Source organism: Lissotriton vulgaris, chromosome 10 (assembly GCF_964263255.1).
Source record: "Lissotriton vulgaris chromosome 10, aLisVul1.2, whole genome shotgun sequence".
NCBI classification, from domain to species: domain Eukaryota; kingdom Metazoa; phylum Chordata; class Amphibia; order Caudata; family Salamandridae; genus Lissotriton; species Lissotriton vulgaris.
Genome location: NC_141698.1, coordinates 947,752,512 through 947,824,600, shown reverse-complemented (window position 1 = coordinate 947,824,600; position 72,089 = coordinate 947,752,512).

Below are 72,089 nucleotides of genomic sequence, written 5' to 3'. Positions count from 1 at the left end.
AAACCATTTGTAAATAGGGCTTTATTTTGGTCACCATTAACTAATTATTTGAATAATTTAACACAATATCCAGCACTCTACAGAAATGTGAAAATGATCTATTCCTATATGGTATGATAACCAAGAAAAAAACAATATTCTTTATGGATGAACACCATATGGTCGCAGCATTCCATTCATTCAATCCAGGTAAGTCAAGAATCTTCAATGGATGAGTAGTAAGATCTTTATTCGGTTCAAAAAAGCATGGATTCTATCTTCATAAAAACAATGTTGTAGCCGGTGCCTACGCGTTTCGTCCAAAAGGACTTCTTCAGGGCAGGTAAGTCACTGTCTTTATTTAAGTAGGATTTATCTGTTGCTTCATCTAAGGAGTTGTTTGCGAGTTACTTTCTCAGCATGTTTTCACAAGCATTGTGATAAATATCTTGTAATTGGTAAGTATTGTCTTGTCATTAGGGGTCCCGTGTCTTTGAAAAGTATTTTGTGCTGTCTTTGGTAAGGGTCTCTACTAAGCCGGATTCTCATAGATCCAACTCATTGTTTTAAGATGTAAATCTCGGACTTCATGACATCGTAAGCTGATGCGGTTACGATGCCATGAAGTCCGAGATTTACATCTTAAAACAATGAGTTGGATCTATGAGAATCCGGCTTAGTAGAGACCCTTACCAAAGACAGCACGAAATACTTTTCAAAGACACGGGACCCCTAACGACAAGACAATACTTACCAATTACAAAATATTTATCACAATGCTTGTGAAAACATGCTGAGAAAGTAACTCGCAAACAACTCCTTCGATGAAGCAACAGATAAATCCTACTTAAATAAAGACAGTGACTTACCTGCCCTGAAGAAGTCCTTTTGGACGAAACGCGTAGGCAACGGCTACAACATTGTTTTTATGAAGATAGAATCCATGCTTTTTTGAACCGAATAAAGATCTTACTACTCATCCATTGAAGATTCTTGACTTACCTGGATTGAATGAATGGAATGCTGCGACCATATGGTGTTCATCCATAAAGAATATTGTTTTTTTCTTGGTTATCATACCATATAGGAATAGATCATTTTCACATTTCTGTAGAGTGCTGGACATTGTGTTAAATTGTGTATGTTTGAGATTTTTTGTAGTCTCAGGGAGACCTAGGGGTCTGGATCTCCTGTCCTTAGCACCTAAAAATTGCAGATACTAACGTGACACTAGTGGATAGGTGCAATATCGTATAGCCTCAAACCCCTGTGCTCGGTGTGTATACTACTAATTATTTGAATAAGGCTACAATAATCCATGTTTTACGCAATTGTTCAGAACATTTTCAACCTCTGTAAGTTGTTATTGTCTCTGCTTTCTTCTCTATATTATTTTTCATTATTGAATTGTTTTTGGGATAGTTTAATTCTCTTCATTCTTTTAGTAATTTTATATTGTTACTCAATCGTCAGTTATAGATTTGTATTTTGTTCCCTCGTTCCATCTGCCTCCTTCCCTGTGATATTGTCAAAATGAAAATAGCTTTCTACTGTGCTTTATTGCCTGTTTTTACCGTTTTGCGTTCTCACAGTTAATATGTTAGTTGCATGGGCTATTTTTCTGTAGCTGTTATTTACTTAATAAAGATTATTAAACTTAAAAAAAAGAAGAGCTCAATGTAGTTCCAGCCTAACCTGGAAGCTCAAATTGAGTGTTGGCCTTCTTGTTCTGGTGGTGACCATTGTGCTCCAACCCCATCTCATGACCCTCGTCCTAAATATTGCAACCTGCCAAATTTCAGATCTCAGGGATCTCTTTGGTTCATCAACCAATACACTTGGGGGAATATCATCACTTAGTCTGTCTTTTCAGACTCAGATCTCGGCAGCCCAAGACGCCTCAACGGATGTAGACCCATCACAAGTTCCTTTGCCCCACCTGAAAGATTCTTTGAGTATGGTTCCAAATATGCTATTTTCTTTAACCATTATAACTTAACAGTAATTATTTCTCATTTGAGTGATAATTCTGCTGCCTGGTTCATTCCCCAAGTTGAAACAATCCACTACATTACATTTCTGAGGTGTTAAGAAGTTATTGAGAAAATTTCAGACAAACATACATGTAAGCTGTCAATAAAACATTACTAAACCTGAAACAGGCCAATCGGGATCTGCTGACTTACTTAATCATTTGATATATTGGCAGTAGAAGCCGTTTGACCAGAAGAAAAAAAGCACCAATTTTTATTGAGGGCTAGGACATGACCTGAAAATGTCCTGTCTCATGTGATTGAACCCCCTGGTGGTTAACCTTGGTCATAGAGTAGGAGAACAGAAGGGAAAGCCAGGTAGGTCCCACACCAAGGTCATTGTAGTTCAAAGTGAGGAAAATTAATCCAAAACCTTTGAACTCTTGAAGCCCGGGCAGATAGAATAAAATATATTTATTATATGTGTGTATATATTGTGGAAAGGCAGGGCAAAGAATGTCCAGTCAAATCAAAAAGATCGCAAAAGTTACACTGACAAAACGAGAACCGAACCAGGAAGTGACAGGAAGCTAAGGCACTCGTAAGAAAAAATACTTCACTCTGTTTGGTGTACCAATGCACTCCCACAAACCTTGGAAAATTTAGAGGATCCAAACCATGGACATTTGTCCCTGCCTTTTACCTTGCCACTTACTTCCCAACAGAGCAACCTGGTTCAAATTTTGTTGCATTCAAGAGCCAAAAGAAACTTGCTAAATGTGACCCCAGCTAAACATCAGGTAGTACCCATAATTCACAAGGAAATACTTCAACAGGTGTTGGCAGCTGTGGAAACAGAATTGTCCTCAAGATGATAACATTTCAGAATAAATCCCTTGTAATTACATGTAACAATGGTCATACAGAGAGAATAAACTTTGACTTAATTGACACTATATTGTTTTGGGCCTTGCTAGGTATTCTATTACCACATAATAAATTATCAGTGCATAGAATTAGGTTGGATTCATCCTTTTTCCATCGCTCCTGCCAAAACAAAACTCAAAATGTAGTGCTTTTGTTGTCATGTGTATATTCAGTCTCTTAGCCTTTGCACTCGATTAGTGGAAACTCAGCAGTTTCATCCAATTGCAGGTGGAGGCATGCTGGATCACAAGTAGTGACTTTGAAGCCACCAAGGAGGCTGGGCGTGGAATGCATCTGTCTGTATGTTACCGCCTGGCTTAGTCCCGAAAGGATCAACAGTGCTGGTTCCACAATACAGCCAATGAGGTTGTCGAGGCAGGTGCACCACTTGACCAGGCAGATGCCAACGCCATGACATTTGCAGTCACAACCGTGCCAATGTGAACACTAGAGTAGAGACAAACTCTAAGGCAGGTGCAGCATCAACCGGCCCAAAGCAGTGTAGAAGCACATAAACTTTTCACAGTTCTCACTGGGAACTACTGAGAAACCAAGAGATCCTCTGCAGCACAGGTCACTCCTGGATTCACTTTCACGCAGTATGCTTTTTATGGATTTCCTCCCTCCAGGATCACATGCTTGGCTTCTCCTCCTGCACACTCTCTTTTCCTTCATGGCAAGGCAGACTGAGTTCAACTATTGCACATGTGCCACACTCACACTACAAGCACTTGCACACAGTATATCAGTGCAAGGTTTTAGGCAGACACATAACAATGATAGAACACAAAAGATAGACAGAAGGCCCATCCCTTACTGTCTCAGATAAGAAGGCCCAGTCACACTACCAATTTCAAATGTTGGTGTGCTGCCATTACTACTTTAAGTGCTAGACTCAGGACAGGAACAGTAGTCCCCTGTCCACTATGAAGGCATGCTTGATGCACTCCTCCATGTCCCAGGACAGTTCCAGGACCTCACACTGTCAGGACAGACATTGACATCTGAGCACATACTAGATTAGTGTGATGCCAGGGACAAAATAAAGTCAGGATACCAGCTATATGTTGACAGGCATTCAGGTCAGGGGTATGCACCCGTCTATCATGCAGAGCACATTCCAGTCCCAACAGTAACATTGAACCTTCTACCATCCTTGTGGAAGGATCCATGATAGGTGAAATGAAATTACTTGTGCTGGTTCAGATGAATTCACCTTGGTTTATTAACGATACAGTGAAGCACCTCAGCCACCCCGCTTGCTTCTGCTCCAACACTCATCTCTCATTTGAAACTGGATTCCCTCATATTCTAATGCTGACCATACAGGTTCTATGGAACATCATGATGTATACATTCAATTACAAGCAGGTACCATTTGTTAGGTTAAGCATTACAAGAAGATAAAAGCAGATAAGCATTCAAAGCAGTGCTCAATTTAAGCCAGTGGTTTCTGGTGCTCGGCACTGGCACCTAATTGTCAACACTGGTGCTTGTAAAAGTCTGCCACAAGGTGGCCCTATCTCACTAATTTTAAAATGACCAAAACACCGAATACAGATAGGTACAGATAGGTGCAGCAAAAACGTTTTGCCTGGTTTCCTCCTTTAGGAAGCCTGTGACCAGGCAAAATGCATTGGCTGCACCTATCTGTATTTGGTAAAAAAGAAACTGATTAAAGAACATAGAATAAACTGAAGAACTCTTGTATTTTATTTCCTCTTAGTGTTCTATGTACTCATTTTCAGAAGGATACTCTGTTTTGTTGCCTCTCAATTGTGCTTTTATGTATTGAATTAGTGGCAAATTGGGAGCTCGTCATCAGAGGTGGGCAACAGTTTTAAAATTATAAACAATAAGAACACTTCTGGTAGTGCAGTAAACAGGTCCCCTAGCTGCCAATACACGTTTTTACTACAGCCCTTAGCTACACCACTGATGACAACTGCTGCTGCCACACCTCCCCACAATCTATGGTAGGGCCTTTCTCCTACATCCACTGTTTCTTCATCTGTATCATCAGATCATCCACCAACACGCCATCCACCCCCATGTGAACCAACACACCTACTTCACAACAATTTGCCTACCTCCTCCTCAACACACACTCACCTTGCAAACATGCCACCAAGATCGCAGACCTCATCAACACCCTCACCCTTGATGTCTTCTTAATCACTGAGACCTGACGCGTCTGCTCCCAACATCACCATGGCAACACCTGATGGATACAAGATCACTGAGACCGCATCAACAAACCTAGAGGAGGGATCAGCAGCATGCACAAAGAAAAAATTCACTTCACAACTGAGAGAAAAGACACCATCCAAACCATGGAACACCTCAACCTCAAACTTCACATAGATGGAAAAAACACCATCAGAGGCACCCTTACCTACAGACTACCTGGACCACACCCCAGCCTCTTCACCCGTCATCCGTGACTTCATCGCCCCACTCTCCATTGACTCCAAAGACTACATCTTCCTCAGGGATCTGAATTTCCAGGTCGACTACCCTAACGGCATCAACACTACCAGCCTACTCGTCAGCATAAACAAGTCACTGACCCCACCCACAATGCAGGACACACACTGGACCCCATCTTCACCTCCAGCAGCAGGGTCAAGTACAGCCATGTCACCAAACTCACCTAGACCAATCACTCCAAGAAAATTTATTTATAAATATGATTTTGGAACTCCATGGAGATCCACATATTACAAGAATACAAATTAAACATATTAAAATAAGACCACATGTTATCAACCTATTCTACAGTAATATACAAAATGTCAAGCCATTCAACTAGTACAATTCTAAGAAGCATTTAAAAAAATTAAAAATTCTATTACAGAAGATTTCATTCGGAGGGCAAAAGATCGCATCAATCAAAGATCTAGCAGATAGAATACCAAACTGAATACATACGGGCTTTACCCACAGCCGGCGATGAGCCATTAGTGCTGGACAAACTAACAAGACATGTATGGAGTCTTGGACTGAACTTTTACAAAAGTTACATATATTAGATATGTCATGCCATTTGGCCAGCAGCTTATTCAATGGAAGAAGATCATGCCTGAGAAGAAGCCAAAAGCGGCGCAAGCCATGGGGTATGTTCCAAGAGACATAAGGTTGTATTTGTCTTAACAAACAAGAATCAACAGCTTGGTTTGTCCCCTTTTTTTGTATAATCAGGTTACGATCCCTTTCATAGCTCAACTTCCAAGTAGCATGTTTTAGTGTGAGCTTTAGTTGTTGTGTCGAAAGGTCTAGGAGGGGAACTTCCTCCAGATCCAAGAGTATGAGGGCCTTCCTATAGTTCTTTATAAGCATTGAATACTCTTTTAGTGGGCCCATCAACTCTTTTTTGATTAGGGATCTTAATGTTGATGGCTTTCCCTTGATCAGACATATTACCCAGCGAATGACTCCTGCCAAACCCTGTGCCCAGCTGCTTCTTAGCCCGAATTCCAAATGAAGTGCAGCTGTACTACAGCTATTATTAGCCGAGATTAAGCTTCTCAAGAGGGATCCCTCAACAGTGTCTAAGAAGCCCCATTCAACTAAATCGATAAACTCTATGCCATGGAGCAGAGTTGGAGGGACTTTTGCCCGGAATGCCTCCAACAAATAACCAAAGTGCCTTTTACCAGTCGATTTGTATAGTGCTCTTAGGCCGTTTCCCTGTGATTTTGCCTTGTGGGTGCTGTTTTCAATATGAGATTTATTACTTAGATTACTATTAACAACCTTGCCCAAAAATACGTAAGATGACACTCTTTCTAATTTTTGACCTCCCAACTCCCAGCTGAAGTTTTCTAACTTCAGTTTTTTTCTCCCCTCCATACACATTACCTTACTTTTAGAGATATTTATTTTCAGGAAATGCTCTTCGGAGAATGTGTGTAGTGATTGAAGACGATTATTGAGTCCTTTTGGGGTGAGGTCTAAAATCAGTATATCATCCGCGTACATTAGGCAAGAGATATATGAGTCTCCCAAGCGTGGGGCAATGCCTTCACATGCAGATATAGAATGGGGAAGGTCACTAACGTAAAGGGAAAATAAGAGGGGGGCTAAAAGACAACCCTGCTTGAGGCCGTTTGCAGATGGAATGAGCTGGGATAAGCCTCTTTCCCCCCCCAGTAATACTCTGCACCATGTGTTATCGTGTAAGTCTTGAACCAAGCCTAAGAGGCCATGGGGCATTCCTAGAGCGTGTAGCTTTCTCCACAGTAATTGTCGGTCGACTTTATCAAAGGCCGTGGAGAAATCTATGAATGCCACATAGACTCTCCCCTTTCTGGCTCCAATATATTTGTCTGTTATTACCTGAAGGGCTGCCAAGTTATCCAGGGTACCATGATTTTTCCTAAAGCCCATCTGCTCAAGTGGAAGAACACCCGAGTGCTCCACCCAGATATTTATTCGCTTGAGCAGACATCTTGTGAAAACTTTGCCGATTGCGTCCAGTAATGCAATCTGGCGATAATTCTGAGGGGATAGGCGATCTCCTTTTTTAAACAACGGTACCAGGATACTTCCAGGAGGGTAAAACCTTACCTCTTAATAAACAAATATTAAAGACTGGGCAGAGTAACTTGCACCATTTAGCCCTGTTCTGTTTTAATATGTTGATGGGCACTTCATCCGGGCCCATGGCCCCGGAATATCACATTTCACTGATAGACAAATCTATGTCCTTTTCTGTAAGTGGTTCTAATGGGACACTCATTTCTTTTCGCCACGCTTGAGAGTTCGCCGCATTGTTACTTGCATAGAGGTTAGAAACAAAATCCCTCCATATTTGTTCCTCAATAGCAATTGGAGAGGGGCTTGTTCTCATACCACACCCCTCGCCTACGAGGGACCAAAATTGCCTCATTTCCCCATGGATAGCAGCTTCTCTTATTTTTACCCAAATGGAATCCTCTTTTTCTTTGCGTAGTCTGGACAAAAGCCTTCTCCTTTTCCTTTTTAGCTTAGTTATTTTTTGTGCTGTGTCTGTCGATCTATTTAGGTATTGAGCCCTTACTAGTTTGTTTATTTCTGTATTTAGAGGTCTCAAAGGGCTTGGGGAAATTCTAATAAATTTTTTCCTGTTGAGTTTTTTTGTCCCTGCTACCACTGACTTCATAAAAAGGCAAAAATGTTCGATTTCAAAGCCATGCCAGGACGGGAACTCAGAAATTGCTGTATCCAGCATTATTTCCAAATTTCGATGCGCCCTCGCATTCCAGTGGCACCTTCCTGATTTAGAGTTGAAATTTGTTTGGTCATTATTCAGCGACCACTGATCACAACTTGGAGGCTTTACGTTCATCGAGATGGAAAGGATTTTGTGATCGCTTAGCGGTGTATCAATAATATTGAGGTCCTTCAACAACTCGAATGAATGGATCCCCATCATGACATAATCCAAAATCGATTTCCCTCTATAGGATTTATGTGTAAAGTTAGCCGGGGAATCCGAGGGGAGTCTCCCATTTGCTATGATCCCATCTATTTCTACCAACTCCTTTAGTAATATTTTGCCACGTTTATTTGTTTTTATACTTTCAGGAAACACTGCCCGGGGAATACAGAGGGTTTCTTCTCTAGATTTATCGCTGAATAAAATTATACTTAAATTGGAAATCTTGCAATTTAAGTCCCCGACTAAAATTATATCCGTCATCGGATCTTTCTCCCTAATACTCTGAATATGCAAGAAAACCCTTTTAAGTATTGCATTGAAGCTGACTTCTGGTGGGATGTAAGCATTAATCAGAACCAGACGATTATTAGTTTTTGGATTATCTGACCTAAATATAGTCACTACTTGGAACAGTTTACTAGGGTCCATATAATGGCCATACTTCCAATTTATTTTGTTCGATAAAAGGCAGGCTATCCCCCCACTAGCATGACCTTTTTTGTTCAAAGTGGCACTACCTTCTAGAACGTAATAGTCTTTCCCTATTTGGATTTTATCGGGGCACCATGTCTCTTGGAGGCATATTATATTTGGCTCCAGAGATAAAAGGAAGGCCGATTTCTCCTGACTGTTTTTTAGGCCCGCTGCATTCCAGGATATTATGGATAGTTTTTTGCTAAAGATGCGGATTATTTGAATGTTTATTTGTGGGTTTTTCTGCCAAAACACTGGGAAGCCAATTCCATTGGTCACTTTCGTCTCCAGTGTCTGGTTGGTAAGATAACAGGGGGGGGGCGTGATAGGACACCATACGGGAGTCCTTAGACTTACATATTTTTAACTCTGTAAGTTCGCCTGACTTGTTTATACTCCCTGTTGCTGCTTGCAGCAGGGAAAATGGGGGTTTCTGGGAAGGTTTAGATTTAAGGACCTTGGTTTGTCTAATATGCTCCAATACCGGGATTACATCTATCCCTCTGCTCTGCAAATCTTCTGAACGTTGCAGAATTAGATTGGCTACTAGCTTAGAGTGAAACTTCACCCTAGTTATCATCCCCACTTCTGATTTTAATATTTGTACCCTATCCAGATCAGCTGATTGTATTAATTTCAAGTTGGCGGATTCTTGAAAGTATTTGAGTAGGAGGGATCTGTTCAAAATGCATTCAGTATCAAAAAGGGGAGAGAATTCTACCCATACAGTGTCTATACATTTTTCTTTGGGCTCTGCCAATGTAGCACCTCTCGCAACTATTCCCGAAAAGGATGGTGCCAAAGGGTTAAGTATTGGGACTAGTTTACTAGGGGAATTAAAATCCTGTCCTGGGAATACAGGTTTTTTGGACCCAATTATATCACTATTAACGGAAACTTGTTGAAAAAGGACATTTGAATCAACTGTTAATGAGGGGGGAGGAAAGGGAATAAGAGATATTGCTGGTGTAGCCAAAGGCGGGGGAGCAATGTTTTCCTTATTGTTCATTATTTCAGGGTTGTTCTCCTTTTCAGCTACCACCTGAGTTTGAGGAACCTCATTATTTATAGGTGAATTAAGGTGTTTTCTAAAGAGGATTTTCCTCCGCCTATTTTTTTCTATCCGTCTCAGCAGTTTCCTTTTATTTTTTCCATTCTTTTTTGTTTCCTCTAACTTCCCTTTGTTACCATTCTCTTCTGGAGCATCGTCCGCCTCTCTATCTCCTTCCCCCAGTTGCTTCTTAAAAATCGGGAAAAGGTCAGTCTCAAATTTTGGAGGAAATTCCTCATGGGATTTTATTTCTAAGTCATTGACTGGAAAGCAATTAAGGGTAGGGGATGCCTGAAGGACACTTATTTTTCCATCCTCATATGCTTCATTTAGGACATTGTTGATTTTAGAACGCTGGTCTTTTATTTCTGCCCCATTTAATACTAGGGAAGGGGAGGACTGTACTTTTTGGTCTATATCCTTCTCTTTTTGAGTGCCCAATAGGACTTTTAAAATTTTGGTCACTGTATCTAAAACGCAGTCAGATCCCCCCACAAATTTTTCCAATAGTTGTAAAATGGACGACAATAAATGTTCTAATATATGGAGGGAATCAGAAATGGGTTTGTCGGTCCCCTGACATTGTAGTGCATTTATCCCAGTCAGATTTAAGTTGGGACTAATGGAAAAATTTGAATGAGAGGATTTGGAAGGGGTACTACTATACAACTGCAAGCCAGCGTGGGTCGATGTTATCGGGGTTTTTAGGTCCATCTCAGCTTTGACGATGTCATTTTCTATATATCTTTGGCACAAGTCTTTATCTAGCAACAATGGGGACAGACCATTATTGAAAGAAACTTTTGTCAAGGATGTATTTAATGTATGATGGGCATCAACTTGAGGGATTTCCCCTATATGCAAGTTATCATCTTCTACGCCATTCTTAGTTTTTATAATGACTTCTGGCACTAATTCGATATTATTTTTCACTGTGGAAAATAGGGGAGGAGAGAAATCACTCTCAACTGTAAGAGGGACTAGTTTTGTTACAACGGTACTATTATCTACAATTTCCTTTCTATTTTCAGGCAACTCTCTTGGAGTATTGGGTAATATTTCCAAGGGAATGGCTCCAGAGTCCTTAAAGTTCACTGATTTGTTATCCGCCATTGCAGCTTTATTCTTACCCTTTTCCCAAAGATTGAAAAGCTGACAAGTGCTTTTCAGATTGGAGGCCTGACCAAGCCTATTTCGGAGGGGGTTCGATCTGGTTTTTGAGCTTGATCTTCCTACCAGTATTCTCCCGGACCTCAATTTCTTAGTCATCATCCCACGCAAACAATATCAGTAGGAGACAGAGAAGAGAATTGAAAAATAAAACGTTTGCAAATTTATAAGCCTAAGATGAAATGCTATAATAATTTATCACTAATGTTTGTGTTTGATGAATTGAATCTAAAGCTAACAGACGGAAACTACAAATCCTAAATGGTTGGCGTCTGCCTTCTGGTACAAAACTCCTGTGCGGTAGGGAGGTCACAAGGCCATTATCAGACAACTTATGAAGGAGCAATTGTTGGGGAACTGGCCTAGCCTAGCCTTTTCGAGCCTCTGAGGGCCTCAGAGGGCCCGCCCTTGTCCCGGGCTTCTCCCGGGCGCTTCCCGCGAGTCCGGCGAGATGTAGCGTCTTTCTGTGAGTCTTTCAGAGCCCCAGCGAGTTCACAGCGCAAGGAGAGCGTTCAGTCGCCTCCAACTCCGGCAATCCAACAGCAAACAGCAGGTATCCAATGGGGAAACGGACTCCACGTTCTTTTGGCGGAATGCAGGGGGGCGTGTCCACCAGGGAGAGCGTCACCAGGTGATTCCGGTGAGTGGATGAGCAGGGACTCTTGGGAGACCGAGTCCTGCTCTCCACACGCTCGCAGCCCTGTAGTGGAAATCCCCTCTGCAAGTGTAGCCGGTCAGCACAACACAGTAGCGCGAAGCGGGACCCGCGGAGCGGGTCCGGCGAGATGTAGCGTCTTTCTGTGAGTCTTTCAGAGCCCCAGCGAGTTCACAGCGCAAGGAGAGCGTTCAGTCGCCTCCAACTCCGGCAATCCAACAGCAAACAGCAGGTATCCAATGGGGAAACGGACTCCACGTTCTTTTGGCGGAATGCAGGGGGGCGTGTCCACCAGGGAGAGCGTCACCAGGTGATTCCGGTGAGTGGATGAGCAGGGACTCTTGGGAGACCGAGTCCTGCTCTCCACACGCTCGCAGCCCTGTAGTGGGAATCCCCTCTGCAAGTGTAGCCGGTCAGCACAACACAGTAGCGCGAAGCGGGACCCGCGGAGTGGGTCCGGCGAGATGTAGCGTCTTTCTGTGAGTCTTTCAGAGCCCCAGCGAGTTCACAGCGCAAGGAGAGCATTCAGTCGCCTCCAACTCCGGCAATCCAACAGCAAACAGCACTCCATTGTAGCAGGGTTTCCGTTCTCCCACAGAACTGTGCATAGAGATCTAGAACCTTAGTGAATTAGGGTGACCCAAAACTCACCTTAGTATCCGAAATCCCCTTACCGAGCTAGCTACAGTGTCTCATTGGTCATAACAAACTCCCAATGATTTAGACAAACCAGAACATGAACTTAGGTTACCTCAGGTATCGTGGAACACATGAACACTCTTTCATTCTATAATCATTTCAAACCAGAACATAGAGTAAAGAGGACACGTGCATATTTGAAATATTTATTATTCAATGCAATGTTCTCAAACGCAGTATCTTATACAATACTAACAAACAGATTGTAAGAATCAAAGTTATCAGCATAGTTACTAGTCCATAGTACGCAAACGGTGATAGCATATTATAATGCTGCAATGAATAGGAATTAACAACACCTATTTCTCACCTCCCTATTTGGCATATTATATTATATTATGAAGGTCTCTTTTGGGTTTTAGCAGGGCGGGCCCATACCTCTAAATGTCAGTAGGAGAGGATCACATCATCAGCTACCAGCTCTCTGCATGCGAAGCATCTTCAAGTGTGTTCATGCATTTCCTGTAACTCTATCTTAAACCCGCGTAGAGCCCAATGTTGGCAGCAACTGTATTTATGTTATGTCTAATGTGGTGCGAAGATCAGACCTCCCAGCAACCTTGTATCGAGTTATTCTTAGAGGGTTCAGCACTCACTGTTCAGACAGTGTACCAAGCAAAACTGATATCAGAATAATAACACATTATTCTCAAATAAATCACATCACTGTTCTAGGTTGAAAGCTACAACAACAAGTATGTGTCGTGTGCAAACTGAAGCTGAAGGAAAAATGGCGTTTAAACATGTAATAAGCTCATGCTAACTTAACACAGTATATATAAAGAAGTATCTATATGACACCCCCCCCAATGATCCGAGCACAGTCAAGAAAGGAAAGCCAATACTAGAATAGAGGCATAATATGAAAGCAGAGTTCAACAATATTGAGCTAAGCTAAATATAAAAATATGTATGAATGCATATGTATGAATGCCTATAGTGGCCAAACAAAGTTTAACAAAAGACTGCAATACAAGGCCTCCAAAGTACAAGGATATAGGACTAGGATATAGGACTAAATCCAAATGTTTATAAGAAAAAAGGCACTTTTCAAAAAATAAAAAGTCACATGCCATAATAATGAAAGTCTCCAAGGCATCTCATGATTGGACAGAATATGCAAAATATGCAGCAACAGCCTCCAACATGAAATCACTGTCATCATCCGAAAACAGTTCAGCAATCCAATTAAGTAATGGCAAAGAACATACGTGCTCCTCCAGCACCGGATCCTCTTGCAACATCAGAGGACAACTCAGTGGGTTCTCAAGAACGCTATGTGCCAGAAAGTCATGCGCCGCTGCGGGTATGTCCCACTGACCGCTTAGTCCATGCATCGCTGCCAAGGCCATAACCCTTTCGCCAGAACAAACCAACTCGTGAGCAACTACGGGGCTCATCAGGTGATTAAAATTGACATCAGGAGATGTCTTCAAGCAGAGACACAAATCAATGGCCCAGTCGAAATCGCAGCTCAGGCAATGAAACACAGGCTGGACACATGTGAAATGGGAAAATCGAAATGATAATCCAAAAGCCGTGCTTAAAGTCGAAAGCGGCAGGGTGCCATAGTAATCAAGCATCCGGTTACGAAACAGTGTCAGGAGGCGTTGAATGGCTTGGCATCCATGTTTTATAAAGCAAAACAATATCAAAATGCCTGCAGCCAAAGCCAGCAAAACAGGGAATCTGCCAAACAAACTTGAAAATATAGAATGGAAAAACGCGGGGATAACACCAAATATTTTTTCAAAGGTAATCACGACCACTGCTAACTAATTAAAAAAAATGTGCGAGACCAGACGTGGAGGAGGCATTAAAGATTTGATGAACCAGCTCGCAGAAATGAAACGGCAAGTCAGCATTTATAAGTGTCTGCACCTCTGTACGTGTGAAGGACATAAGTTTCATGGGCCGAGCTCAGGGCCACTTCTTTTTGAGACAAAAGGGCTCTTATTCTACTCATACCATTGAACTCTGCTTTCAAGGTTGGGATGCGCGGCCAGATGGAAACATCTGAATTCCCATGTGTGGGAGGATATAACACATTTTGCAACACACCACGCGTTCTGATACAGTTACCACATAAGCGATACCGATTATTAAACCACAACACTCCTCGTTATTCAAAAGCAAATAACTACCATTTGTCAATAATGTAAATGTGGGAACTATCGCTGGAACTGGTGTGCCTTTTAAAACACAAGCCAAATTAGGCTGGTCCTGATTACAAGAACCGTGTAACTGGATGTGTCGGCATATTAATGAACGGTCAGGCGACTGCGTGCATTCTTCACCATTAAGATTTACTTCCTTTCCATCTTTTAGACATCGGTATGTGTATGGTAAAGACCATGCCTCATGGAGGAATGCGCTGCCTAGTGGTTCATATCGCCCTATTGCAATGTACCGCATACAATTAGTGAATTTGTACAAAGCAAATGGCAATGTAATTAATCCATGGATAAGCCACGTTCAACAGTGGCTTCAGCTACAGAAAAAGGTAAAGATTCTAACCTTTCAATATGTAACATAGAAAATGATGCATCACGCATTGAAAGCATGCGCTGCTTGTCAGTCAAATTAAATGGGGCAAAAAGGGAAGACACTTTCATGTAACTCCAGGGCACACGACCTGCCTTAGGTGTCTGTAGGGTCCATGCAAACTGCATTACAGAACGCAATTAATTTTGACCATGGTATAATACAGAAACCTCATCATGCACAATGTCAACAACAGAAGAAACAATATTATTCAACGTATAAATTCGGGAAGAAAGCATGTTAATACTGTTATCAACAACTGCAAGCACTTTTTCCAAATTAGCTTGGTCAATAGCCCTTAGACGTTTAGCAGCCTCAATTTGTGAAAATTTCCAAATCTCATTGTAAACCGCATAAATCCAGCGTTTAGTTCTACCTTTAGCTGGGCCTTTTATAAAATCATTTAAATCCACATTATCACTCAACTGGGACAGATGTAGTTTAACTGCAGCTAATGTGGAATGTTGTAGCCAATTTTGACACAATTTGCCCACTGAGTAAGTAGTAAGAGTGTGATCAGCCTCAAAACGGGGATCAAGTCTGACTTGTGTAAAACCTTCCGACAAACCCAGAAAACGACGTTGGCAAGAATCAGAGCTTCTATGCCACATCAGCCAACCATTTGGATCCAAACTGGATACATTAAAGGATGAATTGTGCAATAGTATCTGTAAATCACAAATGGACAATTTAGTGTAATTACTCCAACCTGAATATTCTTCCAATTCGGGGATACTTGGTGTATTTAATTTTTTAGAAGTAGCCAATCCAAAGCATGTTGTTTGAGAAATGGTAAAATTTAGAAACAACATGTGATTTGGGATGAGACATGCACGATGCAAAGCCTCAGTGCCTTGTACCTGCCAATTTTTGGTACCCCAAACCAATTTAAGGTCAATAATCTCCTTCCATAGATCGTAGTCATCCACAGCTAACTTGTCTAGAAAGGACTTCGAATACAGCAATTTAGTATCGGTAAGCCTAACTTTGGACATGGACTTTTGTGTCATTTTAAAATAAAACGACTCAGGATTTGATTCATTAAAGTCTGTGAAGTAGGTGTATTTTTCCAGAAATGTACTGGAGCTGCCTTGTACAGGAGCTGGGCAATGTTCCCACTGTGTGTAATTCACAATACCCCTCCTGGAACTTGTTTTATGCAGAAAATGATTACCATAATGTTGAAAGCAAAACAAATCACCATAATTAATAGAATTTAAGTATAAATCCTCAGCATCAAAGGCAGCATAATATTTCAAATCAGAGAATAATGCTTCCACGGCCTGAATATCCCAATCATCAGAACGCATGTTTTGTTTCACTACATCCCCCATAATCACTCTAAGCACATTTGGAACATTAATCACTTCAGTGGGGCCATGAATTTGAAACCTAACCGCATCCCACACAATCCCATCAAGGACAGGCCAAGCAGTGATATTAACTGTATTCAACTCCCTTTTCAGTCTGTGCGCTGAATGTGACGAGGAAAGTGGGGCCAATGTTCCATTAAGGTGTCGAATTCCTGTTCTCTCTTCGACATAGTGTCCATCGATCAGACGGAAAAAATAAAACACAAAACCAATTGACATAAAAATATAAATCGAAAAAAGAACCAACCAAATATATGTCCAAGGGGGAATCAAAAAATGTTTTTTAAATAATGTGACATATGTTGCTAAACGTGAGGGTTTTTTCGAATGTGTTGAAGAAGAGTCAAAAGAGAATCTGGATTCTGTCGCCAAACGAGTCTGTAAATCGGGCATTGATAAATCAGTTGGATAGGTATAATTCAGGTCATCATGGTTATTAATAGGAAAAGGGTTCAATAAAGGACTGGAAATCACAGGCATCTCGAGGGTCACCGTTGGCTCAGCACTAGAAGTAATGGCCAACACAGAATGTCTCACCATGGAAGGACAGGATACTGCTGGTGTCATGCTATGAAGAATCGGCCACCCTGTGTGTCTTGACATTGTCAAATGAGATAAATCTGTTTTCCTTACGACCTGGAAGTGGTGGTAATATGACTGTTCTCGTGCCCTTCACTCCAAGAACTCGAACCGGTGCACAATATGAAGGACCAAATTCTTTCTTGTTATCGATCTTCTCTCGAACCAGTTCTCCAACTTGGGGTAGCCAGCCAACTACCTGATCTGCAACGCATCATCCGAGGTGGAGGGCAAATGTTCCTTAGCTAGACTGTCTCTGGTCTTTTGTAGATCCTGTAAAACATTGCAATGTTCATCTACGTCAAAGGCCGCGGCCTGGGCCTTGCAGTCTAGACCATCGAGGTCAGGGACATACATCGTGATACCAAAGAGCATTTCGTATGGGGTCCGCCCACCCAGAGACCTTCTAGGGAGATTATTAAGCGCACGCTGCACGCCATTGAGGTGGGCCAACCAGTTTCTGCCAGTGCCTATAACTCGAGCTGTCAAAGATTGCTTTAAGTCTCAGTTCATTCGTTCCACTACACTGTTACCCTCAGGTCTGTACGGAGACGAAAACTTGACTTGGACCCCCAACGAAACCATAGCATCCTTATACGCCTTAGAAGCGAAAGCCGGACCCTGATCCGAATGGAAGGTACCACAGGCAAAAAACCCTACAAAGACACGCAAATCCTTAATGACAGTCCGTGAATCAGCGCTGCGATGGGGCCATACCCACACAAAGCGTGTGCATGAATCAACTGCTACTAAGATGTACTTATACGCAGTATCAGAAGAAAAAGGACCGCAGTGATCTAAATAAACACAACCTAGCGGTTTATTAGATAGGTACAACTGTGTCTGAGGCGGACGCGCAGCAGTTGAAGGTTTAATCTGCTGGCAAATGTCACATTGAAGGACATAATCGCGCGTCTGTTTGTACAGTCCCCGCCACCAGAACCTCTGTTGTAGCTGAGTTACAGTGGCTGAGACGCCCGCATGCGCAGACGCCACACCTTCATGCGCCGCTGTAATCAAAGTAGCTCTGCGATCCGAGTTGGGAATTAAACGTTCGCCAACATCAGGAATTTTCACATAAGGAACCTTATCGGGACTTAAGTGGTATGTGTACTTTGAAGGGAACCCCGCAGGATATTTACCTCCCTTCTCAGTGGCAGCAACAGCCGCCAAGATGTCATGATCTATTTTACTTCTGGACTGTGTAACTGCTGCAACTAAGTATTTTGATATTGCTGACTTCACCGCCTCATCAGCAAGCGAATTACCGACAGCGTGGACTCCCACACGCTGGTGGCCAAGAGTATGAATCACAAACACGAGTGGTAACTTTTCTTTAAGTTCCGCCACTCGGACCCAGATCATTTTATGATTTATTGTGCTACCTTTGGAATCAAGAAATGAATTCTGAATCAAAAAGAACAAGTTCTCATTGTAAGACTGGACACAGTAGTAAGAGTCACTTACGATTAAAGTCGTCACACAAGGATGTGCGTACTCCAATGCAAGCATCAGAGCACGAAGCTCTGCTAATTGTGCAGTGCAATCTCCAAGTGTCTGCGTGTGCACGACACTGGACTTGAACTCATCGTTCACCATGGCACCGACCACAATGGCGCATGCGGAAACGTAGGCATGTTTAGAGCCATGCGCAACCTGCGCCGAACCATCAGTGTAAATGATGCAATGGAAATCCTCCAACGGCCGCATTGCTAAAGGAGCCGGATGAACGAATTCATACTGTAAATACTCCTGCGACCGTAAAGTGGCGTAAAAAATAAATGTGACATCTTGGGATGTCAAGGAAGCGGCCCATTGTATCCACCGAGGGTGCAAAGCTTTGGAATTAGGTACACTGGCCTTCGTAACTGCCTCCAAGGCAGGACACGGGGTAACAACTAACATGCGTTTTCCCTGTGACAGGGCTCGTTCTTTAAGAATTGCCATCTGCACAGCCGTCAAAACTCTCTCCACAGTGTACAAGTGTGACTTGTAAGCAATAGGTACTGTATCTCCTTCATTAAAAGTTAGGTACGTGAAACCTACCGTCCCAGGGACAATTCTTATCACAAGGTTGGTCTGGTTATCACGAGTCTGTAAATATTCAGAAGCGAGCAAATCAGCTTGCAAAGACTGCAGAATAGCTGAATGCTCAGGCAGCCAGCATGATTTGGAAAAAGATGGTGGTATCAAAGCATACAAAGACTTGATACGCTGGGCATATTCCGGAATGTATGTTCTCACGAAATTTAAGAAGCCCAGTAAAGACTGTAATTTTTTCAGTGTTGTCGGAGCACGCAACTGTGTGTATTTCTCCAGGAAATGAGGAGCCAACCCCTTTCCTTCATTGTTAAGCTCGTAACCCAGAAACAACACTGTATACTCCGCAATGTGCGATTTTGCAAAGTTAAACTTATAACCCATGTCTGCAAAGTTACAAATTATGCTTTTAACACGACACAGATGCTCCCAAAGTTCGTCGTCTGTGAGATAAATGTCATCCACATACGAACAAGCAACTGGGTCGATTCTCTCCAAAAGAGAGACTATGCGGGCGGAAAAAACTCCAGGACTATTCTTATAGCCCATTGGGAGACGCCAAAACATTTTTTGCACACTGCCGCATGTAAAGGAGGTCCATTGGGAACTTAGACCATCCAATCGATGGGCATAAAAACCATTGGAAATGTCAAGCGTGGTTTTGAACCGTTTACGCTCAAGACTATTCACTAGGGCATAGCCGTGAGTATTCTGTACTGCACAGTTACGGCAATGCGAGTTCAAATGCCGGTAATCCAAAACCAAACGATATGAGCCGTCCGGCTTGTTTACAGTAAAAAGGGGGTTATTCATCAGTGACACACACGTTTCAATTACACCTTGATACTCCAATTGTTCAAGGATAGTCGCGACTGAAGCTTTGGCTTCACGTTGTATGGGATATTGGGGTTGAGGCTGCGGCTGAGACCGTAAAGGAATCTCGTGGCTTGGAGACAATTTATCCCAGCCACATTGAAGCGCCAGAGCCCACTCTTCTGCAAAATGCAGCGCTTCCACTCTCAAAACAGTGTGCGCGAAACTGGGGAGGATCACCTCCTCCCCTAGCGGAGCTGCGAGAACAAAAGGCGGGGGCCAGTCAGCCTCCGAAAGCAAAATGTCATACGTAGATGAAAGATTTTCCCAAAATACCCCTTTTAAAGTTCGCTGTATGTCACCTTCAATCAACAGGACAATTTCAAAAAGTCTATCAGGGGGAGTGTTAGACCTGTCTGGCTTTTTGTGTAGTCCCTCCAATTTATTATTTATTTTGTCCCCTTTTTGCCCCTCATACCCTTAATAATTTTTGTGTCCACTAACTTTTTCTAGGTGTTGGTCAAGGGGATAGGTGTTCTTTTTCCCCCTCATAGTTTTTCACCTCAGGCCCAGAGGCCTGTTCTGACAGGAAATAGTTGGAGTCACAAAATGGTGGCTACCAACTGCCCTAACTGCCAAACCCAGAACCTGTCCCATAGAGTAGCATAGGGCATTCCAGAACCTTCTGGTCCCTTCTGGACCTTTGAGGGTCAGCCTATAAAAGGCGGAATGCTGGTCAGCCATTTTGTCTACCTGAGAGAGTCAGCTGGAGGACAGGCTGTAGCTTAAGGTGGGGGTAGGATAGTCAGAGGTTTGGGCCTATTGATTCACCACCCTTCCTCCCTTGGGTTATTTGTCCTATCCCTGCTGCGTTGGATGGCTGGAGACCCTGGGCGCCTGACTAACCCCTAGCTGTAAAGAATAGTGGGGTGTAAAAAGGAGAAGGAGACTGCAGCGCTGCGGAGCGCAGTCCTCTGCCCAGTTGGAGAGACTTTGGAGGAGCGTGCCCCCCCCTGTCCCCAGCCTCTGTCCTGTGACTGGTAACTGCTGAAGAACTGTTAGCAGCTCCCCAGGGGTTGTTGTGTGCCAGAGGGTCCTGGTCACCCCTCCTTCCTCTTTGTCCTTCCCATTTCACCACCTGCCCCCTCACCTGCGATTGCTGTAAGGTGTTCGCCTCATCCTCTTGAGGCGCGGGAGGAAGGTGACGTGGACGACGTGAGAGAGCTGCCGGACTCGCAGCCCTCCCCTTGGTAGTGTAACCGGGGGTGGTCAATCCTTCCTGCTGAAGAGGGAAGAGGGCGCCCGGAGGCTGCAGTGACTCTGGGGCGGAAGCGGAGTCAGCAGCAGGGAAGAGCTTCAGAGCCGCTAACCCCCCCCGCGCAGGCCCTGTGAGGAGACAGCAGTGTTTAGAGCGGGGCGGCGCTTCTACAGAGCCGCTAACCCCCCGCGCAGGCCCCGTGAGGAGACAGCAGTATTGTAGAGAGGGGCGGCGCTTCGACGGAGCCGCTAATCTCTGCGCATGCCCCGGGGTGCAGACGCCCTTCAAACGACGGAGGCTTCCTGACGAGGGATCAGCGGGACACGGAAGCTCCCAACGGCGAGATCAGGCCAGCGCGACCTCTCCTCAGCACGGGCTCTACTCCTGAGTGGCCTGGCTGGAGAGGAGGGGAGGCGACGCTGGTGTGCAAGGGATCGGCGGTGAGCTCCAGCTACCTTCGACTTCCTACAACCGCAGAAGCAAATACCCACAACGAGCCACAAGTAAGGTGGGAATCTGGGTTGGTAAGGACCGGACCACAATACCGGAAGGTCCAACAGTTAAGAGTTCCCCACACAAGTCTCTAGTGTGGATCCGAGGGGCAGAGTTGACTAATCTAGGATATTGAGACTGGGAAATTCACCCAATGTACTCGAGCACTGCACAAGAAAGCCTCATTGGTCGTTAGGGCAGGGCGAGTTGTCAAGTCAGTAATCCTGGCAATACTGTGAGTGTGATGCCTGTTTTCCTTTGCAGAGGGGGTCAAGGGAAGAGACAAGTGAAGTAACTATTCAACAGTTGTTATTAGAAGGGGTATCTACTAATGTTGTGTTGAAGTACCTTTGGGTTGAGGGAAGTAATAAGTTCCTCATACAGCTCACGGGTGGTAACATACAGCTTGTGTAATTCCTACACTTCTCACTGGGTGTGCGCCCTTGTTGTGGTAAAAGGTTTAGACACTGTAATGAAGCCAAAGCCAGGAAAGTGGAGACTAATGTAAAGTAATGTGCTGTTGAAGCTGAGTATTAACAACTTCATTAGTAATGTGATTTATGTCCTGACAAGCTGTAGTGAATTAAGTTGTAATTCTGAAAACAAAAGAGCAGAGATATTATTTTTATAAAGCAGCTCATATTTTCCTATACTTTGGTGTAGTGTCATTTTTGTGTGTTATTGCGTGGACTTACTGCTGGGTGGTTTGCAACCTTCACACTTGAGCCTCTAGTATTGTGTCTTACCCTAGGCCAGGCTACCCTAGGTGACCTGTCATCCCAGGTTCCAACAGATTGGTGTCTAGCGGTGGGATACTGACTTGGTTGCAGCTACTCAGTAGTAATTAAACGTAATACACTAAGCCTACACCAGGAGTTTTCTCCTAGCGGCCCTCCGAATTTGTCTTTTTATTTTTCCAAATTTGTTCCTGGTGGTGGGTGGAGGTAGCTTTAGGTTGCCCTTGCAACTCAAAATTTTCTGGTGTGTGTAATCTAGGTTTGCCTATTTCAAAATGGAGTTTGCCTTAGAAAACCTAGAGGTCTATTCTGTGGCTCAGCTGAAAGAGTTCTGCCAGCAAATGGGGGTATTTTTCAAGCATGGTGCCAGGAAGGGGGAGCTCCAGACCAGTCTCAGGGCTTGGGTGGAGGCACACCGAGAAAGGAAGGAGGAGGATGAAGGGGTAGACCGGGACACGGTGGTGGAGATAGATGGGTTTATTCCACTCTGAGGGGGAAAACTTACTCCCAGGACCAGTGTCCTACTCCAGGAGGGACAGTAGCGCCTCTGGGGGAAGCTTAACTGAAGCCGAGCTCACTGATAGGAGGGAGAAAAGGCAATTGAGATGGGAGTTGGCTAAGCTGGAGCAGGAGAAGGAGTAGAGGAGGATGGCACATGAGTTCAGGCTGAAGGAATTAGAACTCAGAAGCCTGCAACGGGGGTCCTCTCCTGAAATGAATGGTGGCAGCGAGACAAAAGAGACAGCCAGGGAGTCCAGACCCTATTTACCGAAAGACCTTATAGCTAGCTTCAGTCAGGGGGACGACATAGCCAAGTGGCTGGCTGCTTATGAGGTCTTCCTAAGAGTCCATGGGGTGCAGGAAAAGCACTGGGGGGGTGGTTTGTATAAATACATGCCTCCTGCTGGTCGGGACACCTTGCTGGCCCTGGAACCAGAGGAACAAACCAACTACCCCACCATGAAGCTGGCGTTGGTAAGGAAGTTTGGGCTTACCCCAGAAAGGTACCGTCAGAAGTTCAGGGGGAGCCACAAATTAAGCACCCAGAACTGGGTGGACTTCCTTGACTACGCCAGAAAGGCCTTAGAGGGTTGGGTCAAGGGCAGTGAGGTGAAGGATTATGAGGGGCTGTATGATCTATTTTTGAAAGAGCACCTCCTCGAGAAATGCTTTCCCGAGCTGCGCCAACACCTGGTGGACAGCAAGCTGACCAATCCCCGGAAGCTTGCAGAGAAGGCGGACATCTGGGCAAGTACCCGGGTGTCCTCAAAGGGGACTGGAGGGGATTCCCAAAAAGCCGGACAGGGCGCCCCTCAGAAGAAGGAGGGGGGAGAGAAAAAGAAGGAGTTCTCTAAAGGTCCCCAAAATAATTTCCAAGGAAAGGGAGCAGGTTTCACCCCTAAGGCAAACCCGCCCAGAAACCCTAATCCTGGCCAAAGCCAGCAGCCAAGGGTTCTCCACTGTTTTGAGTGTGGTGGTGTTCGACATTATAAGGGAGATGTCAGATGCCCAAAGAGACCACCCCCTCCCACCGGAGGAAAATCACCGGGAGTAGCTAGTGTAGCGCTCGGGGAGGAGTTGCCCTTAGATAAGGGGGGTGAGTGGGCGGGTGTCACCTTAGTGTCCCTGGGAGAGCGGGAGATGGTTCCAAAGATCCAGGTACCCCCAAATACTACAAAGTATGGGCAGTGGGTCACCATCAATGGCCAGAGAGGGGAGGCTCTGAGAGATACAGGAGCCAGTATGACTATGGTGAGAAGTCAACTGGTGTCTCCAGAGCAGGTGGTTCCCAATGTACTCCACCCCGCCGCGATGGCTGACGGCAGAATGGGCCACTATCCAGTGGCTGAGGTTCCCTTTGAGTGGGAGGAGGTTGCAGGTTCACTTCGAGTTGCCGTAAGCCCTGTCGTGCCAGTCGATTGTCTGTTGGGGAATGACATGGAGCACAACACTTGGAGAGAGGTGGAATACCGGACGCATTCTGCGATGCTGGGTACACCTGACTGGGCCTGTGCAAGCACACGGTCTGCGACTGCCCGGAGAGGGAGTTCGCCTGGGTTGGAGCCTGGAACAATGGCCCAACCCGCTGCCAAAAAGGGACAGACCCGGAGACAGGAAGAGCCTGCTTCGGCTTCCACACCCCATGAGACAGATCGGCCACCTGCGGTGGTGGACCAGGAGTCCGTGGAGGGGGAAGTAGACTCTCTGGAGGATTTACCCATCCCTGCTGAGTGGCATGTGGAGGGAGGTCCTACCAGAGAGGAATTCTGTAAGGGGCAGAGGGAGTGCCCCACCCTTGAGGGACTGAGGCGACTGGCTGAAGCCCAGGCAGCAGGTGATGTTACGGGACACTACCATATTTACTGGGAGGATGGACTCCTCTACAGTGAACCCAAAGTACCCTTACCTGGTTCATCAAGGGCCTTGGTAGTCCCGCAACAATACCAAGCCTTTCTGCTAGAAGTGGCTCATGCTATACCTCTGGCAGGACACTTAGGCCAGGACAAGACCTTTGCTTGGCTTGTCCTCCACTTTTACTGGCCTCAGATGAAAGTGGCGTCCAACACTTACTGTCGGACATATGTAACCTGCCAGGCCAGTGGGAAAACAGGGGTGAAGCTAAAGGCTCCCCTGGAACCACTTCCAGTCGTTAGCACACCCTTTGAGAGGGTGGGCATCGACATTGTAGGGCCTTTAGATCCACCAACAACAGCTGGTCACAGGTTTATCCTGGTTCTGGTGGATCATGCCACACGGTACCCAGAGGCAATTCCTCTGAGGACAGTCACTGCACCTGTGGTGGCAAGAGCCCTAATGGGGATCTTTACCCGAGTGGGATTCCCCAAGGAAGTTGTGTCTGACAGGGGGACCAACTTCATGTCAGCTTACATGCGGGCGATGTGGAAGGAGTGTGGAGTGACCTACCGGTTCACCACTCCTTATCACCCCCAGTCAAATGGACTGGTTGAGAGGTTCAATAAGACCTTGAAGGGCATGATCAGGAGTCTGCCCGAAAGCCTGCGGAGGAAATGGGACGTCCTCCTACCCTGTTTGCTCTTTTCTCACAGGGAAGTGCCACAGAAGGGAGTGGGCTTCAGCCCCTTTGAACTTCTGTATGGGAACCCTGTACGCGGTCCTCTCAGCCTGGTGAAGGATGGTTGGGAGAAGTCTCCCAGGAAACCCCCCCAGGATGTGGTGAGCTACATGCTGGCCTTCAGGAGCCAAATGGCGAAGTTGTGGAAGCAAGCTTCTGACAACTTGGAGGCCAGCCAGGCAGTCATGAAAGAGTGGTATGACCACAATGCTCACCAGGTGGAATTGGAGCCTGGCCAGAAAGTGTGGGTGATGGAGCCTGGAGAGCTTAGTGCCCTTCAGGATCGCTGGATAGGCCCATTTGAAGTGTTGGAGATGAAGAGTAAGGCCACATACCTGGTGGACCTTAAGACCCCTCGACAGCCCCTACGGGTGCTGCATGCCAACCGACTCAAACCCCACCATGAGAGGCCCGAAGTCATGTTGATGATGGTGACTGATGGGGAAAAGGAAGCGGAAAGCGAACCTCTCCCAGATTTATTCTCGTCTCAAGAGAAGGATGGGTCAGTGGAGGGAGTGATTCTCTCTCCTACTCTAACTCCTGAGCAGCGGGAGGACTGCCGCCAGATACTGGAGCAGTACTCTACGCTGTTCTCCCTTGTCCCGGGTAGGACTCACCTGTGTACCGATGATGTGGACACAGGGGACAGCCCACCAGTGAAGTCGAAGACCTACCGGCTGTCTGACAAGGTGAAGGCTAGCATCCATGGAGAGGTTGCCAAGATGCTAGAGCTGGGAGTTATTGAACCTGCTAACAGCCCTTGGTCCAGTCCGGTGGTGCTCGTGCCAAAAGCCGCGCCACCAGGCACCACACCCGAACTGAGGCTCTGTGTGGATTACCGAGGACTGAACTCAGTGACAAAGACTGATGCTCATCCGATCCCTAGGGCGGATGAATTAATTGACCGGCTAGGAGCTGCCCAATATCTGAGTACCTTTGACCTCACTTCGGGGTACTGGCAGATCTCCTTGACAGATGGAGCAAAGGAAAGGTCAGCCTTCTCCACGCCTGAGGGACACTTCCAGTTTTGCGTGATGCCCTTTGGGCTCAAAAATGCCCCTGCCACATTTCAGCGGCTGGTGAACCAGGTCCTCTCTGGAATGGAGAGTTTCTCTGCTGCTTACCTGGATGACATTGCTGTCTTCAGTAGCAGTTGGGAGGACCATTTGCAACATTTGCAAGCAGTTCTCCAGGCCCTGAAACAAGCTGGACTGACAATCAAGGCCAGCAAATGCCAGATTGGGCAGGGGTCGGTTGTGTACCTTGGACACTTGGTGGGTAGGGGGACTGTGCAGCCCCTGCAGGCGAAGATTGAGGCAATCATGGCCTGGGAACCCCCCAAGACACAGACTGAGGTCCGAGCTTTCCTGGGCCTCACAGGCTACTACCGTCGCTTTGTGAAGGGGTATGGCACTATTGTAGCGCCCCTCACAGAGCTCACCTCTAAGAAACAACCTCAACAGGTAGTTTGGACGGGAGCTTGTCAGCAAGCTTTTGAGAAACTAAAGCAGGCAATGTGTGCAGCACCGGTCCTGAGGGCCCCAGACTTCTCCAAGGAGTTCATTGTCCAGACAGATGCATCAGAACATGGCATTGGGGCAGTGTTATCGCAACTAAATGAAGAGGGCCTGGATCAGCCTGTGGTCTTCTTATCCAGGAGACTGCTTCCCCGGGAACAGAAGTGGAGTGCAATCGAGAGGGAAGCTTTTGTGGTGGTGTGGGCTCTGCAGAAGCTGCGGCCATACCTGTTTGGCTCGCACTTCCTGGTTCAGACTGACCACCGACCCCTTCGTTGGCTGATGCAAATGAAGGGGGAAAATCCCAAGCTGTTGAGGTGGTCCATCTCCCTACAGGGAATGGACTTCCAGGTGGAACATCGGCCTGGAGTGGACCACGCCAATGCAGACGGTCTCTCCAGGTATTTCCACCTTAGTGATGAGGACTCCCAAGGGGTTGGGTAGTTCTCCCCACTTTCAGCTGGGGGGGACGCGTGTTAGACCTGTCTGACTTTTTGCGTAGTCCCTCCAATTTATTATTTATTTTGTCCCCTTTTTGCCCCTCATACCCTTAATAATTTTTGTGTCCACTAACTTTTTCTAGGTGTTGGTCAAGGGGATAGGTGTTCTTTTTCCCCCTCATAGTTTTTCACCTCAGGCCCAGAGGCCTGTTCTGACAGGAAATAGTTGGAGTCACAAAATGGTGGCTACCAACTGCCCTAACTGCCAAACCCAGAACCTGTCCCATAGAGTAGCATAGGGCATTCCAGAACCTTCTGGTCCCTTCTGGACCTTTGAGGGTCAGCCTATAAAAGGCGGAATGCTGGTCAGCCATTTTGTCTACGTGAGAGAGTCAGCTGGAGGACAGGCTGTAGCTTAAGGTGGGGGTAGGATAGTCAGAGGTTTGGGCCTATTGATTCACCACCCTTCCTCCCTTGGGTTATTTTTCCTATCCCTGCTGCGTTGGATGGCTGGAGACCCTGGGCGCCTGACTAACCCCTAGCTGTAAAGAATAGTGGGGTGTAAAAAGGAGAAGGAGACTGCAGCGCTGCAGAGCGCAGTCCTCTGCCCAGTTGGAGAGACTTTGGAGGAGCGTGCCCCCCCCCCTGTCCCCAGCCTCTGTCCTATGACTGGTAACTGCTCAAGAACTGTTAGCAGCTCCCCAGGGGTTGTTGTGTGCCAGAGGGTCCTGGTCACCCCTCCTTCCTCTTTGTCCTTCCCATTTCACCACCTGCCCCCTCACCTGCGATTGCTGTAAGGTGTTCGCTTCATCCTCTTGAGGCGCGGGAGGAAGGTGACGTGGATGACGTGAGAGAGCTGCCGGACTCGCAGCCCTTCCCTTGGCAGTGTAACCGGGGGTGTTCAATCCTTCTTGCTGAAGAGGGAAGAGGGCGCCCGGAGGCTGCAGAGACTCTGGGGCAGAAGCGGAGTCAGCAGCAGGGAAGAGCTTCAGAGCCACTAACCCCCCCGCGCAGGCCCTGTGAGGAGACAGCAGTGTTTAGAGCGGGGCGGCGCGTCTACAGAGCCGCTAACCCCCCGCGCAGGCCCCGTGAGGAGACAGCAGTATTGTAGAAAGGGGCGGCACTTCGACGGAGGCGCTAATCTCTGCGCATGCCCCGGGGTGCAGACGCCCTACAAACGACGGAGGCTTCCTGACGAGGGATCAGCGGGACACGGAAGCTCCCAACGGCGACATCAGGCCAGCGCGACCTCTCCTCAGCACTGGCTCTACTCCTGAGTGGCCTGGCTGGAGAGGAGGGGAGGCGACGCTGGTGTGCAAGGGATCGGCTGTGAGCTCCAGCTACCTTCGACTTCCTACAACCGCAGAAGCAAATACCCACAACGAGCCACAAGTAAGGTGGGAATCTGGGTTGGTAAGGACCGGACCACAATACCGGAAGGACTAACAGTTAAGAGTTCCCCACACAAGCCCCTAGTGTGGATCCGAGGGGCAGAGTTGACTAATCTAGGATATTGAGACTGGGAAATTCACCCAATGTACTCGAGCACTGCACAAGAAAGCCTCATTGGTCGTTAGGGCAGGGCGAGTTGTCAAGTCAGTAATCCTGGCAATACTGTGAGTGTGATGCCTGTTTTCCTTTGCAGAGGGGGTCAAGGGAAGAGACAAGTGAAGTAACTATTCAACAGTTGGTATTAGAAGGGGTATCTACTAATGTGGTGTTGAAGTACCTTTGAGTTGAGGGAAGTAATAAGTTCCTCATACAGCTCACGGGTGGTAACATACAGCTTGTGTAATTCCTACACTTCCCACTGGGTGTGCGCCCTTGTTGTGGTTGAAGGTTTAGACACTGTAATGAAGCCAAAGCCAGGAAAGTGGAGACTAATGTAAAGTAATGTGCTGTTGAAGCTGAGTATTGATATGATTTAACAACTTCATTAGTAATGTGATTTATGCCCTGACAAGCTGTAGTGAATTAAGTTGTAATTCTGAAAACAAAAGAGCAGAGATATTATTTTTATAAACCAGCTCATATTTTCCTATACTTTGGTGTAGTGTCATTTTTGTGTGTTATTGCGTGGACTTACTGCTGGGTGGTTTGCAACCTTCACACTTGAGCCTCTAGTATTGTGTCTTACCCTAGGCCAGGCTACCCTAGGTGACCTGTCATCCCAGGTTCCAACAGGGAGCAACTCTTGTATCAGCTGTTTTAATCACAACATAAGTATCAGTCGCTATCACCTTCAGTAGTGGACGGAGGGCCTCTCTCACTATGGTAATCTCCGCCGCGCTGTCCAGCAAGGTCAGAGCCCACGTCAGATTCCGAAGCCTCGTTCTCACAATCTGGGGCATATCGATGTGCCGTTAAGGCTGCGACTTTTTTCTTGGCAAACTGCGGTCTCTGAGGCGTAGAGCCCTCCTGCTTGTCTGCACCGTTGCGCGGGCGGGGCTGACCATGTCCTTGCTGGCCACCCCGGCCCCTGCCGCCCCCTCCACCACCGGTTGACGGAGCCGATGAGTCCTGAAAGGAACGAGGAGAGCGTTGGTCAGAAGCCTGAAACCTATCAGGAGATTTAATCATGGCGCGGTCGCGCAAATCATAAACACGTTCCGACTGCGCAGGCAAGGGATACGCAGGGCGAGATGTCTGAGCCTGTTGTTGCTGTTGCTTACCCTGTTTCTGTTTTTTAGGCCAATTTTGTTTTTTATTGGAATTGGGCTGAACCGCCGCTTCCGAAGTCTGTCCCTGGGGCTGCTTTTTCTCTTTATCAGAAAAAGGCTTAAGACCCTTGGCATTGCGGCCAACTGTTTTATAAGCCGCCACAATTATCCTCGCTAACTGTCGGGGTTTCTCGGCATCGGGAAGTACCGCCAAAGCGTTAGCCACCTGAAATTTCACTGCATCCCCCTTGACATTCGCAAGGATCAGATCGCAAACTACATCAAAGGAGCCACACAGGCGCATACCCAACTCAACCGCAGACTCCGGTCCGTGATCATCTTGAACACGTTTAAGGACCGTAGACAGATTGGACACAGACGGGGTGCCAAAGCACCTCGAATAGACCGCTGCAAAAGTCTTACCCCAAGTCTCACAGTCAACAAGCTCAGGGGCCAAATCTTTCGGCAAACTAAGCGTAAGAATCCGGTGTTTTTCACCAGGAGTCGAATTAGGAAACACTGCTTCCAGTTGATCAAACTTCTCGGCAAGCCAGAAAGGAAAGTCATCCTTACCCTGGGGCTTCTTGCCCATTACAGAATTTACCATGACAGGACAGATTTTCAGACCAGCCTGCCCTGCCGGAAGCGCCGCACCTCCAGGGGCTGCACCCTGAACATTACGTCTTGTGTAATGTACTAATGCTCTAATCACGGCAATAGCGACAACATGAAGTCGCCTAATTTCAGCCAAAGTACAATTGCCGTGATTAGGGTGAGGTGTAAATCCAGCCAAAGCAGGCCAATTTGCGCCTGGAATGGACAAAGGACCTAATCTCGGAGCGGTCAAGGAATGGGGTAGGGCGCCACCAAACCAAACTCCATGCTGTCAAACATCAATAGGAACTTCCTGTGCCCTGTACGGAGCATACACAGCAGGTACAGGAGTGGCAGTGTATGTGTGGAACACTCCAGAATTTGCGTCCACCGCCGGAAACGTCACCCACGAATAAAACAATTCGTATGGATAAGTGTGTTCCGCACTAACCACCTTTATCACAGCCAAGCCCTCCAAAGGAACATTATAAGCCCGCAAATGATCACGCACCGCAATGCGACTATGTAGCGGAATGTCCACGGCTTGAGCCATGACTGCACAGGAATGTGAAAAAACAAAGATCACTTTGTAGCACAACTGGGTAGTAATTCAAGGAAACCGTTTTAGATAGATTCAAGCTTGAAAAGACCTATTTCAAAAATAGGTAGGTTTTTCCGACACCACCGTTTTCCGGAAACGGGAATGAAGGGGTTAAGGTTTGAATTATATACTACTTGAGTGTCATGATATAAGGCCAACAACGTATGGGCGCCATGTAGCAGGGTTTCCGTTCTCCCACAGAACTGTGCATAGAGATCTAGAACCTTAGTAAATTAGGGTGACCCAAAACTCACCTTAGTATCCGAAATCCCCTTACCAAGCTAGCTACAGTGTCTCATTGGTCATAACAAACTCCCAATGATTTAGACAAACCAGAACATGAACTTAGGTTACCTCAGGTATCGTGGAACACATGAACACTCTTTCGTTCTATAATCATTTCAAACCAGAACATGGAGTAAAGAGGACACGTGCATATTTGAAATATTTATTAATCAATGCAATGTTCTCAAATGCAGTATCTTATCCAATACTAACAAACAGATTATAAGAATCAAAGTTATCAGCATAGTTACTAGTCCATAGTACGCAAACGGTGATTGCATATTATAATGCTGCAATGAATAGGAATTAACAACACCTATTTCTCACCTCCCTATTTGGCATATTATATTATATTATGAAGGTCTCTTTTGGGTTTTAGCAGGGCGGGCCCATACCTCTAAATGTCAGTAGGAGAGGATCACATCATCAGCTACCAGCTCTCTGCATGCGAAGCATCTTCAAATGTGTTCATGCATTTCCTGTAACTCTATCATAAACCCGCGTAGAGCCCAATGTTGGCAGCAACTGTATTTATGTTATGTCTAATGTGGTGCGAAGATCAGACCTCCCAGCAACCTTGTATCGAGTTATTCTTAGAGGGTTCAGCACTCACTGTTCAGACAGTGTACCAAGCAAAACTGATATCAGAATAATAACACATTATTCTCAAATAAATCACATCACTCTTCTAGGTTGAAAGCTACAACAACAAGTATGTGTCGTGTGCAAACTGAAGCCGAAGAAAAAATGGCGTTTAAACATGTAATAAGCTCATGCTAACTTAACACAGTATATATAAAGAAGTATCTATATGACACCATTGTACACTTCAACATCTCCAGCCCATGCAAATCCATCACCAAGCCACCCAGCAACCTCACCGCAGTTGGTGCAAAGTACCAGAGAGCCAGTGGACCAATGCCCTCAACACATCATGCCCTAACATTGAATCTAGCCTGGGCCAAGCTGTCAAATACTTCAACTCCTGGATCACCAACTGCACTGACACCATCAAGACCAGCAGATGTAGGGGATCCACCAAGCAGGCAAGATTGTACACCAAGGGACTTAGAACAACAAAACATCACTGTAAGTAACTAGAAATAAGATGGTGTACAAGCAAGGATACCTCAGACATGACCATCTTAGAGACCTCCTCCAACCTATACCACCAGCTAGTGAGAGAGACAAAGAGGAAAGCCCTAGCGGATTGCCTCAAGTTCAATTCCAACCACAACAAAGAGCTCTTCAACATTGTCAGAGAGTTCGCCAATCTGCAGCCATAGAAAACAGTATCACCCCTCCCAAGAACTATGTGACAGACTCAATGACTTTTTACCTGTCAAGATCACCTTCATCTATAAGAACTTCGAAGTCCAGCCCATATCCTCCGATTTCCTTCAACTTCGTTGATTCACCAAAACAGACCCAGATCACAGACATACCTCAAGGGACCAGCTCACCCCAGGACACCACCACCATCATGAACCCTTGTTCCCTCAGGAGCCCCCACGGATTCACATGTTTAACCTCAGAAGCCAAAGGATCAGTAGTGAGCTCACCACCATCCTAAACTCCTCGCTTGCCATGGCCAGCTTTCCCAAAGACTGGAAACATGCAGGTATCAAACCACTCAGCAAGAAACCATCCACTGACACGAGCGAATTTAAAAACTACCTCCCCATTTTCATTCTCACTTTCCCTGCCCAAGTCCTGGAAAAAGCTACCAACAGACAATTCACGAAATACCTGGAGCAGAACCTTCTCCGAGACACCTCCCAATCTGGATTGCACGCCAATCAAAGCACCAAGACTGCCTTGAGCGCAGCCACCAATGACATCAGAGCCCTCCTGGACTGAGGAGGATACAGAGGCTCTGATCCTCCTCTACCCCTCAGCAGCCTTTGACACCATATTGCATCACACCATGATCAGAAGCCTGAATCTCATTGGTAACCAAGTTAACGCCCTCAAGTGGATGGCCTCCTTCCTCACCTGAAGAATGCAGACGGTCCATGTTAGACCTGACAGCCTTGGCCTGGTTTCCCTCTGCATTTTTTGCCTTTGCCTACTCTAATTATTATTTTATTTATTTATTTTGGGAGGTGCTCCCAGACCACCAACATATATGTAGTGAAGTCGAGTCAAAGATCGGGTGGAACACTACAATATACTTTATATAAAAGTTCACCGGTGAGACCCATCCAGCCCATGCAGTGTTCCTGTTCACTTTGTACAAGAATCAACCACATGTTCTGTCTGTTGCCGCACAGCAATATTCCTCATCTCTCTTGCACAACTTTCAGTGTCAGTCCTCATCAGTAACAAAAACTTCTTTTTCATTGGGCCTTTCTTTGAAAGCTTCCAGAATAGCTTTTTCCAGTCCTTGGAGTCGCTGCTTCGAGTCCCTTCTCATCACATTTTTACGTTTCTTTCTTCCATTTCGGTTAACTATTGTCTCCATTTCATCAGGTAACCCCTTTTTGGCTTCTCCTCACTCAAATATCTTTGTAGGAGAATATGCATGGCTTCTACTTTGGATATAGGGTTGAACATGAGATATTGGATTTTGAACACGTTTAAGAAGGTATCCGTTGTATAAAGGATTTAACTTCTTTGGAAAATGCCTATCACAGTTTTCATTTTGCACTTCCACTACAGACCCTTCTCTGGGGTTTAAGGAAACTTCTACCAATGCTTCCACAGCATGCTAAGACTATTGTAACATACTGTTACTCAGAGTACCAGAGTTTTTTTCTTCAGAGACTGCTGCAAGTTCAGGCTTCAGCAGCAAAGTTGGCTCTGAACTGGTCAAGGAGATCATCTGCTTCCAGTGCTATGAAAGAATTGCACTGGCTGCCAGTTAGGAAGAGAATACCCTTCAAATCTCTGTGCTTGGTTTTTATAGCACTCCAGGGACAGGGTCCATTACCTGTACAAAAAAGACTCAAAATGTATGTCTCTGGAAAATGTCTATACTCTGCAACGGCAAATCTCATTTTGCAAGAAAACACAGGGTGTTCGAGCCATTATGCCCAGAGCAGCTTAACCCCTTCGATGCTCATGACGAGCTCAGCTCGTCATGCAGTACACTGGTCGTGTGCTCATGACGAGCTGAGCTCTTCATGAACAATGGGAATAAATCAGAAGTAGAACAGACGGGGAATTGCTGCAGCACTGATGGTGTTAACTCTGGCAGGCTGCCTGGTGCTCTAAGGTCCTCTACGGAGTTACTACATTTTAAAAAAGTCCTGAAACCTTGGCTATTTCCTGCGTAATTCTAGGTCTACAGTTATCCACCCATGACAAAAGTGTACTCTTTGTTTATACATAGGTCTTTCAAAGTCAGGATACCCATTACGTGGCAGTGCACTTTATCAGTGTTTTAAATAAATAAATATAGCTGGAATGTGCCTCGCACTCTACATGGAAGTGCTTGCAGAAAGCATCCTTCTATCATATCAGACTCTAAGCACAAAGGCAACACCAGAGCAATAAAGTTAAAACAATAATGCTGCACGGAGGAAAACTACCTTGTATGCCGATGTGCACCTTGTGAAAAGCAAAATGTAGTCACTCAAAGTGATATTACTTAGTGGCTCACCTGGGCTGAACCCCTGCTCATTGCTATGTGCTGTAGTGGGCAGAAGCAAAATGTGATTGACAAACCAACAGACCAATGGATGAAGACAGCTAGCTTAAAGCCCCTTTAATTAAGTATGTTACATGTATATATATATTTTTAAAAAATCAAAAGGTCTGGGCTAATGACTGACCTGAAAGGGCCTTGGTCCGCCACAAAGTAATGTTGTGTCTGTTTTTATCATTCATTGTTATTTTACGTGGTGTTTAGAAAGACATTCTTTGCTTCCGTTATCTGTAGCCAACAGGGTGTGCAGTTAACCGTACACTTGGGGGCATATTTACAAGGAGCTATCACTGCTGCCGCGTCATTTATTTTAAAACAGCGATGACGCAATCAGTGCTCCACACTGTTCCTTCTGTAAAAACTGATGCATTGGGCCCAATGTATCAGTTTCTAGAGGCCTGCATCCCACTATATCTATGTCAGGTATATTGTATGCAGGGTAGGCATTCCCACATTCAAAGCTGCACAGAACTGATGCAGGGGAATTTACAACTTTTCATTGCGTCATTCTACGACTTGACTGTATCAAAATCCCTATGCCTTCTCAAACCAGGTGTAATAATTGATGCAGAGCTTTTAACATGGGACTCACTATGTGTTCCAACACATTGCTGGAGTCTTACGACTAACTCCAGCAATGCATTACAGCAGCTCCAGCAATGCAGCACTTTAGCACCAAAAGATGTGTCAGAATGTTTGACGCATCCATGAATCCTTGCGCCATAGAGGAAGAAATCTGATGCAATGATGCCAATGCGTCAGTAATTGTAAATATGCCCCTTGGTGTTCTTGTTATAAAAGGAAACGTTAGTATCTATGATTTACTGTACAACACTGAATAGCGAAGAAAGTAAAAGACCTCATGGGACTGTAGGTTTCACAGCCGTTTCGGTGAAATGTATTAGCAGTGGTGGTGGATTGTAATTCAATATAACTTTGCTAGGTTTACATGGATTGGGCACTACTCCTCTTTCTGGAGCTGGAGTTAACTCTTCCAAACCAAGTTAAAGAACTAACCGAAATAGGAGAAAGATAATAGTTGACAAAACTCAATTTTCAACATAACATCTCACAATTTCTATCTTTCTTTCTCTTCATTTTTTATAATTTTCTCTCTGGATCTTTCTATTTTTATATTTTCTTTCTTTCATTCTTTTGTTCTATCTTCCGTTCTTTCTTACTTTTTGTATTAGACTTCTTTTATGTTTTCTTTTTCTTTCCTCTTCTCTACACTTTTCTTGTTCAATTTATCTATCATGTTTTCACTTTTTTCTTCCATTACTTTTATATTTCTTTTTGCTCCCTTTTCTTATGTTTTCTTTTACTCTCTTCCCTTCAGTCTTTTGCCCTTTCTTTCTTTCCTTCTCTTTTTATGCTTTCCTTCCCTTTTATCTCTATTTTTCTATACCCTCTTTTCTATCTCTATCTCAGGGTAGGTTCCGTTTTTTGATGGGGGATACTACACACATCCTCTTAAATTCAATGTTGCCTCTGTACAGATGTTCTACAAAAAAGAGTAAAGGAATCACACTAAATTCTGCATCACGAAGTTTCCACATCCTTTATTCCTCTAACAGCTGCAACACATCAAGGCACTCCATGAGCTCACTCTGTGCCGGCCCCAAGAGTAAAACGGAGCTGGAGTCAGACAGACCTGTTTTAATTACGATATTAAATGTAAAATATAAAAGCCGAATCTCAACCAAACTCCACATTGTTGCTAAAATCTTCTTAGTGTATTGATGACTTGCTACCATTGGTATCTGCAAAACATGTTGCTTTACAAAACTATTCCTCCAACACGCACATTAAGAGCTGCAGTCGTTGTTTGAGCCTCTCCAGCGCTTTTCTCGCGTCCTCTTCTTCATTTCTCTTCCAGGGTCGAATCTGACGGTGGGTGCTGTGGGGGAGCGTCGCTGGTTTATACTTTCGTGTGTGGGGGTTTGCAAAAGTTGAACTTCTCGGTGTCCAGTGAAAGCAGAGGCCCGGGAGACGAAGGTCCTCCCACACAATATCTTACGAGGTTAGACGTAACTCATAAACATGTCTGAGCACAAGACTTGCCGCACTCCCTTCCCCCACAACCAGACCCTGCTGCTAAATTAAACAAAAAAAATCATCGCGGCTGGAAACAAATCTTGAGGTCTGTCCTCCTGACTCACTGGATGCTTTCCGTGTTACACGTGTGAAATGCAATCGTTTTCATTCAGGGCCTCTCACTCAAAGCTGCATTTCAGGTTCATTCTACAGTGCATTTGAATACAAAACATACAAGGACATTAGTTGTCCATCCTTTCGGCTTTGTCAATGTTAGTTTTGTTTTTGTCATTTTTTTGTAAAACATTTGAAGTGATAACGACCCGATGATGACACTATCCACCTGATCACACAAGCGGAGAAGACATATACCGTGCACTGTGTTAGTGTGGCTGAGGGTCTCCATTACAACACATGCGACACTGGTTCTTCGCCACTAGTGATTCATATCCCTATGATTATTAGCACAAATTATATACAACAGGTATTCAGCCAGCACAAGCGCTGTTGATGCTCGACCTAAAAATGGCTGTACGCAAAAAGGTTTTTTGTTCTCAAAAAGCATCCGTAGTCATAGTAGTTCTTTACAATGAAGGGAGTTACTTTTTTGTGGGTGAGATCCTTGAAAGAGTAAAATGCTGTCACTCACTGTGAAATCAGCTAATTGTCCCATTCTGATTACTGCAGTGGGCAGAAGAAAGATGATAATGACACAATAAAAGACCAATGAAATGAAGAGGGTTGGCTGAAAGCCCCTAAAATTTTAGATTCCTCTAGCAAAATGGCATTGGAAAGTCCTGATTTTATTAAAGAGCAAGAAGGTGACTATTATTCAGTCTCTTTTCCTGCTGCCTATTCAGTAGCCCTTTTAAATCACACTACATTTCCCAAATCCTGCTGGTTTGGGCAAGAAGTGAAATCAACGTAGAAACACACACAAACTCATGAATAGGGGCAGTCCGTAATCGAAGACCTCTTTTCTTAATAATCAAAAACCTTGTAGAACAGCAAAGATCACAGACCCTAACACTAAAGAGACGAGGTTTAACACTACCTTCAAAGTAAACCAAAATCAGTTTAACAAAAGAGAGAAAAGGCCTACTAAAAAACAGGTTGCAAGTAGGGAGTTTGAGCAAAATCCAAGATTTAGTTCTGTTGCCTGTTGTGAAGTTGCCAAGCCTACCACTGCTCGTGTACAGAAAGATGTACAGTCTACACTGGATATCCTTAAATCTAAAATGTTTGAATTACATCAAGAGAATAGAGCTTTTGAAACCCTATAAAAAATACTACAAACCAGACTTTAAATGACCATCTAAAACCCCTAGCCAACACTTCTTTTCTGCAACTACACTAAGTTACTTACAAATGGAGAATGAAACCTTGCGCTCATTTCTGTGGTCACCTCAGAACTAGTTCTCTGTGGTTGCGAAAAATACTGTGGCTCAGCATCCAGATTCCAATAAGATGAGCCATGATGCCTGGTCTTAAAGACCAGTTTATGAACGATTTATTCTGAATTCTGGGCTTTATAGCACATTTGTTTTGTTCTCTAGTGCTGAATTAGACTTAAGAATTTGCATTTGATGTGTCCCTCTGCCCTTCAGCAGCCCAAAATGCCAGGCAAATCACAAAACATCTCCTAGCTTTCTCTTCCTGGTAGTGAGGTCAGTTCTACCCCAAAGATAACATATACACAGGCCATTGAGCTACAGACAAAATCTGAACCAGTGCCTCATGCAATCACTGATGTGACAATATCCTGTGACTCAGATCGCGATCTTGATCTAACTGTTAAGACTGAAGCAAACCTCCTAATCGAGAAGGAACAAAATTCTGACTCAATGTTTGCTCTCTCCTTTCTGCATGCAGCATATTGAAAAATCCTGTAATTCTGTGACTTACAATTCTGCCAACCTTGTGCAACTCTGCCTTCAGCATGTCTCCTTGCAGAGTCTCCACAGCCTTCAGCCAGTCTGCTGTCTTCAGAGGATGAAGCAGAGACCTTCACTGCCTGCCTACCTTCAGAGCCAAAGTTTGAGGCTTAAGAAAGACTGCCTTCAGAGTGAAAGCCTGAGTCCTCACCCAGACGGCCTTCAGAGTCTGAGCCCTCAGCCAGCCTGCCTTGAAAGCCAGATCCTCAAGCAAGCGTGCCTGCCTTCAGAGTAAGAACCACCAGCCTGACTGCATTCTGAGCCTTTACGTCCAGCCTGTATACCCTCAGAACCAGACCCCTCACCCTGCTTGTCTTCTGACTTTGAGCCTCCACTCTCCCTTCCTACTGAGCCTCCAGCATCTAACCTTCTGAGCCTCCAGCATCTACACCTTTTGAGACAGTCTCTAGTCTGTCTGCACTCAGAGACAGAACTGACGGATCTATGACAGAATTTCGACAGACAGAATTTCGACCTACAGATATATCGACGCAATTATATCGATGGCAAGAATATCGACGCCCTATCTACAACATAGTAAGTACCAAAATATCGAAAAAATAATATCGAAGTTAAAAATATCGTTGTTAAATATATCGGTTTTTTTCTGTTTAAAAAAACATGTAAAATAATGTAAATAATACTTATAAATTAATTAAACATATTTAAACATATTTAATATTGTTAAAAATAAATAAATAATACATATTTAATAAAAAATAAATACAAATTAACAAAACATATATAATATATACTTACTTAACAATATTTTTTGTTAATTATTTCAATTATTTATAATTTAAAAAAAAGATAATATAAATTACTAATGCATTTACATACATAAATTAATATAATATATAAAAAAAATATATTTAAAACATAATAATTAAATAATTCTATATTTTTAAAGTTAATTAAATACAACATTATTTAAATTACTACAAAATATATAAAATACATAAAAAATAAAACTACTATTTAAAGTATAAAAATAACTACAGTAATAAAAACATTGGATAGCGTAGATTGTAACATTTCTATTCCCAATTAAGAAAATTAAATAGTAGTGAAAACGTTAAATAGTGTAAGGGTCAAAATTACTATTCCAACTCCAGAGAGTGCAACAGTAGGGAAAGCGTTGGATAGGGGGTGGGTAAAAATTACTATTCCCACTCCAGAGGGTGCAACAGTAGAGAAAGTGTTGGATAGCATAGGGGTAAAAATTACTATTCCAACTCCAGAGGGTGCAACAGTAGTGAAAGTGTTGGATAGCGTAGGGGTAAAAATTACTATTCCCACTCCAGAGGGTGTAACAGTAGGGAAAGCGTAGGATAGCGGGTGGGTAAAAATTACTATTCTCACTCCAGAGGGTGCAACAGTAGGGAAAGCGTTGGATAGCGTAGGGGTAAAAATTACTATTCCCACTCCAGAGGGTGCAACAGTAGGGAAAGTGTTGGATAGCGGGTGGTTAAAAATTAGTATTTCCACTCCAGAGGGTGCAACAGTAGGGAAAGTGTTGGATAGCATAGGGGTAAAAATTACTATTCCAACTCCAGAGGGTGCAACAGTAGGGAAAGTGTTGGATAGCGTAGGGGTAAAAATTACTATTCCCACTCCAGAGGGTGCAACAGTAGGGAAAGCGTTGGATAGCGTAGGGGTAAAAATTACTATTCCCACTCCAGAGGGTGCAACAGTAGGGAAAGTGTTGGATAGCGGGTGGTTAAAAATTAGTATTTCCACTCCAGAGGGTGCAACAGTAGGGAAAGTGTTGGATAGCATAGGGGTAAAAATTACTATTCCAACTCCAGAGGGTGCAACAGTAGGGAAAGTGTTGGATAGCGTAGGGGTATAAATTACTATTCCCACTCCAGAGGGTGCAACAGTAGGGAAAGCGTAGGATAGCGGGTGGGTAAAAATTGCTATTCTCACTCCAGAGGGTGCAACAGTAGGGAAAGTGTTGGATAGCGTAGGGGTAAAAATTACTATTCCCACTCCAGAGGGTGCAACAGTAGGGAAAGCGTTGGATAGCGGGTGGGTAAAAATTACTATTCTCACTCCAGAGGGTGCAACAGTAGGGAAAGTGTTGGATAGCGTAGGGGTAAAAATTACTATTCCCACTCCAGAGGGTGCAACAGTAGGGAAAGCGTAGGATAGCGGGTGAGTAAAAACTTACTATTCTCACTCCAGAGGGTGCAACAGTAGGGAAAGTGTTGGATAGCGTAGGGGTAAAAATTACTATTCCCACTCCAGAGGGTGCAACAGTAGGAAAAGTGTTGGATAGCGGGTGGTTAAAAATTACTATTTCCACTCCAGAGGGTGCAACAGTAGGGAAAGTGTTGGATAGCATAGGGGTAAAAATTACTATTCCAACTCCAGAGGGTGCAACAGTAGGGAAAGTGTAGGATAGTGTAGGGGTAAAAATTACTATTCCCACTCCAGAGGGTGCAACAGTAGGGAAAGCGTTGGATAGCGGGTGGGTAAAAATTACTATTCTCACTCCAGAGGGTGCAACAGTAGGGAAAGTGTTGGATAGCATAGGGGTAAAAATGACTATTCCCACTCCAGAGGGTGCAACAGTAGGGAAAGTGTTGGATAGCGTAAGGGTAAAAATTACTATTCCCACCCCACCCTATTCCCCTATAAACACACAACCCGCTCCAGTACTAACACATAACATTTAATTGAAAATTAATTATCAATTAAATAATTACTTTATCAATTAAAATAATTAATTGCCAATAATTTTATAATTAAAAATTAATATATACATAAAAATATAATAAATTATTTGTAATTAAATCGGTTCCCACCCTATTCCCCTATAAACCCACAACCCCCTCCAGTAGTAACACATAACATTTAATTAAAAATTACATTAATTGCCAATTAAAGAATTAATTTATCAATTAAAAAAATTAATTACCAATTAATATTTAATTACAAAATAAAATATGCTTGAAAAATATTTAATTAATTAAAATTAAATTACTTCCCACCCTATTCCCCTATAAACCCACAACCCGCTCTAGTAGTAAAACATATAATTTACTTATAAATATACATTAATTATCAATTAAATAATTAATTAATCAATTAAAATAATTTATTGCCAATTAATATTTAATTACAAAATAAATTATTCATTAAAAAATGTTTAATTAATTACAATTAAATTACTTCCCACCCTATTCCCCTAAAAACCCACAACCCGCTCTGGTAGTAAAACATATAATTTACTTTTATATATATTTATTTATATAAAAAATTAAACACATATTATAACAATTAATTTAAATACTTAACTAAAATTTATAACACATATTAGTAAATCGAAATTACTTACATCGATATATATGCTATCGATATAAGTAATTTCGATATTACTTACATCGATATATATGCTATCGATATAAGTAATTTCGATATTACTTACCTTAGGGTCAATATTCTGTCCAACGATATTCTGGACATCGATATTCTGTCCCTTCGATATTAGCAACTCGATATAAGTGTAGGTCGAAATTAAAGATTCGATATTTTGACTGAGTACCAGAACGGACAGCATGTAAGCCTTCCAGGACCAGAGGCTCCTGCGTGCCTGCTTCCGTGATCTCCTGCACACGAGCCTTCTCCATGTCAAGCTTCAAGTCCATTGCTCTTCAAAGTTTTTGCCCTTAGTCACCTTGCATTTTGCTACTGTACCTCCAGTTAATCTGTTGTTTGGTTTTGAGCCTTCAGTCAGGTTGCCTTCATTTTCTGAGTGCCACTCCAGCTTGCCATTTTGTGAATTTCATGCCCCTTTGAAACAAGCTCCTAATCCTCCAATTCTGTATTTGAACCCTTTAAGCCTGCATTTAGCCTTGTCTCCTGCACCAGAGTGCTTCCCTCTTCAAAGATTTGCCTCTGATGAGCTGGCTAGTTCACAGCCTGCTATTCTATACCCCAGACCATTACATTTTGCCAATAGCCTCTGGTACCTTGCATTGCAGCTCCAATGGAAAATGACTTATTTCTTAGAAGTAAAGACATTGGTTCCATTTTCAGATCCTGGGAGCCAGCCCTCTTATGCTCATTTCCTGAGGGGCTACCTGTAAGATTTTCCTTTGTTCAAATAAGTATCTGGACTTTCTGCTACATCGATATATTGACTTTCAGCATCTTGGACCATATTCTGTAATTCCAAATAATTTTAGGTCCAGGTTTTGAGGAATCCAGTCTGCTTTTCTTACTAAAATCTCCAGTGCCTAGAATTCTCTGCTATCTTCTTCATTTTCACCCCCTTTCCCAGGACAAGGATGGAAGGAGAAACCCAGCACATCTGTGGCTGACATGTTCTAGCCTGCTCATACTTGAATCATTGATCATAGTGAGCTCTTTTATGCCCCAGTTTCCTTCAGTCCAGCATTGGTCATTGTAGCAGTGTTCCTGTCTGACCGACCCCTTGTTTCCTGAATTCCCGAGCTTTTGCTAGTCCTTGTTTTCAGACTATTCCTACAAATTAGCTTACCCTTGTTTATTGAACCAACTCTGCCTGCAGTGCGTCCTTGATTTCTGAGCTAGCACTGCTTTAGGTAATTCTTGAACATTCACTCCTTCTGTAGTTACCCTTTTCCAGTCCCAGCCTTTCTTTCCCCCTTCCCCTATTTCTGGTTTCCAGTTTGTTGCTTTCTTATCCCTGCTCTATTAGCTTCCAGTTTCTTGTGTGGTCTCGTTACATGCTTTTTGCCAAGTGTTCCCTTTTATTTTCCATTTCTTTATGGAAACCATTATTTCTCTCTAGCTCCTTGTCTATCTTGGCTGTATATTTTAGTTCTCCACCCTTGCTGTTACTGCCTTGCGTGATCCTATATGATCACCAGGATTTGTGGGTACAACTTAGGTAGTGTTTGTTTTCCACTGTGAGTATTGTCTTTTTGTTACTTTTATAAGATCACCAAAGACATCACCTCCACAGACCCTGCCTTTGCACATATATCCTATATGTAGAAATTTGCAGTCAGCATCTGTAACAGCATTTGTGGGTGAGCAACTTACTGAGCTTTAAGCATACTGTATGCTCTACTGCACATCCCCTTTATTGTTAATATTGTGATATGTATGCCTTTCATGTCCTGGGCATTAGTTTTCTGAATGTTACATAGGCTTGCTTGCCTGTTCATTCTGAGCTTTGACTTCTTGTTACCTTGTGCAGAACATTCTCATTGGATCCCTTTTAACTCCTATTCCCTGTGAGATGTTTGGCATCTCTGTACCCTATATAGTATTTACTTTGTCTACCCTGCCATCATTCCTTGCAGGTGTTCCCGACACTAGTCCCAGCCTAAAAGCACTTTGAAGCCATAGTCTCCCGATGGAAAAACTGTGAAGCCAAATTAACATCCCATAAAGTGGAGTATCTAGGTTTAAGAGGGTTTGCATATCTGAATCCCTCTTACAGTCTACAGACAAACGGATATTCCATGACTCAAACAATCAATCAATGAAGAACTATTTATAGAGAGCTGCTTGTCACCCAAGAGGGTAACAAGGTGCTTGCTGTAAGTCTTATTTGAAGGAACCGGGTTCCCCACCGTCAAAGTACCCTGGAACCCTCGGTCAATTGACTGTTTGTACCTGTTGGGAAGTGTAGCGGGGAGAAATAACTCATTAAGACAGGCTCACCAATTCAAAGAATCATGACTCTGAAGAATCACAGACTCCAGGTTCTAGATTAGTAGGTTTATTACAAAGCCAAAAATAACTGGACATACAAGCACCTCAAGACGAGGTTGTAGAATTACATCGGAACTAATACAAAGCCGAACCTGCAAGCTATGTTCACTCCTTGGAACATGAAAAGGATGACAACATCCAAAAACAGAACACAGACAATAAGTGCCCCCATGTCAAGATCAGTCTTCATTTGAAGTCTGTGAGTAAAATCATTAGTCTGTCTTTACACTAACATGACATCCCTACTGAGCATTTCACCAGGCAAGTTTAGGGAAAGGTGTCTGCGCGTGTAGCCTTCCTAAGAAGTACACTCATGTTGAATGGGTCAAGTAGCATATAGCTACCGAGCTCATTCTCACTTCTCAGATGCTCCTTCTCTCTTCATCGATCTCTTCTCCTCTCTTAACTCAACCCCAGGGGCACTGGCCCTAATTCAAAATACAAAATCATAGAACAGGCCTATTAGGCATCATCCGATCTCCTCATTCCGCCAGGCACCTCCTTATAGGTGATTTTCCATTTAGTTATGATCCCCCAAGCACGTGATTCGATGACCTTGATTCCCATTCCTTCTCTAGTGAGAAAGAACACCGTCTCACATTATCAGCGATCCTTGTACAAATGTATCTTCCCCTCCATGAGCCTAACTCCTAAAACGAAAGCGTAAATCTAACTAACAAAGATGAATTCTCCACCTGAAACAGAAACGTGAAAAAAGAAAATTTCACCATGCACACAAAATTCAACTACAAAGTCTTAGATGAGAGCGTTCTGGCAAAATGCATCTCGGGCCTACAGTGATCAGCCAACCTAAGAATATAACACATAAGCCTTATGACGCCACACAAGAATAACCATTTTACTAAGCATTTCTAAATCAACACTTTATGTGAACACATCAAATACATGAACAATTATAAGCTACCTTCACAGGTTTTACACGTTAAAATTCCAGTAACAGACCTATATGCAGAGGTAAATATGGTTCACGCTTAAATCAGTGCATTACATTTCAGTAATGAAACTTCATAAGTCATTTATAAACACAACTGCCATGTTAATTGTTTCACATTACGCGAAATAATTCTAACAATTCGCCTTTACATGTCATCACATTTCACATTCTAATTATCAAATGTTAACACAACAAGGAATAAATGCAGGTGCAAACCACTCATGATTATGATGAACCCCTACAAATGAAAGCGCACTATCAACCTCCATCACATTCTAAGAGCCAGGTCTTGAGCACCTTTCCGAAGTTGGTAAGCGAGGGTGAGGTGCGTAGGTGGAGGGTGTTCCTGGCTTTGGCAGAGAGATGGGAGAAAAGACATCCTCTGATGCGGCTGCGGCATACAAGAGGGATCTGTGCTATGGTGAGGTGTGCAGAGCAGAGGTTCCTGGGGGAGGGGTGGTGGAAGTGCAGCCGGCGGTTCAAGTATGTAGGTCCTTTGTCATGGAGGGCTTTTTAGGCATAGTTCTGGAGCTTGAAGTAACATCGCTTGTGGACTAGGAGCCAGTGGAGGCATGGGCGTCCGCAGGGGAGGGCAAGGGGGTGCGCTTGCCCCCCCCCGGATCGCCGGTCCCATTCCTTTTATCCTTAATGTTCATGATTACAACAGGCTGTTCCCCTGCGAGAAGCCCCAGGAGTTTAAATGATCTCTCACTTGGGGCCTCTCGCAGTTCTCTTTGAACTCTAGAGGCTGCAGCAGCCCCTCCCCGACCTCGAGCGGACTGTGGACGGGCCCATTGTCATTCTGTCTGCTGCTGATCATCACTTAAAGAATGACAATGGGCCGTCTGCATTAACTGTGCCTTGAAGGCGAGTGATGAAGTAACAATTTTGCCCCCCCCTGGAAGGCGAGTGACGAAGTTAGAATGTTGCCCCCCCCCTGGAAAAATTTCTGCGGACGCCCATGAGTGGAGGTCTTTCAGGTGCTGGGTGATGTGGGTTCTCTTGGGAAGTTGAGGATCAGTCTGTCAGCTGTGTTTTAAATCATCAGGAGTCTTTGCGTGAGTACGGTGGTGGTGCCTGCATATTGAGTGTTGCCGTAGTTCAGTCGACTGGTGATAACAGCATGTGTTACCGTCTTCCTGGTGCTAGTGGGGAGCCACATGAAGATTTTGCGAAGCGTGCAGAAGCAGGCTGAGGAGACAGTGTTTGCCTAATGTTTCATGGAGAGTTCAATGTCTAGGATGATGCAGAGGTTGCGAGTGTGGTCCTTCGGTGTGGGAGTGGGTCTGAGTTCCGCCAGCCAATAGGAGTCCTTCCAGAGGGCGGTGTGCTTACCAAAGATGAATACTTCTGTCCTGTCTGTGTTGAGCTTTAGGCAGGTGACCTTCACCCATGCGGAGACGTTCTTCATGCAGTTGTCAAAGTTTGTCTTCACTGAGGTGGCATCGGTGGACAACGATAGGACGAGTTGTGTGTGGTCAGTGTAGGAGATGATGTTGATGTCATGCGATCTGGCGATGTCTGCAAGTGGAGTCATGTAGATGCTGAAGAGTGTTGGGCTGAGGGATGAGCCTTGGGAAAGGCTGTAGATGTTGTGCTTGGCCTGCGATGTGAAGAGAGGAAGGCAGACATTTAGGGAGCGTCCCATGAGAAAGGAGGCCATCCATCTAAGCGTGTCGTCTGTTATACCGATCTGGCTTAGGTGATCAATGAATGTGTGGTGGGACACCATGTCAGAGGCAGCTGAGAGGTCAAGCAGGAACAGGGTGGCAGATTCTCCTCTGTCGAGTAGGTTGCAGATGTGAATGAATGAATGAATGAATGAATGAATGAATGAATTAAATTATATTTGTATAGCACATTCTACCCTAAGGCCTCGTAGCGCTTGTGGATTGCTTGAGGATGACAGAATGATTAGGGGACATTACGGAAAAGGTGGGTCTTGAGGAGCTTGCGGAAAGCTAGTATGTTAGGTTCGCTGCGCAGAGGGGGGGGGCAGGGAATTCCATAGATTTGAGACGTTCAGGGAAAAGGAGTGGCCACCCCACTTGGCCGGGTGGACTTTCCTGGTGGTAGCCAGAAAGGCTGATCTGGACCGGAGGTTTCTTAAGGATTGGTAGGGAGTGATAAGGGACCGTGAGATGGCTGGACCGGTTTTCCACATGGCTCTATGAGCCAGACACAAAGATTTAAACTGGACTCTGGCCCGGATGGGGAGCCAGTGCAGTGCCCTTAGGGCAGGTTTAGCCGATTGTCTCCGGGGAATTTGGAGCAGAAGGCGGGCTGCGCTGTTCTGTGACACCTGAGGTTTTTGTAGGGTTGCCTGTGGGGCGCCCAGGTACAGTGCATTCCCATAATCAAGGCGTGACAAAATTAGGGCCTGTACCATGATTCTTGTGGCCTTGAAGGGAAGTGGGGGCAGAACTTTCCTGAGCATCCTAAGCAGGCCAAAGCAGGCAGCTGATAGCATAGTGGCCTGGAGGCCGAAGCCCAAAGAGCTGTCAAGCCATATGCCGAGGCTCTTAATCTGCTGTTTTGGAGTTGGCATTGGATTCAGACAGGTCGGCCATAGCTGTGATGATAGGGGGATGGTAGTTTTCCCAAAAACATGAGCTTGGTCTTGTCGCTGTTTAGTTTTAGATGGGAGAGTTTCATTCAGTCGGCTACAACCTCTAGGCAGCTGCTGAGGGAGCACGATGAGCCCTCTGGGTGGTTCAAGGATACCAACAGCTGGGTGTCATCTGCGTATGTTATTATTTGTATGCCAAAGGGTAGAACTACTTCTGCTAATGGTGGCATATAAGTATTAAAAAGTGTGGGGCTCAAGGAGGAGCCTTGGGGAACCCCACAACCGAGCGGCCAGCAGTCAGAGAAGGCATTACCTTCGAACACCTGAAAGACCCGGTCTTTCAGGAATGATTGTAGCCTTGAGAGAGCTGAATGAGTCACTCCTAGATTTTTTAGCCGGCTCAGCAGGATCTTGTGGTCAACAGTGTCATAGGCGGCACTGAGGTCCAACAAGATAATAGCTGCTGAGCCACCCTGGTCCATAAGTCTTCTGGCCTCTTCGGTTACGGCCAAGAGGGCCGTCTCCGTCCCTAGTCGGGGCCAGAAACCTGTTTGAGATATGTGAAGCAGATTGTTGAGTTCTAGGTATTGAACTAGGATGGAGTTTATGTGCCTCTTGGTTATCCTACTTAACCAGGAAAGGAGGGATATGGGGCGGTAGTTGTACAGGTTGGAGGGATCCAGGCTAGGTTTTTTCAGCAGGGCCTTTACCTGGGCTCGCTTCCAGGCACGGGGACCGTGTTAGCTGAGATGGAGGCATTTATAGTCGCCAGGATGACAAGGCTTATAATATTGGTGACTAAGGGAAGGAATCAGGGAGGGGCAGGGTCAAGTGGGGAACCCGAGGTCACTCTGGGCATGATTGCTTTCAGGGAGTCTTCATCTAATAAGGGGAACTCTGCAAGGGGACAGCGGGGAGTGGGGGGAGGGCTCCGAGTGTCAGTTTCCCCAGAGTCGTCCTGGGATGGAGGAAAGGAGCGGGCAATGAGTTCGATTTTTTGATGGAAAAATTCTGCGAGGTTGTTGCACCTGGGTAGCGCAGCTTCCTGATTGGGGATTTTTTGGGGTATTGTAATCAGAGATTTGGCTATACAGAAAATCTCCTTAGGGGAGTTTGCTGCTGCACAGATCTTTTCCTCATAGAAGATAGATTGTGCGCTTTTTATTTCTACCTTATATTTCCTTATTGCCTCTCGGTAGATTGATTTACCTTCTTCTGTAGTGTTTAATCTCCAGCTCCTTTCTAACTTCCTACAGGTTTGTTTGAGCTCTTTTAGTTTTGTGGAGAACCACGGTGCAGGCCTACGGTTCGATCTTTTATGAGTAGATCTTATGGGGGCTAGCATGTCTAAAGAGCTTTGGATCCAGAGGTTAAAGTTGTTGTTAGCTCTCTCTGGGTCTGGGCCAGGAGGTTAGACCACTGGCTAGCGGAGAGATTCGACCATTTCCTGTCGTGTGTCTTAGTGTTGCTCATACGGGAGGTGCTGGCTGGGATTGTCCAGATGAGGGGGATTAATGCGTGGTCGGTCCACGGGAGGGGAACGGGAATATCACTCTGGAGATGCCGTGAATTACTGAACACGGCGTCCAGAAAATGACATGTGAGTCAGTGCGGAGCCTTTCAGGGTGATTTGCAAGGCTGATGTCGTCTGTTGCGGTGATCAAAGCTGTCTCGGTGCTGTTGTTGATTCTGAATCCTGATTGGGAGGGGCACAGCCGGTTGTTTCTCAAGTGTTCAGTGGGTTGGAGGTTGGTGGCCTTCTCCAGGACTTTGGCGGGGAACTGGAGCAATGAGATGGGACAGTAGTTCTGGAGATCTTTGGGGTCTGTCAGGGGTTTCTTGAGTCAGGTTCTGACCTCAGCGTGTTTCCAGGCACCAGGAAAGGTGGCCGTGGTTAGCAAGGCATTGATGAATGTAATGAGTTGGCAGCATATCTTGTCTCTTCAGAGGTTGAATAGTCGGTGGGGGAAGGGGTTGGTAGGTGCTCCCGAGTCGATCAGAGCCTGAGTAGGTTGGTGGGTTGGGGATGGTAGTTCTTGAATATGGTTGCTATCTTGTTGCGGAAATGGTTGACAAGGGTGTTGCAGAGTTCCTTTAAATAGGGGATCGAGTTTTCCTGTGGCTGACAGACAGGTGAACTCTCTGATGATGGTGAAGAGTTCCTTGGTTTTGTTGGTTCTGGTTTCAATGTGGTGGGTCAGGGCCTTTCTCTTTGCTGTTTTCATCTGTCGGTGGAGGTTATTGAGGGCTGACTTGAATATGGGTCTGTCGGTGTGGTTCTTGCTAATGGGCCATCTTCTTTCAACTTGTTTGCACTTGCATATTGATGTACTGAGTTGTGAGGTGTACCAGCTGGTTTATTTGGCGGGTCTGTGTATTTTGGCTGGTTTTGTGGGAGCAACTTGGTCGACAGCGCTGGTGATCCAATGATGATGGATTCAAACCAGATTTTTGACTGGGGGTGAGTGTTTGAAAAGTTTCAAAACTCCGTCCATCATCTTCTTGTGTTTGCTTTCTTGCAAATACCCAGATGACTAGTTACAACTGGACCTGCCCGCCTCACTGCTGCTGGCCTCTGCTGGAGTGGGTCCTTACCCCAAGTGCAGTCCCAGAGGTCCTGGTACCCTTGTCAATGTCTGACTGGACATCTCCTACCATCCCTTAAAATCTAGGAATTAAAAACGTTTTTATCTTCAAGACCTTTGGAGGACTGGGACCAACCTGCTAAGCCGATTTGAATGAGTTGCATTGCCGCTGGGCTGAAGATTCAGATTTCACCCACTCAGAACTTCTCCACAGCACCAGATCTGATTCAGCAGGACATCACATAGCCCTATTCAACTACAGCCTGCGCAATTACCCCTCTGAAGGAGTCTGAGGACTGAAAAAGGGACCAAGTGCACATGTTGAAATCCTGACTGGGCAAATGTAACAAATGTAACGAGCTGGAGAGGGACGTTGCCTGGACTTCAAATAATAAATAGCTAGGGTCAACCAGAGTGTTGGTCGCCCCCTAGTGCAAGAGGGCTTTCTACTAGAGCTGGCTCATGATATTTCTTTAGCAGGATGTCTGGGGTAGGCCAGAACCTTTGAACCTTTTACTGGCCCTAGATGGGTATCAAATATGATGTATTCTGCAGGCTCTCTGTGACTTGCCAGGCTGGTGGCAAGTCAGGTGGGAAGTGTAGGCTTCCCTTCCATAATTTCCCAATAGTGGGTACACCCTTTGGGAGGGTGGGAGTGGACATTGTTGGCACTCTGCACTCCAATAAATTCCTAGGGAACAGGTCTATTATGGTGTTGGTGGACCATGCCACCCTGAGGCCATAACTCTGAGAACAGTGATTATCCATGGTGGCCAGAGTACTGGTGGTAATATTTACCTGAATAGGGTTTCCCCAGGAGGTGGTGTCTGACAGAAGAAACAGCTTGATGTCAACGTAGGTGAAGGCCCTGCTCACTTTCCACTGGATTCAAGCTAGCCTGGCTGAAGAGGGCTGTTAGCCCGAAACCGGTCCCAGGATGCTTGTTTTCGGTCCAGGGAAGATATGGCTTGGCAGTTTGGGCTGAAATGTTCCCATAAGGCACAGGGTCAAAACTGATTTGCATATAGCTGTGTCTGAACTGGGGTGGCAAAGTGAGCTAAAGAACAATGATGGATTCAACCTAGATCTGTGACTGGGGGTGACTGTCTGACTTGTGTTTGCTTTATTTGCAAGAAAGGCCTCATGTCGTTTGTCGCATCTCTGTAACTTGAAAAGGAGGTGAGTCTTATGAACCTTTAAGTCCTTCTTTGTCCTGGGTGCATGAGGGAACAGGTCAAGTCATGCAGAGCTCCTCTCAGGTTACAGACAGCATGTCCAGTCTTTTTCTGTTCTTCCCCTGGATTAGATAATGTTCTGGTCAGTGCTATGGGATACCACATAAATGCCTGGCACTAGCATGTGGGTGGGGTGACTACTGGCCTCTACCTAACCAGTGGGGTAAACATTTCTAGGTGTAACCCTACTCACTGTTGCAGGTGTTCCTGTCAGCCCCATTGCAAACAATCCCACTGTGCCCCTCTTTGATCAATCTAAGATGGCAAACCCCTACTCCTCTTGTGCAGGGCCTGTGTGCCCACCCAGAGGTGGTGCCAGGGTAATGATCCTCTGTGGCCACTCTATACTAGTTCTGGGGGCATCTCCCTTCCCACTCAGATCTGTGCCTGGCTGACTGGGGGAACAAAAGAGTGGGCCTCTCCAGGTGTCATGTTACACACACCTGGGACAGGGAATACAACTTTGAAGTAATTTAAAATTCCTGGGCACAGCCTCAATGGTCACCCTAACAGACAAACAAAAACAACTTCTCATACCAAGGCTTTTGTCACTGCTCTGGCTGGAAGGCATTTTCACACCTCATTCAGGACTTAAGCACTCATAGTGCTCCAGTTGGAGGCACATTCAAAGTGGCCTCTAGACGCATTAGGCAAGAAAAGGTTAGTTGTTGAATCATATTGCTAGCAGGTCCCTAATCTGAGGGGAACAGCGTTTACAACGCAACTTTTACCACGCAGTACCTTTACCACGCAACTTTTACAACGCAAGTCGTTACAACGACTTGCGCTGGGGGGCGCTGTTGGATAGGGAATAGTTTAATTTATTATCCAAAACCTTCCCTACTATCCACGGAGACTGGAGTTGGAATAGTAAATTAAACAATTCACTATCCAGCGCCCCCAACGCAAGTCGTTGTAACAACTTGCGTTGTAAAACCTGCGTGGTAAAGGCATGCGTTGTAAAAGCATGCGTAGTAACGACATACATCCCTAATCTAACATAGCAGGATTACGATTTATTATTGTTTTGCAGTGTTTCTCTATGGATCAGCCAACCTTCCTACAGTGAAAACAGATTTGGGGGGCTAGTCACTGGAAGGACATACGAGATCTAGACTGTCTACATGTCCTTCTTTTAAATACCACGCACTCTGCCTTGTAGACTAAGATGCCACCTTAGGGGTGATGACTTAATCTTTAAAAGGAAGGTTTAGACCTGTCAAAAGGATTTATTTTGACAGGCAGAATTGCAGTTTTTACACTGCTCCAGTCTTGCTACATTGGTAGGCTTGAACCATGTTTCAACTGCCACTGTAGTGGGCGGCACAATAGGTGCTACAGTACACTAGTGGCATTTAACTTCCAGGCACTGGTTACATGTTTTTACCAGAAACTAGGGAGTTATAGTAAGTTCAAAATGTCAGTTGGGGATAAACCAATTTAACCCTGCTAAATTAGGGAGCACAGGACTTTAATACTGATTAGCAAGGGTAAGGTGAACAAAGTTCTACAGCCAGCAAAAATAGATACAGAAAAAATCTGGGGGTACCCTACGCAAAAGATAGTCATTTCAAAAATAACTTCTTTGGTCTGAAGTCTCAAATACATAAATGTTATGTTTGCAGCGATCAATATACATGTTACAAGCTATAGATAACTGGCACCGACAAATGACATATTTGACACATATGCCTGATATTATGATTTTCAATCAGGATTTTCAAAAGGTAACTCAAAACTTCAACCAGCATTCAGTCAATAACATAAAGCAATCTTTTTTACCCCCATGCCTGCTGGAATACTAATGCTAACCTGTGTCAGAGTTTTTTTTCTAAGTGCCCTATTATCATGAGCCATAGGGGGTATGGGGATCTCCTTTTGTCTTTAAGCTGTATAAATACGTTCTAGGGCTAGGCCATCTTTGTATCACAAAATTGGATGAATATATAAGTGCAAGGACAGGTTTTTTTTCTTTAATTAATTTCTTCTTTTTCTTTTTGTTTTTACAAAAACACATGTACTGAAAGCAAAGCACAATTTTAAGTTAAATCCACAAAACGTTGCATTCCTGGTCTAAAACAAATTAAACATCATCAAAAAAGAAAGGGGAAAAAGAAAACAGGCCATATTATAAAATACATAGAATGCACCATTATAGAGTTATTGCCTCTCCAGAGTCACTACTGGGTTACTCCATTAACGCAATCTTTTAATGGATTCCAAATCTTCATACCTAATACTCTACCTTTTTTGCCTTTTTGTGCATACAGTGCTCTTTCAAGATTAAATATATGAACCGTTGATTTTTCCAGCAATAAGCTATAAAGAGGCGAAATTGAAGGTTTGGGCGTATGGCTTAAGGCTTCCATCAATGATACTGCTGAAAATCCCATTGCACCACCAGCTTTTTTAAGAAGAAAATCTCTTATTTGTAAGAACTTAAAGAAATCTCGGCGATCAATATTGAATTTGTTCCTAATTTCCTCAAAGAGGCAATATGTTCACCTATTAAAAGATCACCTATCTTATGGACCCCTGCTTTATCCCATCTCTGCAGATGTCAATCTGATAATGCATCCGGCATCTTCTCATTTTCAATCAATGGCGTGTACCTATTATATCTGCCAATCCCTCGTTTTTCCTGATCCCAGACCAATTTCGAAATGCCGCTGTCAAGGTCTTAAAATGGGCTTTTTTGTAACAGCAAGGTTCATATATTTTTAAAAGATAACCATTAGCACGTAGCCCAATTAGGTACTCAAAGATTGATGGTACGTAGTTAGAATTGGTTGCTTCCTCCCTTTTTACACCAAAAAGAGGCCAGTAATATTGTAGAGAGGCTGCTAAGTAGTAGAATTTAAAATGAGGCAATCCAAGACCCCCCCCTTTTTTCTGGGAAAGGATAGTAAAGCATTTGATCTCCGTGTGCGCTTATACGACCATATAAACCTGGAAACCTCCCTCTCAATCTGTTTAAACCAATAATTAGAAATTTCAAGCGGATTCGTACGAAAAATATATAATAGTTTAGGCAAAATAGTCATTTTAATCAAATTGCATCTGCCAATTATTGATAGCTTTAAATTATCCCATCGGCACATATCATTTTTTATTTTACCGATTATAGGGGTGATATTTATATCAATGATATCGTCGACATTAGCTTTTATCCGTACACCTAAATATGTAGCCTCATCAACCAACCTGCTGTCTGCAACGGTGGTGTATCTGTTTGCTAAAATCTGAGTTTTAGCTCTGTTCAGCCGATAGCCAGAAAGAGAACCAAAGTGATCCACTAGTAATTCAACTTTGGACATTGCACTATCGGGTTCAGGTGTGATTATCACTACTTCGTCATTGTATGCCATCATTGTTACCTCCCAGCCATGCAGTGTATTTGAAGCAATATTGGGAAAGGCCTCAAGAAAACACAGAAAAGGGTCTATATATAGCGCAAACAACAAGGGGGAAGAAGGACAACCTTGCCTGGTTCCTCTTTCTATAGAAAAGGGTTCAGACTCCCCTCCCATCATTTGTAAACAAGCTGCAGGTTTAGCATATAATACCTGGATGGCTGTAATAAAGCCTTAACCCAACCCGCTAGCTTCCAAACACTTCCAAAAGAATTTCCATGTCACGCAGTCGAAAGCTCTCTCAGCATCTAGAGAAGCAGCAGCAATGGGTTTCGTTAAAAGATCTGCTGCATCAAATAATGCAATGAGCCGCCTAATATGATCATCTGTCCCCCTCCCTTGAATTAAACCATGTTGCCAACCTGTCACTAATTGTGGCATAACCTTATTAAGACGAGATGCAAATATCTTTGAATATAACTTTGTATCACTATTTAGTAGTATGATAGGTCTATAAGAGCCCAAGTTCAGAGGGTCCTTCCCCTTCTTTACAAAAATAATATTAGAGGTCCGCCATGACATTGGTGGTGTGGCTCCATTTCTGACCTTCTCAAATAGATCCAAAACCGTGAGCTCCATCTCACTAATAAAGATCTTATAAAATTCTAATGGTAACCCATCCGTAGCAATGGCCTTGCATGATGGAGGATCTTGCAGAGCCAAATAGAGCTCCTCCTGCGAGATATCAGTGCCCAATGATAAAGCTTCCTCCTGAGATAGTTTTATTTTAGGTTGAAAGGCACACTCATACATTGTCCCTGTGTCTTCTGGCATAGCTGCAGCTGTGTATAATTCCACATAATACTCTTTAAAAGCTATCCTAATTTCTGTAGGATCCGTAACTAGATCTCCCTTGAGATTCCTACTTTGCTTAATGTGTCCTAAAGTTGTCTGCTGTCTCGCCTTAACAGCTAATAATCGGCCACCTGTCTCGCTATATTCATAACACTGTAGCTTTTTAGCGAGGTACTTCCCAGCAGTCTTATCCAAGTAAAAATCATTCAGAGCAGCTTTAGTCACCATTATTAAATCTGTAACCGTAGAGAGGTCCCCACCTTTATTAACCATCTTGATTAGTTCAGTCTCCAAGAGGGCGATTTTCTGATAGTAGCTTTTAATTTGTTCAGAGCTTTTTCTTTGCTTAATCAAACTATATCGTAGTGTCTCCCCTCTCACGGAAGATTTAAAGGCATCCCAAATCATTCCAGGGTGTGCACTATCTTTATTAAAACTGAAAAACTCGATAATCCAGCCTTTCATATAGCCCACATAGTCTTGGTCAGTGAGTAATGCTCTCTCAAAAGTCCACTCATTCTGAACATTTCTTAATCCTGACACAGGAAATTCAAGAACCAAAGGATTGTGATCCGACATTACCCTCAGAAACATCTCAATCCTAGCATCCTTCAAGAGAGAGGGGGACACCAGAAAATAATCTAATCTAGCAAATTTAAGATGAGGCACCAAACAATAAGTGTATCCGGGCTCTAAGCTTCTCAGACTAGGCCAAACGTCCACTAAACCTATATCTTTAATCAGATTTGTAAGCGCCTTAGACGATTAGGGTTTACAATTCTTGCTTGCACCCAAAAATCAGCCATACACTTCGAACCGTTAATATTGAAATCACCGCAAATTATATAAGGCTCAGGCCAAGAAGGAAGCTCCATAGCTAAAAGGTTCAGCACGGAAGGATCGTCTAAGGCAGGGTCATAAATTGAGCACAGAATAAACAGGCCAGTGTCTCCTCTGACTTCCATAATTATCCATCTGCCATGTTTATCAACTGTTTTTTTGCGCCCAAAATATTTTTACATTTTATCAAAACTGCCACCCTTTAGTCTTAACATCCTGCGTTGTATAGGCCATTAAATTAAAACCTAAGTTACCCAGTATCTTGTAATCATTACAGGCTATATGAGTCTCTTGAAGACAAATCAAGTCTGCGTGTAAGACTTTAAGATCTTCTTGAATCCTTCTTCGCTTAACCCCATCATTGAGACCACAGATATTTATAGTTGCGATAAGCAGTTTAGCCATAATTCATTATTGCACCTTTCCCCAGTATAATCAACCAGTTCGCATGCAAATTATTAAACACAAACACAAAGTATATATATGAATTCACTGTTAGCATTATATATCTTTTTCTTTTTGTTTTTCCTTCCTGTCCTTTTTACACCCTTTTCTCTCTTTAGTGTTTTTCACATTTTTTCCACATTGCTTTCTGATACCTCAAACATACAAAGATAACTCATCACATTTTTTATCTGTGGTTTGCTTTCATCATCAAAAAATCCAAACCCGCCCCAACCACCCCTACCCCCCTCTCTTGACCCCTGCACCCACCCATGGCACCTCCACCACCCCACACACTATGTATACTGTTTAAGATTTCCCTTTTTTTTTTTTTACTTAACCAAACGCAAAGACCCCCTGTGCTGCTCAAAACTGCCTGCAAAAGAAGAAAAAAAAATCCTAAAACTTTCTCTTCTCCCCCTGAATTTCTTCCAAATATTCTTTGGCCTGAATCTCTAAAGTGAAGACTCTAAAAGCCCCTTTTACAATTGTTTTAACCTTGCTGGAGCCCCCAAAAAAGTCTCAAACCCAGCATCCTGAAATGGCTTGATTAACTGCCGTAGAAGCCATCTACGCTCCACAGTTATGTGGCAGAAGTCAGGACGTACTGAAAAAGAAGCCCCTTTAAATGGTCGTCTAGCCTCCGGGTGGGCTTTCTCAAAAATAGCCTGTCTCAGAGAGAAATTACCGTAGAATACCAGAATCACCCTTGGCTGAGTATAGACTCTGTTAGATAGGTTATGGGTATGGCGAATAACGGGGAATCTATGTAACCTCTGGATCTCGCGATCCCAGTCCCACCCAATAAGCTCCGGGAAGGACTCCTCGAAAAGATCTAACATACCCCTCCAAGCCTTCCTTAATCCCAAGGACTCGAAGATTATTTCTTCGCTGGCAGTTTTCTAAATCTTCCAGTTTCCACATTACATAGGACAATTGAGCTTCGTGGGTCTTTGTCTGCTCTCTCACAGCAATCAAGTTTTTCTCGACAGCGACGGTTCTTAGTTCATTAGTCTCCAGTCTTTTGCAGATTACACCGCACATGCGCCTTACTTTCCAGATAACTCCTTCCAGTTTTTTTGTGCACTGTCTTGTCTTTTTCCCATCAGCGCTAGTCTCTGCTTGATGATCTTTAATAGTCTCCAAAATGAGGCTCGCCATCTATTTCCCGTTTGTTGCGGGCTCCCCAAGATGATCAGAGAAGGAGGGAGTCCCACCCAAGACCGAGGCTTGACTGAAAGGGCAGATAATACCAGTATCTGAATAATCCCATTTCAGACCAGAGGCTCCAACAGTCTCCTTGAGGCCTTTAGACCCTTTTGAAGCCCTCCGGGAGATTTTATGACGTTTGTGAGCCGTTTCGGTGGCTTCAACTGTACTAGACCGTGACATAGTGTCAACATGATAAGAATCACTGTATGCTACCTCTGAGTCCGAAGTCCCTGATCGTGAGAATGCACGCTAGCAGCAATAGCTTTCGGGGACTCCGCAGCCCCAGGGGGTGCGCAATGCTCCAGATGGTCTCTCCTAGCGCCGGCAGCCTCAGGCAGGTACGATTACCCCCTCAGAAGCATCTCATCTCTGCAGTGTAAAGTGCGTGTGGGAGGACGGGGTAGAGTCTCCGCTGTGAAGCCCTACGCTACTGCCATCTTGCTTCCCTCAGTTCCTGCAAGGGCAGGTTTAAACGAGCTGGATAGGTTTTTAGCATATATTAATGATTTTCTACGAAAATCCAGAGCACCTCATGTCTTGGGCCTTGAAGAACCCTTCACATTACAGGGAAATCCTTTGATGCCCCAGGCTCACTAACACAAAGAAACATGGAACCCCACTTCTAATTCTTTGTAGAGAAATTAAGGCCAGACATTTCTGCTGATAGAATTATGAAGTTATGATCAACATAAATGAAAATATCGTTCAGTGATCAAAATGGATAAATATGTCGTATGAATTTTGAATCTTATTGATGACTATTGTCAGGTGACATCTGGTGTCCTCCGAGCAGGGGATATCTATACATTCCACCTGGTGGTAGTAGCAGGCAACCATGAAAGTAACTACCCAGTGGCTCTGGTTCCCTTTGAATGGGTGTGGGAATGTCTCAGGTTCTATTAGGGCAACTGTGAACCCTGCCAAGCCTGTAGATTCTTTGTTTGAATATGATATGGAGTGCACTGCCTGGAAGGAAGTGAAGCTTAGGTCACACGTGAAAATGTTAGTGATACCTGGATGGGTCTGTATGACCACACAGTCCATGGATGCCCAGGAGGGAGTCAAGGAGGCTTGGAGCCTGGAAAAATGAAAACTCGATGTGCTGGCCTAAGGTCGGAACTGGCTCAGCAGACAGCAGGAACGGGGAATGACTGATATAAGGTAATGCATTGGGATCGGCTCAACAAATGGAAAAACGAATTTACATTTATATGTTTCACTACTGAACACGATGAACGTGGCATTGAAACAATGATTGAATAAAGTACTTCATTCAAATTTAAAATGATATGAAGAAGAATAAATATAATATACAATTCATGGTTTGCCAAGTGGGGACATTGATCTTGTCCTAGACAATGCATTTTGTGTTTGCCTGGAAGAATGACCTATATAGCTGCCAAGAAAGGGAAGGATAGGGGGTGTAGGAAACCAGACCCTGAAACTTCCATGGTACAGTTGAATGGGGTGCAGGAGGATGTCATTCCAGACATCATTGCCTTTTTAGGAGACCTGCCTGAGCATGCTGGATGGCAAGTTTGAGGGTGGGCCCACCAGAGAAGAGCTCTGCGAAGGCACAGAAAGAGTGCCCAACCCCAGAGGGCATGAGGTGGCAAGCTGAAGTCCAGCCTTCTGGAATGCCAGAAACCAGTCCTCGGAAGCTAGTTTCCAGTCCGGGGAAGACATGGCTTGTCAGTTCGGGCTGGACTGTTCCCATGAGGCACAGGGTCAGACTGATTAACATATAGCCATGTCTGAACTGGGGTGGCAGAGTGGGCTAAAGAACGGTGATGGATTAAACCCAGATCTTTTGACTGGGTGTGAGTGTTTGATTGATTCAGATGCTCCATACATCACCACCCCCTTTTGTACCGCTTTTGGCCGCCATAAGTGTGGCAGGGTATGCTCAGACGTGAGTCCCTTGCTCACTTTGCCACTGGATTCAAGCAAGCCGGGCTGAAGACGGCTGGAATGCCAGAAACAGGTCCTTGGAAGCTTGTTTCCGGTCCAGGGAAGACATGGCTTGGCAGTTCGGGCTGGACTGTTCCCATGAGGCACAGGGTCAGACTGATTTGCATATAGTCATGTCTGAACTGGGGTGGCAGAGTGGGCTAAAGAATGGTGATGGATTAAACCCAGATCTTTTGACTGGGTGTGAGTGTTTGATTGATTCAGATGCTCCGTCCATCACCACCCCCTTTTGTACCGCTTTTGGCCACCATAAGTGTGGCAGGGTATGCTCAGACGTGAGTCCCTTGCTCACTTTGCCACTGGATTCAAGCAAGCCGGGCTGAAGACGGCTGGAATGCCAGAAACCGGTCCTCGGAAGCTTGTTTCCGGTTGAGGGAAGACATGGCTTGGCAGTTCGGGCTGGACTGTTCCCATGAGGCACAGGGTCAGACAGATTTGCATATAGCCATGTCTGAACTGGGGTGGCAGAGTGGGCTAAAGAACGGTGATGGATTAAACCCAGATCTTTTGACTGGGTGTGAGTGTTTGATTGACTCAGATGCTCCGTCCATACCACCCCCTTTTGTACCTCTATATAAACAGAGGCAGTCCGTTCTAGGTCTGTGACTGCACCTGCAGTGGCTAGAGCCCTGATGGGGGTTTTTCAACAGAGTAGGGATCCCCAAGGAAGTGGTGTCTGACAATAGCACCAACTTCCTGACTGCCTAAATGAAGTCCATGTGGGAAGAGTGTGGAGTAGCCTGCAAGTTATCCACACCCTATAATCTCAAACCAATGGACTTGTTGAGAGCTTCAACAAGACCCTAAAAGGCATAATTATCGGCCTACTTGAGCCCATGAGGCGTAAGTGGGACATCTTTTTACCATGCCTGCTGTTTTGCCTACAGAGAGGTGTCACAGAAGGGAGTCAGTTTTAGTCCATTTGAACTTCTTTATGGACACTCTGTTGGGGGATCTCTCAGTCGGATGAAGGTGGGGTGGGAGCAAGCTTCCAAGTAATACAAGGATTGCTCAGCTACATGTTAGCCCTCAGAAACCAGATGAACATGTATTGAGAGAAGGCTTCTGAGAACTTGGAAGCTAGCCAGGAGGTTGTGAAACTCTTATATGACCAGAAGGCCAGTTTAGTGGAGTTTCTAGCTGGCCAGAAAATGAGGGTTATGGAGCCAGTGAAGCCTAGAGCCATCCAAGACTATTGGCCAGGGCCCTATGTGGCGACTGAGAGGAAGGGAGAGGCCACCTACTTGGTGGAACTCATGACACCTTTTAAGGGTTCTCCATATCAATTGCCTCAAGCACCACTACAAAGGTTTGAGATCACATTGCTGTTGGTGACAGATGATGCAGCAGAAGAGGAGAATCAACCTTTCCTTGAACTCCTCAAGTAAAGAGTGGGTCAGTGGAAGGTGACAACCTATTTCCTACCCTGACCACAGAACAGCAGCTGTTTGTCTCACTGTTTTCCCTTACTTCTTAGGCTTACACATTTGTGTACCCCCAATATAGACACTGGGGACAGCCTGCCTGTGTGTCCTCCTGTCAAAGTTCAAATATACAAGCAATAAGAAGGAAGCCTCCAAGTTGTTGGAATTGGTGTGATCGATCATTCCAGGAGTCCCTGGCCCAGCCCAGTGGCGCTGTACCCAAAACTGCCCCACCAGGCACCGCTCCAGAACGTAGGTTCTGTGTGGACCACAGGGGGTTGAAATCAGTTCCCAATACTGATGGTCACCATATTGCCCTAACTAAGGAGCCCATTGACAGATTAGAGGCTCCCAAGTTCCTAAGACATTTGACCTGACTTCAGGGTACTGTTAGATAGCCCTCACTAATGGGTCATCATCATTTTGTGCCCTAGAGGGCCACTTTCAATTTAAAGTGATGCCTTTGGACTGAAGAATTCCCTTGCAACCTTCCAGAGGTTAGTGAACCAGGTCTTAGCTGGGATGGAGGATGTCAGTGCTTCTTACCTAGATGGCATAGCTATCTACATTAGCTGCTAGGAGGACTACCTGTTTCACCTCCAGGAAGTGCTTCATGCTAAAAACTGTTCTGCGAATCAAGAGGAGACCAAGACCAACCTACATGTCTTCTCCAGTCGGCCTGACTTCAGGCAGCTGCCGCTGTGTTCTTCTTGCCAGCAGTAGATCCTGTTCAGCGGTCATTTGCAGAAGGGGTAACCAGCCTCATGGAGCTCTCATAGGCTACAGACTCCAGCCTTGTCAAACTGGAGATTTTCAACTTCCAAAAAAGAGGCTAAGACTGAAAGTGGAAATCTTAAACGTGACTTTGTCTAGCAGCTCCTCCTCAAACACTGCCTGCAGCCTTGCACCACTGAACCTCTACCTTTTTGGTAAAGTTTCTTTTAAGTCCAAAGGTAAGCGCAGACTGTGCCCAATCGACTTCTTGTATGTGACCTGTGCTTCTTTGCAGTCAACCAAATTGTTCTACTTTGTCCCGGTCTCACGCGACTAGATGTCCTTGGTTGTCACTTTCATCTTTTAGGCACTAGTTTTTACCTAAAACTTTCAAAATTCAGTACTCCGGTTCTACTGATTACATTTTTGTCATTTTGGTGTCAATGAATTCATTAAATCTACTCTGTTTTTCTAATCTGGGGTGGGATGTTTCTTGCGTTGTGCTTTCACGTTATTACTGGTTGTGTGCTGCACAATTACTTTACGGCTTGCCTCTAAGTTAAACCTGATTGCTATTGTGCCAAAGAACCAGGGTTAAGAATTGGTTACACTAGAGTCTTTTGTGGTTCACCCTGACAGGGAATTGTGGCTGGTTTTGGTCTTAATTACTATTTCAATCTTTATTTCGGCCGATTTGGCCATCAAAGATATACAGAAAGAAGCACATATAAAACATTGTAAAACCAACGAAAATAAACAACAACAGATATTGTACAATATAAAATCATTCCACCCTAAGCAATAAGTACTACTAGAGTGAAAAAAGATAAAAGGCCATACATTTAAAATTGTTGAAGTTAAAATTAGGTGGGAACCTGCGACTTTAAAATACGAGTGCGAGTATGCCAAACATTTGTAAGAAATTTAGCTAATGCAAACACAGTTGGACCCGAAACATCAGTTTTTAAAATTCTATACATCGGGAGATACTCCCTACAGCCAAAGTTTCTGATGAGTGGTAGGAGCCAATATTTCCTGGCGGCCTTGTAAGTTGGACGAAACAAGACCACGTGTGAATCGCTTTCCTCAGCGCAAATGCATGCCGGGCATTGCTTGGTAGCGGGCGGTGTTGACCAGGAGCTGGTGTAAGATCGCAGAGGCAGTGTGCCATATCTCCATTGGAGAAATAGCTTCCTGGTCAGCACAGGGGACATAGCGTCCAGAACCCTCTCCAGTCTTTATGAATCCTTGCTTTGCGTGAATACAGACGTTAATGATCCCTCACCCTGGCAGTCTAAGGCCATAGCTAGTTTCTGCTCATGATAAGCATTGGCCAAAGCTCTTCGTGGGATCCTTAGTGAGGCATTAGCTGGATCGGACCAGAGGTCGGGGAGCCCCAATTTCACACAGGACTTTTTTATGTATTTTATCCATGGGATCTGTAAAGCTTTGGGGTGGGTTAGAAACTCCCTCAGTTCCGCCCTGTAGGTAGAAAGTTCTTCACTACTCCATACCCTTCGCCAGAAGACTATTGGTCTGAGACCTATTTCATCTGCTATTGGTCTCAATCCCAGATCCATCCTCAAGGGGAGGAGCAGAGTGCTAGACGGGAGTGCTACTATCTGTCTAATAAAATTATTCTCAGTTGTAGACAAACTGCGGGAAGATGTATGACCCCACAGTTCCGCCCCATACATAATAGCACCCCTGGCCTGTGCCTTATAGATCTGGATGAGCGGCCCCAGCGGACGATAAGTGGAATTTTTCATCATCCGGGCAATGCCGCCAGTGGTCTGCACTAATTTGAGATTAGCCCTGGTCTGGTGTGTTCCCCAAGACATGGTTTCATTCAACGTTACACCAAGATATTCAAAGGTGGAGACTCTCTCTAAACGTGATGATCCCAGTAGGGGGCTCGGGCGTAATCTTTGGGTTGGGTTCAGGACCATGAACTTAGTTTTTGCAGCATTGATTTCTAACCCCCTATCTGTGCAGAAAGCCACAAAAGAATCAAGGATCCTCTGTATCCCCATAGGGGTTTTGGACAGCAGCAGGGTATCATCTGCAAACATGATTGCAGGCACCCTGCTGCCGTTCAACCTTGGGGCGTCAGTGTATTCAGTACCATTGAGATGGGCGATTACCCCGTTGACAAAGAGGCAGAACAGGGTCGATGCCAATACACAACCCTGTCTGACCCCCCTGTCAATGGGGAATCTGTCCGTTAATTCCCCAAGTTTCCCGCACCTGACCCGGGCATAGTTGTTATGATGCAGTCTCTGTAAAATTATCAGGATGTCCGGGGGGACCCCCATCTCGGCCAGAACACTCCAAAGTTTCCCTCTGGGCACCAGATCGAAGGCGGCCCTCAGATCCACAAATATAGTGTATAAGCTGCCGCCTTCGAATATCGCTGCCCTCCAGTAGATGATGTTCAAACGAAAAACCTGATCCACTGTAGAGACTCCCTTCCTGAAGCCCGCCTGATACGGACTAAGAGCGCCCGTCTCTTCCGCCCAGTCCTGAAGCCGGTTCAACAGTATCCTACCAAACAGCTTCTGTGAGACGTCAATTAAACTGATTGGTCTGTAGTTAGCTGGGAGCAGGGGCGAGCCCTTTTTAAATATAGGAACCACCTCTGCCCCCAGCCAAGTACTCGGGATTTTCATGCCGTGCAGAACTCCATTGAACACAGCAGCAAGGTAGGGGGCCCAAACGTCGCGCTCCTGCTTGAACAGGTCTCCGGGGAGGCCATCCAGTCCTGGCGCCTTTCCGGATGTCAGTCCTGCTATTGCTGCCTTAACCTCGCCCACTATTATCAAATCCCGGTCATACTCGGCCAATCCATTACCGATGTCAATCATAGTTTCTCCCAGCTCAGAACTATAGAGAGGCTGGCAGTGTGCCTGCCACACCCCTGCTGCAATATTTGGCTCTATTGCTGAATGGAGGCTCCCCGACCCGCCATTTACTACTCTCCAAAACATTCGGTGGTCTCTTGTTGCGAGGGAAGTGGTGAGCTCCTCCCATTGGTTCTCCTCCCATTCAATTTTAGCGTGGGCGACTAGTTTTTTGTATGCCCGTCTACTTTCTCGTAGCTTCTCTCCACCTATTCCCTCCTTGATGCTTTTAAGGAGTTCTCCCTTTGCCTTCCTGCAGGCTGCGTTGTACCAAGAGGATTTGTGTTGCTGCCCCCTCCTCAAATTCTGTGCCTTGCTAAAGAGCTCAGAGGCCGCTCCCTTTATAAGGTCCTCGTGGGCCTGATATAATTTATCATGGGAATCTTTATTGCCCACGTCATTCGCTAAATCTCCCACTTTTTCCAAAATAGGGATTAGTCCTGCGTAGAGCCTCGGGAGTTTCACTTGGCTCGTGGCTAGTTTTTCCCACCTGATTCTTCTCCTATTGTTACCCAGTAGAAGTTCAGGTTTGTTCTCCTCCTTAGTTGTTATAGAGGCTTCTAAACCGGGGTGGATGAGATCAAGTTCAAGGGCGTTGTGATCACTATCTAGTCTCTCAATAACCCTAAAGTCCAGGATAGATGACCAGTTCACTATCTGTACAAGGGCATAGTCCAAGCGGGACTCTCTTCCCACTTTGTTGTACGTGGTTTTGCTTGGTACATCAGACTTGATACGCCCATTGCAGGCTCTAATTCCGTGCTTTAGGGTGAGGGCAGTGATCTGCAGTGCTACAGGTGTCCATGCCTTCGGGGGAGGTGCTACTACAGAAGGTACTGACCACCTGGACTCTTCTTCCATGGGGAATCCCTCTAGGAGGCCGGCCAGCGGCTCGAAATGAGAATTTAAATCCCCTCCCACTACATAAGGTATGTCGCTTGGCATTTCAGATAAATAAACTGAAAGCTTATCTATGGTGGGCGATTCTCGCGAAACTCCCACTGGCCTGGAGTAGGTATTTATCAGGGCAAGTTTCGCTAGGTTCGGCCAGGCCAATAAAACCACTAGGATGTCGTCTGATGGCACCGGTAAGCGTGAAGCCTGACATCCTAGATGGGATGCCACCCAGGTTGTGAGTCCACCCGAGGGGCGGCCCTTGCCCTCCCACCTAGCCGGGATGGAGAATGACTGGTAGCCTTGGTGCCTATATTCTTCCCTTGCCCAAGTCTCCTGGAACATACAAACATCCCCAGACTCGATGTAAGTTACCCAATCATGTGTGTGCAGCTTATTGGCTAGGCCAGCCACATTCCACCAGATTAATCTCATGTGCACCGGAACAACAGCGGGGGGAATTGCAGAGGTAGAAATGGGGGGGGAGCCAGTGCCGGCTGCTACACCAATTGCTGCATCAGGACCATTGTCTAAGGTAAGTCTAGTTGGATCGGAAGGATCACTGGAGCCGTTATTCAAGGTCACAGGATTTAAGTCAGGGTTTGAGGACAGTCAATCAACCCCATCCAATCTATTCAGGCAATTAAAACGGTTGTAGTCCAAAAAGGGTGTCTCAGGAGGTCGGTAAACTGGTCGTGCAGCATATCCCCTATATCTGGGTCTCCGTTCAACCCTTGTCCAATTACCTTGTGACAAATCATGATGCATACGAATAGGGGGGAAGAAGAAGGAGACTGGCAAAGTCTGTATGGTCGAATCCAGTGATCTGTTTGACCCAGCGCAAATGTGTAACACTGTCCCAGGGTCTCGGAAAGTCACCATGATACAGTCCCCTGTTATTGATTTTCTCGTCTTCCCCAACCATGGTACCCTTCTCACCATAATGATCTCATTATTGAGGTGTGCTGGGAGAGGTCTGTTCCAATTCAGCCATTTGATGATTTTCCTCTTGAGTGAGTGGAAGTTCTCACTTTCACCCATTTCCAGAGGGGGAGCGCCCGCCAAAACCACCATAAGGCTATTAGCCTCCGGCGGCAAGTCGGGTCTCCGTGGTCTTGGTCTTAATAGAGCTTTTGGTCAGACTCCTACAAGTGGAAGTAGCAAGCCCTCTCAAATTAGGGGCCGGGGTGGTCTCTTCACCAACACATCCTGAAAACGCTCTGCCCCCCCCTGCCATTGCTCCACCATCTTCCAAGGCCCGCCTATCCAGTGAGGGTTGCCGGAGGGATCAAGTCATTCATTTCTGCTTGGAGAGGAGATGTCTCAGAAGCCTTGGTTGTGCAAATGGTGGAGTTTGGCTACAATACAGACTTTTCTTTCACCCAAGAGGCATGTTTTGTTCCAACTCCGATATCACGTGATCACCTCAAGCTTCTGGGCCTGCAAAAGGGAATTCAAGATCTTCTCTGGAAAAGAGAAGTAATTCCAGTGACACAACAGGAGAGAGGACAGGTTTGTTACTCTCTCATGTTTCAGGTGCAGAAGGCATCAGGGGAATATCGATTAGTCTTGGATCTGAAGATGTTCAACTTTTACTTCCCCCATCTGAAGTTCAAGATGGTGAGTCTTTAAGCTTTTCTGCTCCTGATATAACCATTCAAACACAACAAATGATCTGTATATTCAATCAAAGTCGAACACCACCATTAACTCAGTACACCAATGATTGTGATTTTATTTCTTTACACTATTGAGATAAATCAAATTATATGGTACAATGTATTACACATTTAAATTATTAAAAGGCAGGTGCTCACAGGGTGAAGTGACATAGGAGGTATTTGTGAAAAGTGATGTGAAAGAGGGACGGTATGTCTGGCATATACATAAATGATAAATCATAACACAATTAGGTAGATTCAGATACATACGCTGTGTCATCTGGGTTTGACAATAAAGCAAAACACTCTTTCCGGCAACCCACAGCCATAGTTTACTGATCAACCTTGGCCTGCATTTTTCGGACTATTACCATTTGTGAAAATTCTGAGAGCACACAGGCCCAGTTTCAAAATCCCCAGCTTGAAGTTTTCTCGCTGCCTGTTTTTGGTGCCCACTACCTTCCCTCATCTCAGTCCTGATGAAGACCCCACCCCCAACGCGCAAAGTTTCCTGTTTTACATTGGGGTTGTAACGCGACAGTGTTTCGTTTTATAGTCAAACCCAGGTGAAAGAGTGTATATATCTGCATCTACCCAATTGTGTTATAATTTATCAATTATGTATATTCCAGACATCTGGCTGGATAGGCTGTTATTACTGATTGCTGATGAATATATATCCGCACTACAGTCCCTCTTTCACATCACTATCCACAAATCCCTCCTATGCACTCGTCACTTCACCATGCGTGCACCTGCCTTTTAATAATTAAAATGTGTAATACATTGTACCGTATAATTTGATTTATCTCAATAGTGTGATGAAATAAAATTTCAATCATTGGTGTAATTAGTTAATGGTGATGTTTGACTTTGATTGTATACACAGATCATTTGTGGTGTTTGTTATTTATTGTGACTGTTTTCCACTGTGACCTTACGTTTTGTACTACATTTTACCCAGGTCCAGTGGCCTATCGGGTTGCCCCATTGTTCTATAGCTCCTGATATCTCCAGGCTTGTCCTCAGCCTATTGACTTAAAGGGCACTTATCTCCACATCCATATACATTCTTAATCCCTTGATATGTAAGGTTTTTTGCTTTGGGCCAGCTTTATCAATTTTGTGTCTTACCATTTTGCCTCTCCTCAGCTGCTATGATATTTACTAAGACTCTATCTAGCTCCATTGGAAGGGAACCTTCTTTCTCAGGGTGGCTGATTATGCCTTACTTGGATGACTGGTTAATTTGTTCCTCTTCTTTTTCTGAGGTTCAAGAAGAAGTCCAGATATTTTGCAACACCCATGCAGACCGTAAATGCCTGCTCAACCTCTCCAAGTCAAATCTGGTGCCCTAGTATGTGGCGCAAACAGGGAAAGTGTGCCCTATTGCATGTAATGCGCTGCCCCAAAGGCAGCTGCGAACTCGTGCCGCCCTCAGGACAGCGCATTCCTGTGAAAAATGGAGCAGCTGCTTTGTAGCCGCACTGTGTTTTTACAGTGGAGGTGGCAACCTGCCTGCACTTTTAAAGGGGATTAGAGATCCTCTTGCAGGAAGGTGCAGTCAGAGGGCTACCATCAAGCGGCGCACTGACAGTGCACCACCTTTTAGATGACACCTCCTAAGAGCTCCTTTGCCTCTGCACCCATGTCTTTAATTGGGTGCAGGAAGCAGAGGCAAATTGATTCCCCACTATGGAAATAAGGGCACACCCCTTGAAGATAGTGCTGGCACTTTATGTGCACCAGCACTATTGGTATTACAATAGAGACAGCACAAGCATCTGTGGCCCTTCTGTCATACCAAAGTGCCCCGGGGCATGCAAAGTGTGCACAAACGCCCATTGCGCTCTCGGGGCACTAAAGTAATACAGCCCCTGGTGCCTTCTCAGGAACTTTTGCACATAGTGAACTTATCCCGAATGTACTTATGGACTATCTTTCTTCCTCTTTCTTGGGAGGAGAAATGTATGTCTCTCTGAAGACATCTTTTGAATTTGCATGCATCACCAGCAAGAGACTGGATCAGAGTGCAAGGGGATATGTTGGCAGCCTTGTTTCTTGTACTTTGGGCTCACCTCCATCTCTACTGCCTAGTATGCCATCTCCTGCAGTTCTGGGATCCAACATCTCTAAATTATGAAGATTAGGCCCCGGTGCTTCCAGAGGTCTTGCTGTAGATACAATAGTGGCTGACCCCACCAATCTAAAGAAAGGGGAGTTGCTTTCTGCTTCAGTGCTGCAAACAATCACAACAGATGCAAGCAGTCTGGGTTCAGGAGCGTCTCTGGGACTCAGCCCATTCCACGGGCTTTAGTCAAAGGTGGAGGCTCCCACTTCTTGGAACTGGAGGGAACTATAAGCAGTCCGCAAAGCTCTTGTGGCGTTTGCCCCACAAACAGCCATGTTCTATTCTGCACAGACACCCCAGCAGTTAAATCGTACATAAATCACCTGGGGAGTACCAGGGTTCCCCTACTGGCTCGGGTGGTAGAGCAAATTGGACTTTGTGCAGAGACCAATCTCCTATTGTTGGCACCTTCCAGGGAGTGAGGATTGGTGTGGGGGTCGTCTGAGTTGCACATTCTCCTCCTAGGTATCCATGTCACTGACTCTGGAAATCATTCAGCAAATCATCAACAGATTTGTTGAACTATGGGTGGACTTTTTAGCCTCTCTAAATGCCCAGCTTCTGAGGTTCTGCTCACCTCTCCCATCCTGACAGGCCTGGAGGGTGGATGTGATGAGTTTTTCTTGGCTCAGCGGTCTCCTGTTCGCTTATCTTATCTTTCCACTAATTGACCAAGGTTTTGACAAAGATCAGGGAAGAACAGGTAAAAATCCTGCTGGTGGTTCCAGCTTGGTATTGTCAACCCTGGTTCCCATAACTCATTCACATATCAACCTGTCCCCCATAAATCAGCCTCCTCTCAGGTTCCTGGATCTTCCAGTGGGTTCCCTCTGCCGCTCTCTGGGGTTTGGAGTTTGAAAGTAGGTGACTGGAATCCTTTGGCATTTTACCAGATATAGCTCTGTCTCTCTGGAATTCCCCAAAAATCTAGTACCCTCAATATAGATAAGAGACACTAGAAACAGTTCTCTAATTGGTGTGCTCATAGAAAGTTGTTATTGTTTTGTGTTCAAAGATGCTAGAATTTGGTTGCCTGGATTTTTGCCTAGGTTGGCCATCTTTGCCCTCCGTATCTATTGGCAGCAATTAAGGTGATCATGGGTCTAATTTACTACACTATGATCTTTTGGTTTCTTATTGGCTTCAGAGTTTTCATTGAAGAGACCAGTTGATCACAACCCAATCCACTTTTGGGATCTTGCTTTTACTTTGAAAATGTAGAAGTACCTGCTTTTGAACCCTTGGATATTTTCTTTACGTTTGTTAACACTCTTCTCTTTGGTTGAAAGAACTTCAGGTAGATGACTGGGTGAAATTGAGGCTCAGTAAGGTCATGACTCTCTTATTAGTTTTTTTCTTGACGAAGTAGAATTAAGGCCCGATCCATCATTCATCCCTAAGGTGCCTCCGTCTTTTTACTGCTCCCAGGACATAGTATCGCCTTCCTTTGTTCCCTCTCCTTCTATGGAGGAAGAGATCCTTCTCCATTCTCTAAGCCTTCATAAAGCTGTCACTATTTTTCTAGATTGCATTAGTTATTTTAGAAAGGCTGTAGGAAAGTGGGTTTCTGTAACGCCCCACTTTTTGTCAGATTTCTGATACACTTTGACTGAGTGTGCCCATGCCAATCAGATTCC